We start from the raw sequence: 65,620 nt of genomic DNA on the forward strand, positions 1-65,620 counted from the left end.
AAGGAGGGAAATTAGGGATCCAAAGGGGGGGCCATCTGCAAAAGAGCCATGTGAAACAACGGGCTAAAAAGACCCTAAGGTTCAGCCCATTAAGACTTCCAAAATGCTAAGGTTCCAAAATTCAAAGGTTGTGTCCAAAGGTCAACCTTAGGGAAAATTGGATGCTTAGTGTGTGTGCCCAAAAAGTCTTTCTGCATCCCTACATGGGAGGGGGCGAGCCCCAAAGCTAGGGGATGAGAGAGAAAACCACACACACACACACAAGCTCCCTTTACACAAAGGGAATGAGGGACACATGTCAGCTCCCTAGGCCAGATGCCCACAAGGTGTGCCCAATTCCTATTGGAAGACCCTTGAAGTGGACCAATGAGAATTAAGCTAGAGTAAATCTAGTTTAATTAATTTAAAAACATTTAATAAAAGAAACCAATAAGAATTAAGTGTCCTAGAAGACTATTGGGCAGTCTCCCAAGGGGTCCAATGAGCATTCAGAAGCCCCATGGCTTGCCTGATTCCTATTGGCCAGGAGGCAAAGGGGTCCAATGAGAGTTTAGTTTAATTATTTAATTATCTAAAGCTCTCACAAAAGGAGAAAGGGGGACACATGTCAGAAGGCTATCACTTATGCTGCTTAATTCCTATTGGCTTGACCTGGGGAGGTCCAATGAGGAAAAAGCCAGCCTAACTTAGCAGCTAGGGCTCGCCCAAGAGAGAGGGGGGGGCTGATTTTTGCTGGGCATTCACACACACACTCTCACACTTGACCATGTGTGAAGGAAAAACACTCTATCTCCTCCCAAGCTTTAATGGAGAGCTCATCACCTACTCCAAGCTTGTGAGATAGAAGCCTACATCAACACTCTCTTGGCATGTGGATGCAAATCCAACCAAGAGCCAAGCTTCAATGCATGCTCATCTTCTCTACCAAGCTAATTACTACGCTAAGCTATGCTAATATGAGTGATTATGTGAGGAGATGTACTTCTTTCTCGTAAGATACTTCTTTTTCCTCTCAATCTACTCTCATACCATGCTAGCTCTCACCATCTTCGAAGGTGTGTGAGGTCTTGGGTCTGAGAACGGGGATAATTCAAGTTGTGTTTGATTAAGTGTTTTGCTTGGTGTATGAAGCTTCCATCTTCATTGCACTAGCTAGTCTTGAAGGAACACAAAGAATTGTATTGTACAATGTCTCTCTTGATGGGAGAAACCATAATACAAAGCCTTTTGGAGGGGGGACCGGCTCCATGCAAATCCGGTCCTCAACTGTTGTCAATAGTTTAATTGCTCTCTCTTTTGAAAGTATTGTCGATGCTATCTAACTAGGTGTTATGCTTTTTGTTGCTCTCTCCACCCAAGCACTCTTGTAATTATCATTAGGAATCTATTCTAATGAAATGCCCACTATGTTCATGCTAATTTCCGCTACAAATAAGATTCTAGGCCATTAAATGTTACATGCACACATACCTATAAAAGTTCTTAGTTCATGCAAGTTCCTTGGATTAGGCCATCCTTTTATTACCGCTAACTTTGATTGATCCATTTCGATGCCATCTTGAGAGATAATGTGACCTAAATACTGAATTTCTTGTAAGAAAACTTTTCTTTCGATTAATATAAAGTTTATTCTCTCGTAAAACTTGAAATATTACCTGGAGGTGTTGCTTGTGTTCGTCTAATGAATTAGAGTAGATGATTATATCATCAAAGAACACTCCAATAAAGCTTTGGTGAGGCCTGAATAGCTTCTTCATCAGACGGTTAAATGTGGCTAGTGCATTGGTCAAGCCAAAGGGCATGACAATGTACTCGTAAAGACCAAACGTAGTGCAAAATGTGATCTTTACAATGTCTTGATCAACTATCCTTATTTGATGGTAGCCACTTTTTTAGGTCAATCCTACTAAACTAGGTCGACCCCTATAGCTTATCAAATAGGTCTTCTACCCGTGGAACAGGAAACCTATTCTTGATAGTGATCCTATTTAGTGCTCTATAGTCGACACACATACGATATGTGCCATCTTTCTTTTGCACTAATAAAACTGGTGAACAAAATGGAGATGAGCTAGGCCTAACCATGCCTTTCTCAACCAACTCATGCACTTGCCGCATAATCTCCTCTTGTTGAGCTTGAGAAACTCGATAAGGAGCTTTATTAGGCGGTGAGCTTCCTGAATGAATTTCAATTGCATGGTCGTCATCCCTTCGTTTAGGAGGTAGCTCACAAGGGATGTCGTCAATAAAAACATCTTGAAATCCCTTGAGGAAATTGGATAACTCTAATTCCTTTTGATTGCCTATATCTTCTTTTGCTAAAACATTAGGTTCATTTTGAGAATCTTTAACTAAAATCATGTACATGGAAATAGAGCTCTTTATTGACTTACTGAAAGCTTGCTTATGTACAATGGGTATGGTGCTACCTGACTTCTTAGCATCTATGTACATATATTTTTCCCTGTACCTAAAATAGATTTGTCTTTTAGGGAATTTAACATTGGCAGCCATGCGATGAAACCATGGTGCCCCTAGGATTACATCCTCATGCTTGAGAGAAGAGATGAAGAAATTCTCCTTGTCCATATAGCTTTGGACATGGAGCCTCAATTTTTCAATTAAGGGAGTGACTTAGGATTCTTGTCCCTTGAAAGCACCATCGGCAGGTAGGACATCTCCCATCTCGTAGGCTTGGATGCCTAGCTTGGTGGCCAACTCTGTGGATATGAAATTGTGAGTAGAACCACGGTCAAAGAGAATAAAAGCATCATGTTCTCTTACCTTTCCCTAAGCATGACATAGAGGAGATCCTTTGTGATGAGCATCCTCTTTTTGAATTTTGACTATGGAAGCTCTAGGAGGCTCATTACGTGTATTCTTGTGGGGACAAGCACGATAAGCATGCCCTTGCTCCCCGCACTTGAAACAAGGGTTATGTTTTTGATAACGCTCTAGCTCTTCGAGAGAGATTTTATTTTTGCCTTTATAAACTTCCTTCTCCTTGGCTTTGTTGTTGTTGGAGTTGCCTTTGGGAGTCTTTTGGACGTTGTCCTTAGGCTCACTACATTCCTTGTTTTCCATGGGCCTAAGATTTCTCTTAGCCCCTTGTTCGAAGTTGATTCTTGAAGCCACCATGGTATGGTGTATGACCACAGATATGGTTCGTGGCCTTTGGGAGTTAACATACTCCGCCATATCCTCAAATAAACCTGCACAAAATTATTGTTTTTGCGCTCCAAAATCCATCTTCTTGTAGACAATGTCTTTGAAATGTAAATCCCAAAACTTGTCTACATATTTGTGAATAGATTCATAGAGAGAGAGCTTCAAACTTTGCCATTCGATGAGTACTTTTTCTTTGGTATCGCTAGCCAAAAACTGCTTCATGATGGAAGCTCTTAAAGCTTTCCATGTTCGTGGAGCTTCACCGTTTGCTTGTAGGATAGACCACCATTGCCTGGCGGACTTTTGAAAATGCATAGCTACATGATGTAGCTTAGAGGACTCTGTGAAGCCCTCATCTCCAAAAGCCACATCTAATTGTTGGATAAAGGCCAAGACTTTGTCCATAGCACCAAAGGTGCCATCGTAAGTAAGGAAAGAGATGTTCTTTCCTCCCTCTTTGAACTTTTTGAGCTTGGACGAGGTGGCATAGGATTTCCTATGGCCTCTTCTTTTGGGCGGTTCAAGAGCTGCACAATCACTTTCTTCAGAACAGGAAGAGGATGAGGAGGACGGAGAAGAGGGTTGGTGACCTCTTTCTCGCCTTTTCCTTCCCTTGTCCCTCCTCTTCTGCACCATTACTTTCTTTAAAAGAGGAAGAGGATGAAGAAGATGGAGAAGAGGGTGACCTCTTTCTCGTCTTTTTCTTCTCTTGTCCCTCCTCTTGTGCACCATTACTTTCTTCAGAAGAGGAAGAGGATGAAGAAGATGGAGAAGAGGGTGACCTCTTTCTCATCTTTTTCTTCTCTTGTTTCGTTTCTTCCCTCTTTGAATTATGGTGAAGAGGAGTATGCGATGGTCTTTTTCATTTAGGGGGTGTTGGAGAGCGCTTTGCCCGTCGTCTTCGTGGAGCCATCTCCGCCGACGTGGCAGGAGACTCGCTTCTTTCTCGTTATTTCGGTGGGGGCTCTACCGTTGAAACTTTAGCTCTCCTTTGAGAGGGAGATGCCTCATCGAGTAGTAAGTTTTTGAGCCCTTTGTACGGATCCTCCTCTTCTTCCCTAATCCGAGAGAGTCCTCTTTTGGAAGTCTTACCAGGAGCTTTCCTAGGTACTCTCTCTTCTTGGTGGGGAGTTTGGAGAATACGATGGGTACGCAATTGCTGTGGCACTTCACCTTGCAGGGATGGATTGCCCTGAGCTTGTTGAAGCCTAGAATCAAGATAGTTTACAAGCATAGGGGCATCATTAGTTGTTCTTTCTTTAGCAAAATCAAAGCTATCAACATTCATTTCAATCTCTTTTCCCTTGTCAGCCATACTAGCAAATTTTGATGTAAACTTTTACTTGTACTTTGGCACTTCAAGCCCTAGTTGCTACTCCTCTTTACCTTCAAAGATAAGCACTCAAGCATCTATACACGTGGCTCAAATATTATTAATTGCAAGGAATAGAAGAGAGGGTTTCACAGAGCTGAAATAGCACCGGTTCATGTCAAGCTTTTAATAGCTCAATAATGGTTAAGCCATAGGCAAGCCCTGTAGGACTCCATTATTAAGACCATAGCTCTCGATGATATCCCCGTTAACTGCATAAAGCAGGCGTGCTTCAAGGATGAAAAATCCCTATTCTACTTACTCTTTTGCAATTAATAGCACCAACCATTTGTAGCAAGCTTGAGGGCCTCTCTTCTTGAGCAAGAAAAGAGAAACCAATAGCTGTGATACCAATGTAACATTTAATGCACTAGTGACTTGTGTGTAGCGAAAAATGATAACATAGTGAGCATTCCACTAAGAGCAAGTTCCAAATGAGCATAGAGAGAGTACTTGATTGGAGAAAGCAACATAGAAATTTACACCTAGCTAGTTTGGCATAGACAATACTAGAAAAGAGAGAGAAATAGAACAATTGACAACAGTTGAGGACCGGATTTACATGGAGCCGGTCCCCCCTCCAAAAAGGCTTTGTATTATAGCTTCTCCCATCAAAGGAGAGTTTTGTACCATACAATCTTTGTGTTCCTTGACAAAAATCATTGATGCAATGAAGATGGAAGCTTCATGCACCAAATTATGCTTGAAAAACACACCTAGTGGGCCTAGCCTCGGTCCCTAGACCTCATACACCTTCAAAGATGGTGGGAGCTAGCAGGGAATGAGGAAAGATTGAGAGGAAGTAGATGTATCTTACGGGAAAGAAGTATTCTCCTCACATAATCACTCGAATAGCATATCTTAGCTTAGTAATTAGCATGGTAGAGGAGATGAGCATGCCATTGAAGGTTGGCTCTTGGTTGGATTTGCTTTCCATAGCCAAGAGTTGTTGATGTAGGCCTCTACTTCTCAATGCTTGGAGAAGGAGATGGAGGTTTTGCTCAAAACATGAGTTGTATGTATGTGTAGCAAAATTGGTTAGAGTAAAATGCCAACTTCTCTCTCTTCTTGGTCGACCCCTCTTCCCAAAAGCTCTTGCTGGCTTCCATTGGCTCCTGCAGAGCTTGTCCAATAACAATTAAGAAGCATAGTTGATAGCCTTGTGACAAGTGTCCCCCTTTCTCCTTTTGTGAGAGCTTTAGGTAATTAAAATAATTTAATTAAACTCTCATTGGACTTTTAGTATGCTGGCCAATAGGAATCAAGCAAGCAATCGGGCTGTTGGATGCTCATTGGACCCCTTTGTAGATTGTCCAATAGTCTTCTAGAGAGCTTAATCTCTATTGGTTCTTTTGTCAAGCATTTTTAAATTGATAAGACTAATTTTACTCTAGCCTAATTCTCATTGTCCATGTCTATGGCCATCCAAATAGGATTTGAGGGGAGATTGGGGGCAGCTGGGCTAGGAGCCTGCCATGTGTCCATTCTTCCCTTTGTATAAAGGGAGAGCTTGGGAGTGTGTGTGTGTGTGTGTGTGTGTGTGTGTGTGTGTGTGTGTGTGTGTGTGTGTGTGTGTGTTTCTCTCTCTTCCCCTACCATTAGGGCTCTCCCCCTCCTTCCTAGGGATGTGGGAAGACTTTTTAGTCTTGCCATAACCATCCAATTTTCCCCACTTTTGGCCATTGGACTTTTTAATTAATTTTTGGAACTTTAGCCTATGTAAGTCTTAATGGAGTTGAACCTTAGGTCTTTTAAGCTCCATTGATGCACATTGCTATTGATAGCCGTTTTTCGGCTTTCCATAATTTCCATAGTAAGCTACCCCACCCTACCAAATTCACCCAAACACTATGGCTATCCCTACCATTTCACTGTACATAGGCGTGTGTGAGTTACGGGACTTTTTCCATATCTCCTTAAAAACCCTCAGCTAGCTAGTCACTGGGCTAGTTGAGCCAAAAAAATAAACAAAATCAAAAAAATAAAATATATTATGGCCCATTTGTGTGTAAATATTGCATTATATATATGGCCTAAATATAGGGATTTTTATAATTATTATGGTATTTTATTTAAATATTTATACTTAGGTGTGTGTTTTATTAAACCTATGTACACCTTCTTTCATCCTCCTACACCATAAGTATTTTGCCAATGTGTACATACTCTAACCTTATATTTTTTCTTTTATACAAATCACCCCCACATTTTCACCCTCACCCTCGTGAAAACAAAAATTGATTTCTACTCTCTTAGTTACGTTTATTATATTATTTACTTGCATACCTTTTCTTCTTTCACCCAAAATAATACAAAGAGGGACCATATTATATGATTCCAATATCTTTCCATATCCATAATTCTTCCATATTTTTATTATTATTTTTACTCATTATTCTAACACCATGTGCTCATTGAGCTAAAGTCCATGAATAGTCCATACACTAGTCCCACCATGTATATATTTCTTTATTCACCAATAATACTCCTCCATGCATGGGTCAAGGGCAACTTGGATGCTTTGTATTATGATATGACAAAGGAGGGGCTCACTCTTGGATGCATTGTACAAATTCAACAAAGGAGGGGGCCACTGAAGACTTTTTGTGAAGAAAAAACAGGTCTTTTGGTGGGATTTTTAATATCCATCTCCACTCCGAATTTGGAGCGGTGGTCAAAAGAGAAAATGTAGCGCATGCTTTGAATAATCACCTCAAGTTTTTTCATGATTTTTGGAGCTACCAGCGGTGAGATATGATTTTTTGAGTGGACCCCAGTCTGCCCACTTTTCTCACAAGTAGCCCATAGTCTTCTCTCACCTCTTTCCACACTTCTACACACACACACACACATTCCTCTCAATCCCTCACTCAAACCTACACCTTCAATGGTTTCCCTCACCTTATTCACCATTAACCTCCCCTCTTACTTCCATAGCTCTCATATGAGCTCTCCATGTATATACACCATCTCTATGCCTCTCTCTATTATCTCCAAAGTACAATTCCATCTTACTCCTTATATATATACATACATTCAGCATGTGTACCATGCTTAACCTCTGCAAATCAAGAGATCTCATCAACGGAATTACCATTTTCATCACGATAATCAACCTTGGCGGCAGTGGCGTAAAGAAGGGAAGACGAAGAAGAAGATAAATAGTCATTTTGAGAACCTACACAAGTAAGTCCAAATCATCTTCAAGCTTCACCATCACAAGGATTTTCTCAACCATCTTACTTCAACCATCCACTCCATTCTACCCATTGTAAATATATCATTAACTTTCTAGTGATTACTAACACTAACCACTAACATACTAACACAAAATAGCCATTGACCTAACCATAAAAGACACCTCACCTCAAGACATGTGTATAGTAACTCTCTCTCTCTCTCTCTCTCTCTCTCTCTCTCTCTCTCTCTCTCTCCCTCCTTAATTACTTTCACCTTATCTACCATCAATAATGCTCTCTTTTGAGTCCACACCCATGACTCAAGCAGACAAAGAAGGCCCGCAATGTTTTGATATTCAAAAAAATCATAATCCTGATTTGTTAGCTTGTAAATTAGGATTTCCAATAATCTTAATGAGGGGTCTCCAACCTATAAATAGGCCCCTCTCCTTCTTGTAAAACAACCTCCAACATCTCACATAGCACCCCAACACTCTATGCGTGAGGAGAGACTTAGGTGTAGCAACCACTTGTGAGCTTCACTCTTGGTGTGAGAGAAGCCTTCAAGCTACACATTGCAAGTGAGAGAGCGTGAGTTCCACAAATCTCAAAACCACTATTGTACATGCTCCTTCATCATCAATAAATTGAGGTTTGGTGCATCAAAGGCGTGATTCGACGTTCAAATCTTCGTCCTTCCATTTGTGCAATACGGTTTGGTGAATTCAAGGTGACTTGTGTATTTTGAGTTTTTATCGGTTGATCTTGATTTTAGAAAGTGTTTTAGTGTGTTTTTCATTGCCAGTTTTGTGTCCATTGTAAGAGGGTATTGTGGTGAGAGGTCTCCCACACCCTAAGACACTGTCTGTGTGTTTTGGCAATGATTAGCAATCACTAAGCATTGAGTGAGTTTTGTACAAGTTCTACGATAGCATCATAACGAACCATCTCCATTTGCAAGTCACAAATAAGGTATTACGCAAGATCCTTTCCTCTCTCTCTTCCCTTTGCTCTAGCTCTCTCTGGTCCATTTCATGTGTGTCTTGGTGTGAGGTTGCTTGTGTGTGTTGTGTGGTGCATCTTCTTGGTTGTGCCAAAATCTCTCTTGCGTCCTAGTTCGCATACCATAACTAGGTGGTGCCCCTATCTTGTTTGGGTTTGGCTGTGGGTTTGTTGTTGTGTTGTGCTTGTGGTTGCCCCAGCCCCAATTGAGCAGCACGGGCGCCTTGAGGGGTGTTTAGAGGTCGCCTCTCTTGTTGCCCGCCCCAGATCGCCTCACTATTTTGCATATTGTCCCCCTTCGGATCCCTATATTCTCTCCTTTGGATCCCTGCTGAGATCGGTCCGGCAGCCTTACCAATATTCTAGCTTTTACTCCCCTGGCACCTCCCCATATTAAATGATCAGTTTAACATGAGAAAATCATTTGCCAGAGAATTAGATATTAGTTTTTATGACACATCCATTCTGGAATGATGCCGTAGGGTAAAAAGGGATCCTCTATCTGCTAACAAATTTAGACTAATGCCTAAGGCTTTATCTTCTCTACCTCATAGTCAAGGATGACTATGGTTCATGACTATGGTTCAAGACAGAGGTAATGTCATAAAATTTAATATCTACCTATCCCAAATGATTTTCTCATATTGAACCAATCATTTAATGTAAGGCTAAATCTCACTAAGGGTCCAAAAGGGAGATGGTCTACCAAAGAGCAATGAGCAGGTAATGGAGCTTAAAAGACCTTAGGGTTAGCTTCATTAAAGACCTCCAAAGGTTAGTGTTAGAATTCCTTAAACCTAGGACCTTTAGGTACTTTAGACCTTAGGCAAGCTAGGCCTGTGATTGAGGTGCATAAGGTGCTTGTCGTGCTTGAACTGACTAAGGTGTTTGAGGTGTTCAAGTCAAAGATGTGTCCTACAAAGGAGGAGGCGAGCCCTAAATAAAGGAGCATATGAGAGAACACACACATACACACACTCAAGGCAAGCCAAAGACTGAAGAGGCATTAAGGACACATGTCAAGACCCTACCCATACTACCCTCATGGTGTGCCACCTGAATCCTATTGGATGGCCTTTAGGGAGGTCCAATGAGATTTTAGATGCATGTAATTAATTAATCAAGCTCTCTCTCTCAAAGGGGGAAAGAAGGACACTTGTCCAAATGCTACCCCTATTGCTTGAAATGACCATAACTTGTGATATATTGGCCAAGCTTGGCAAGGGCCAATAGGAATCAAGCTAGAGTAAAGAGAGAGAGGGGTCAACCAAGGCAAGGAAGAGACCTCCTTTTTTCCCCCCACACACACACTCACACATTCTCTCATTGTGTTCAGAAAGAACTCCATCTCCTTCTCCAAGACCGGGGCGGTCACTTATCAAAAGCTTCCTATATCACGTGCGTTCAAGAGGTTATTAATAATACCTCAATATACATACTATATTTACACTACGTGCCTATTTAAAAAACCCCCACCCCCCTCTATATGTATACATTTTGATACATTTTGGTCTTTTAATAATCCTCTCCGGTTAACTCACGTGATAGCATACATATTTTAAAAAGTGACCGCCCCGGGTCTCCAAGATTGAGAAGTAGAGAGCCTATACCAACACCTCTTGGCTATGGAATGCAAATCCAACCAAGAATTAAGCTTCAATGACATGCTCATCTTCTCTAGCATCTAAACTACTATACTAAGCTAAGCTCCAAGAGTAATCTATGGTGAGGAAAGTACTTTATTGTATGCTACTTCTTCTTCCTCTTCCCTTCCTTCACTCCCTGCTTCCTCTCTCCACCTTTGAAGGTGTTTGAGGTATTGAGGAGGGGGATAAGTTAATGCTTTTGCAAGTTAGCTACGTGCATAATATTGGTGCATGAAGCTTACCATCTTCATGGCATCAACAAGGTCTCAAGGAACACAAAGTATGTATTGTACGAAGCCTCTCTCCAAGGGAGAATCTATATAACAAAAACCTTTCGGAGGGGGGCCCGGCTCCAAGTAAATCCGCTTCTCAACTGTTGTCAATTTTTCTAATTCTCTCTCTCTTTTACAAGTATTGTTCATGCCAAGCTAACTAGGTATAACGTTCATTTTGCTACCTTTAATCAAGTACTCTCCTTATTCTCTTTAAAAATTCTCTCAAGGAAATGCTCAATACTGTTACTTTAATTCTGCTACAATCAATGTTATAGCCATATTCCATTAAAATGTTAACACTAGAATGGTAACCTAACAGGACATAAAAGTGTCCTTTCAGGCTTTTGGGAAAAAATTCCAAAACCATAGTAGATCCACTCCTTTTGAAAAATCCTTTCATGAGCTTATAGTTCAATAACTACTACATATGGAAAAAATGAGAAACTTGTAATTTTTCTCATCCCTTGGTCACTACAAGCCTCCAAAGTTGATGGACCAGTGCATTTTGCCCAAAACAGCAATTTCTTACGGTTGATTGCATATAAATAAGAGTGGGGATTTTGGTAGGACCTGAGATAAAATGTCCCGTTAACTTCAATGGGTTGGTGACCAAAACATATGGTTGCTCTTACCTCACTATTTTTTTTTTGGGCAAAAAAAATAGGTACAAAAAAGTTGCATTTTTGCCATTCTGTGGACCTATCATCAAAGTTTCTATAGTCACACTCAATACAGATACTATATACATGTTTTCTTAGTTCCCTTTGGGCCTTTAGATTCAAAAGGAGCCATGGAGCATGTCAAAAGGATAATGGATCTCTTACAATTGGAACCTTGGGGGCAATGATAAAGTGCTAAATACAGCAAACATGAAAAAACTGTGTTTAGCATTATGACCTCTAGAAACCCATAGAAACTACTCAATATCTAGCCAAGTTTGTAGTCTCTGATTAGATATGTTTACTAGCTACAAAATACAAACAATTGTCCTAAGAAACTAGCAATATTGAGAAAGTTATACTTGCTACTCTAAAATGTATCGTATTCTTCAGCAATCAAAAAACTCAACCATCATCATATACTATGCTATATAGAATATTAGGTCCCCCAAAACTCAAGGAAGATTAGCTTTATGTTATACATTACACTTACACAATCAAAATCGAATTTGGATATCAAGAAAGCCACCAAAAAAATCATAAAAGTGCTAATTTTGGCCAAAAAACAGGATTATGCAATTCTTGTAAATTGGTCATAACTTTCAATTTTAACACTTAGCTCTCCCTACAAGCATCAAAACATGTTGAGAACTATGAAGGCCTAACCTCTAGCCATCTAAACCTCACAAACATAAAGTTTAGAGTGGTATAGTTGCCAAAATTTGAAAAAAAAGCCAAAAACAGGACCCGTTTTTTCACACAGTTTAGGTTCAAAAATGTTGTGCAAGAGTAAGGTTAATGGTGAGATCGATACTCCAAAAAAAATGCTAAGTTTTTTTCAGCTCATAAGGCAACTTTGTGGATATATAGCACCTAGAAATTCATTTTCATACTCTTCAAATAATTCAAGAAAAATGGTCACTTAACAGGACACAAAAGTGTCCAAGGACATAAAAGTGTCCTGTTACCATTCTAGTGTGAAGAAACTCGAGCAAAGTTTTATCCAAATCCATTCCAACTAAATTTTGGGGCTGCCATAGAAGGTTGCAGTCCCTAGGAGGACGACTACCTATGACCTTCCCAACAAAAGATGTTATGGTCCTTAGAAAGTTATAGTACTAGAATGGAAAGTGTGAAAGCTCCATCCAAACATGGTACATGGCAGTATCATTTCCTTCAAGGAAGAAATAAAGTTCCTTGAAGGAATAATGTGTCAGAGAGGTGAGATTTTAAGCATACATTGCCCAGTCCCTAGGGCTTGAACAACCATACCTTCATCTTTAGAAGAATAACGTAAAAGTTTTTAGATAAAACTTGGAACTGCATAACCTCTATGCCCTTGATTGGCCAATTATCTCTAAACTAAGAGTGCAAAACTTAGGAGGGTGAGCCCCACAAACCATCAGAACTAGTCACACTTTTCATATTCATTTTTGTGCTTGTTAGTCATAGCAATCGGTATTATGCATTCCGGCATATCTGATGAACTCTTTGTTGTTGTTGTTGTTCAGGAGCTCCATTGCACGAGTTTGCTGCATGTTTTTAGGAGCTGAGTTTTGATCTGACAAAAAACGTCTTCAGTAAATCCTGGAGGGGAACCTACGATGAAACAAGATCCTGAAGCAAGTGAGCAAAACAGAGAGTGGGGCAGACGCAAATAGTGCACGCAAATTATTACTCAACAAGGAAAGAGAGAGAGAGAGAGAGAGAGAGATTTCTCGGGCTTGCCAACCATTATTATTCCACTTCCCACGCGTCCGCATTCATGATTGACGTGTGTCTTTGAGTGGTACTGTGGATTAGTTTTAGAATATTGGGGGAATTGAGCATTAGTGTGAAAGTAAGTGGCGCGGTGAGTATCTAATTTACCAATGAATTGAGAGTTAGCGGGCAATAGAGAGGGGTGAATGTGGTGAAAGCCGTCCTTCAAACACAATATATACTACTTCCTTGCTTTCTTTCATTTACATGTTGGCCGTCATCCGAATATAAGATTACTTCCTTCCTTTTATTTACACGAGCGCACGCGACCCACCTCCGGGGGGTCTCCCTCACTCTTACCAAATGGTCAATCCAATACACTTTCTCAAGCTTACTCATGTGAGTATTTGTGTAGTACCTAAGTGTGTGTGTGTGTGTGTGTGTGTGTGTGTGTGTGTGTGTGTGTGTGTGTGTGTGTGTGTTTGTGTAGCTCAAAACAACTCTCTTCTCTTGATCTCACCCTATTGGAGAGCATATGTGATTGCATTTGAAGAGACACCCTCGCTTTGCATCCATTGAAAAACGCTCTGCCTTGCCCAAGTTGGGCATATCTTGCAATCAGTGCATTTCAAGAGACGACATCCCGAAAAGGAAGCTCCTCAAGAACTTTTTGTGCTTTATGAAGTGCACCACATTTGGCATACATGTCGACCAAGGCAGTGCCAAGCATGATGTTTCCTTTCAACAAACATTGACTAACAATAACATCGTGAAATATTTTGCCATATCAGCATCTTCTGTAATGCCACGGTGCAAATGTACATGAGTGCATTTACAGAGATGTCCCCTCTTTGCATTTGCTGAAAACAGCTTTCTCTCTTCCTAACCTTGGTGGACATATCCTGCAATCAATGCACTCCTTAAGCCAACATTTCATATGGAGAGACACCCTCGCTTTGCATTAGCTAAAAATAGCCCAGAGCGTATGTGATTCGCATGCACTAAAAAACGCTCATAGCTCCTTGGCCTTGTCCAAGCTGGGCATATCCTACAATCAGTGCATTCCAAGAGACGACATGCCGGCCAGAAAGCTCCTCAAGCACTTTTTGTGCTTTATGAAGTGCACCACATTTGTCATACATGTCGCCCAAGGCAGTGCCAAGCACAATGTTTTCTTTCAACAACCCCTGAATAACAATATCATCGTGATTTTTTTTCACCCATATCAGCATCTTTTGTGATGCCACATGCCTTCAAAGTGAAAGTGTACATTATTGCATATGAAGAAATTCCCTCCCTTTGCATTTGCTAAAAACAACTCTCTCTCTTCTTGACCATGTCCTTGTTGGACACATCCTGTAGTCAATTCACTGCATGAGACAACATTTCATGTGGAGAGACACCGTCACTTCCCATCTGATGAAAACAACCCAAAATGTATGTAATTGCATTTGGAGAGATAACCTTGCTTCCCATCCATTGAAAACAGCCCGGAGCTTCTTGGTCCTGCCCAATTTGGGCATATCTCGCGATCAATGCATTTCAAGAGATGACATCCTAGACAAGAAGCTCCTCAAATAAATTTTGTGCTTTGTGAAGTGCCACCACATTTGGCATACATGTCGACCAAGGTAGTTTCGAGCACGAAGTTTTCTTTCAACAACCACTCACTACTAATATCTTCGTGGTCTCTCTCTCTCTCTCTCTCTCTCTCTCTCTCTCTCTCTCTCTCTCTCTCTCTCTCTCTCTCTCTCTCTCTCTCTCTCTCTCTCTCTCTCTCTCTCTCTCTCTCTCTCTCTCTCTCTCTCTCTCTCTCTCTCTCTCTCTTCCTAGTCTTACCTTGTTGGACATACTCTTGCAATCAATGCACTCCTTGAGACAACATTGCATCTAGAGAGACTTCCCCGCTTCGCATCAATTGAAACTATCCCAAATCGTATGTAATTGGATTGCATCTAGAGAGACACCCTCACTTCGCATCAGGTGAAAAACACCTAGAGCCCTTTGGACCTGCCCAAGTTGGGCATATCAGGCAATCAATGCATTCCAAGAGACGACATCTACTGAAAACAACTCTCTCTCTCTCTCTCTTCCTAGTCTTACCCTGTTGGACATATTCCTGCAATCAATGCACTCCTTGAGACAACATCGCATCTGGAGAGACTTCCCCGCTTTGCATCAGTTGAAATTAGCCCAGATCGTATGTGATTGGATTGCATCTAGAGAGACACCCTTGCTTCGCATCAGGTGAAAAACACCCAGAGCCCCTTGGCCCTGCCCAAGTTGGCCATATCATGCAATCAATGCATTCCAAGAGACGACATCCCGCACAGGAAGCTCCTCAAGCACTTTTTGTGCTTTATGAAGTGCACCACATTTGGCATACATGTCGACCAAGGTAGTGCCAAGCATGATGTTTTCTTTCAACAACCCTTGACTAACAATATCATCATGAATTTTTTCGCCCATATCAGCATCTTGAGTAATGCCACATGCCTTCAAGGTGCAAGCATACATTATTGCATTTGGAGAAATGCCCTTTCTCTACATCTGTTGAAAATAGTTCTCTTTCTAACTTTGACCCGTTGGACATATCCTGCAATCAATGCACTCAATGAGACAACATTCATTTCCGGGACAGACACTCTATAGTCTTCTTCTCTTTGGCCAAAAATTGAAGCATGCAACTCTTGTTCGAGTGTTTCGTTGTAGATCCATGACAATGATTTTGAAAGTAGCCATCAACTTGGCCCAAGCTACGGCTACATGGACCGCTCTACCTTGCAACACCAACCCCTTCTAGCCATCTTTGAAGCCACAACATTTTCTGCCCCTTGCTCATGCTCATGATTGCAAGAATAACAGGTTTGTGCAAAAATATGTAGTGGTCATGAAGGCGATTGCTACCCTAATGTGTGCACAATTATATAAGCAAAAAATCCACTTAGGTAGTGATGGCTATTTTCAGCTATGGAATGCCATCATAAGTTCATGGATGTATTGTGATTTCAGTGAATCCCATTAAAAAACTGGCCATCCCTATGGCTACATATTTCAATCTCCATTCCCTTCCCTCCATCAACCTTCTCTTTGCTTTATTTGCAAGGCTATGGCACTGGCATTCTCCTCCACCAGGAAGGAGTTGCTGGAGAATCTATTGCTCTCTCTCTCTCTCTCTCTCTCTCTCTCTCTCTCTCTCTCTCTCTCTCTCTCTCTCTCTCTCTCTCTCTCTCTCTCTCTCTCTCTCAAGAAAGCTTTTGACATGGTACCACGAGGAAATCTTTGGAGATGTATGCAAAGCCTTCAAGTGCCGAGAGAATTTATGCATGCAGTCTTTCGCATCTACCAAAAAGTGATATGTCGATTACGTATGGGAGATGGAATTTCAGAATTTTTTGCAAGCACTATTGGTGTCAAACAAGGATGCCCACTTTCCCCAACCCTCTTTGGGCTACTCATTGATGAATTGGAATGCATGGTTCTTGACTTTATGCAGCAAGAAGGCATAGAAGAGGTTAAGATTGGAAATGCGGTGATCATGCTTTTGCTTTATGCCGATGATGTAGTGCTCTTGGCACATACCTTAGAAGATGCACAAAAGCTTATGAGTGTCTTGGAACGCTTTTGCCTACATAGCGGGCTGATCGTGAATGGATCCAAAACCAAGGTTATGCTTGTAAAGACCCTCGATGATGAAAATCCATGCATTTTATATAACAATGAGAAACTTGAAGTGGTAGATCACTTCAAGTACCTTGGCCTTGAGGTTCCATCCAATCATAAATGGAAGGATTGTGCAATGCGTCGCTTGGAAGCCGGAAAGAGGGCCTATTATGCATTTGAGAACATGTGCAATGCAGGAGAGATCAAGTGTTGGGCTCTCAAAAAGTACCTCTTTGACACATTGGTGACACCGGTGCTTCTTTATGGAGTGGGGGTGTGGGGTGGAAGCATCGCGAAGTCTACTTGGAAAGAGTTTGAGAATGTCCAAAAGCGTTTTCTCACCAACTTTCTCCAAGTCAAGACACAAACACCCTTCATGCTCTTACTTCTTGAGTCCGGATTGCTTCCCATTGAGGTCTTGGGCATGCAAAGGGTTGTGGAGTACATGCGTAAGACACAACGTAGCCCTTTGCATTGACTTCCTAGAATCGCATATGAAGCAAGTCAAATGGTTCAAAAGACATGCAAGAGCAAAATACTAAGTTCGGGGTGGATGCTTGATATCAAGAAATGGTTTGGAAGATGGGATGCATGTCACTTGGTCAAGGATGCGTCGATCGACTCCCAAGTTAATGAGGCCTTCTTACAACGCCAATGTATCACGGCTTGGGAGAAATCCGGAGGTTCTCGCTTCAGCCATTACACCACACACGTTGCCCCAAACTACAAATCTCTCTTCTTCTCGGAACGAGGTAACCGAACCCATTCCTACATCCTTGAGCCCATCCCGTTGAGTGCGATCCGCACCATTGCCTCCATTCGTCTTAGCTCCCATTCTCTACGCTGCGAGACAGGACGTTGGGGCACTGGCGAGGAGTGTCATCGACTTTGCACCTTATGCCCTCGTCAAGTGCAAGAGAGTGAGTACCACACACTACTTGAGTGCTCAGCTTTTGACCACATTAGGTCCTCTTTTCCCCATATATTCAGCCATGATCTCTCCCTACATACCTTCCTCTCCCAACCACGATGTGGACTCTCTATTGCGACGCTCATTTCAGCCATTTTTGAGCATCGAGAGTCACTTATGAACTCCACTCACACCACATGACATGTTCATTTGGTCCCATAGGTCATATTTGACCTCCCAGGACGATAATAGAACTATCTATCTATCTCTCTCTCTCTCTCTCTCTCTCTCTCTCTCTCTCTCTCTCTCTCTCTCTCTCTCTCTCTCTCTCTCTCTCGCTCTCTCTCTCCACCCCCCCCCTTCTCCTTTTCCTTGTGCGCATATCCTTGCTATGCAGCTTCTTAGACACAACCAAGCTCTTGAACTCCACATTTCCTCGCACGATAGTTGCTTCCGATCACTGACCTTCCCTCATTATGTGTGCGTGCATGGTTAGAGTGAAACAAATTGCGTATGATGATGAACAGAGATAGGATCGACACATAGCAACATTTCTAGCATTAGCAATAGCACACTTTGCCATTAATATTGGTTTATTAAAACCAAACCATTTGCTTTAATAAACAAAACCATTTTGCATTACTATTGATTCATTAAAGCAAAACCATATGCCTACAAAGGGCCATGTTGTTTTAGGGCTTCACTACTCCCCTGTTCATACTCACGAGCACGACACAGACAACATACTTATCATCCGATGACACGACTAACCCATAGGTGCACGTAGGCAATCTTGTTAGCTTGTCAGGCTGAGACCAAACTACACATACGCACTTTTATGATGCATCAATCATTAACCCTAGTAGAATGCAACCCACCCTATCCCTTAACTCTCACAACACAGTTTACACGTCCAATGAACTCAGAATCGCATCAAACTTACTAGGCACCATCCTCTCACTAGGACATACTTACCTATAAGTCTAATCTCACCAGATTTGAACCCTAGCTATCTCGAATGCTATCGCGATAGACCAACAGGTCATAATCCAAAATTTATCAGTATCTATGTGTAGCTAATCTCTTTCTCATTCCATGAAGCACTTGATTATTGAAAACAGACACCGTTTGTGCTACTTACAAGCAAAACAAGGTCGAGGAAGAATCGATCGCGATCAACTCGAAACGGCGAATGCGTGGCGTGGGGGCGTAGCTCTCGGAGAGACTATCGCGGTGGTGTGGTCGCGTCGTGAATCCGGTGAGGGAGAAGCGCCTAGCGAAGAGGATAAGACACTCTCTCTCTCTCTCTCTCTCTCTCTCTCTCTCTCTCTCTCTCTCTCTCTCTCTCTCTCTCTCTCTCTCTCTCTCTCTCTCTCTCTCTCTCTCTCTCTCTCTCTCTCTCTCTCAGACTCGTACGACACAGGATTAATTCAAATGTTATTCAAAAAATGGTTCTAAGGTGACTTTTATACTTTAGTCACCTTAGCTCAAAAAATGTACATGGGGTTCTCTTGCTCATGATTACAAAAGTGGGAATAATTCTGAGTCGTGACTAACTGACTAATATTTACATAATCCAGACGAATGGATCAAACTGATAAGACGTCTTTGACATAAAAAGTGGAATTTGATATGCTTTACAAATGGGCTCATTACAACAGTTGGACCAATGGGGCTTTAACACTCCCCCCCTCCTAGTTCATGTCTACCACGACATGATCGTCTTTGTCTTTATTGTCGTTGTCGCCTTTCTTGAGTGATTTGCTATAGAAACGCATCATAGCGCATAGAGTCACTTGCCATTAATGGGCCAAAATTTTTTGACTTATACATGAAGAAGCCCGTGTAAAATGCTTCTTCAAATGTCTGGAGATGGTAGCTTGGCAGAAACATCAGCCGTTTGAAATAAGCATACAATATTGGCTCTGTCGGTGGCCCACTTAGATCGTATGACAATTCTGAGATGCTTCTTTCAATATTCATATACTCTGATGTCCAGCTTTTTGAGAAGGTTGTGAGACAGGACAAAAATGTGCGAGCTATTTTACATAGCATCTTGCAGGATAGGTCAGAAGAGCCTCCGAATTCTGCTATGGCGCCCTGCAGGGTTTTCACCATGTAAGAACCGGATATTCTCTCTCCCTCTTCTGGCCCTGGCATTACTGGATAATTCAGCCATGTCGGATTTCTACTCTATAGTGCTTTATGTTGGTTGTAGGTGTATGTTCGGGGAGTTGGGCAAAACGTTCTGTCATTCCTCAGCTCAGGCGGTGCGTTGACTAAGTGGATCAAGTTATGAGGATGGTCCAATAGCCATTGACGCCTCCACTTTGGCTGGCTGTCCACTATTCTGTTTTGCCGTTCCCTATCTTGTACTTCTCCTTCAAATACTAGCACTTGTTCTTCTTTTTCGAGCTGCCGTTGATGTGTTAGAGTCTCATACTTCAGCAGAGCATAAGGTAACATAGGCGCATTCCATTCTAGTCGTAGCTCTGCTACTGTTCTGCCCGATTTGGAAAGCCCTTGTAGCAACTCCTTTTCGAGTTGCATAGCCTTGTACCACCGGAGAGAAGACTTCATCAAAGTCAATGCCTTGTTCTTGCTTAAAGCCCTTGGCAACAAGCCTTGCTTTGTACTTTGGCTGACTATCATGAGCGGTGATCTTATACCTGTAAACCCATTTACAAGGTAGAGCCTTTTTGCCCTGTGGTAATTTAACTAGCTTCCATGTCTTGTTTTTATGCAGAGCTGTCATATCTGACTGCATGGTCAATTGCCAATTCTCGGAGTCCTTCATTTGCACTGCTTCCTTGTAACATGAAGGCTCATTGCAATCAGTCAACATGACATAGTTCATAGATGGAACAAACCTATCAGGAGGTCACGTGACACGTCAGGATCTACGCACAATAGGTGGCTCAGGCTCAGCCACAACCTGTGGTTCCACTCTATCCTGTCCTTGCTCCTCTTGAGCCCTGACATTTTGTCTTGCACGTGCAGGTCCATCTTCTTGGAAGACAACTCTTCTAATCTCCTCAACCCTCTCTGGTTTAGAACGATATTTGGATTCATTAAAGTGAACATCATTGCTGCGGACAACCTTTTTGGATTCGGGATCCCAAAGTCTGTACCCCATCTCACCATAGCCTAGAAAGATGCACTTTCTACTCTTTGGCTCAAGTTTGTTCCTAAATTCCTTTGGAACGTGAGTATATGCCTCACAGCCAAAGACTCTGAGATGCTTGTATGAGGGCATTTTGCCTGACCATACCATCTCTGGCACTGAATCCTTCTGCAAAACCTTGCGAGGAGATCTATTTACAAGATGAACAGCTGTTGATACAGCTTCAGCCCAAAACCCATTTGGCAGTTGTGCATTAGACAACATACTTCTGACCTTCTCTTGTATGGTCCTATTCATCCTCTCAGCAACACCATTTTGAGGAGGATTGTAAGGAGCAGTAAGTTCACGTTTTATACCTTTTGACTCACAAAAGTCCTGATAGGCCTTTGAAACATACTCTCCACCATTGTCAATGCGTAAGCATTTAAGCTTCTTGCCACTCTGATTCTCCACAAGTGTCACAAACGTTTTGAAAACACTAAACGCTTCATCCTTGTGCTTGAGAAAGTAAACCCATACTTTCCTCGAGTAATCATCTATAAATGCCATAAAGTAAGAAGCTCCCCCTAGAGATAGGCTAGGCATAGGTCCACACAAATCACTATGAACAAGTGCCAACTGTGTATCTCTTCTACTGCTTCTATGCTTATGTGGCTGCTGTGTTTGCTTACCATACAGACAATGTTCACAGAATTCAAAATCATTAAATGAAAAGTCAGGCAAATAACCAGAACGAGACAAGATTTCCATTCCCTTCTTGGACATATGTCCTAACCGGCTATGCCACAAAGAAACGTTCGGCTGCTCGGTTACATTGATTACATTTTTAGAGACATTTGATACATAAATCATGTAAAGTCCTCCAGACTTTACTCCATGTGCTACTGTCATAGAACCCTTGGATATCTTCCACATGTTCTGTCCAAAAGTGGTGACGTAGCCAGCATCATCAAGTAAACCTGTGCTGATCAAGCTCTTTGTAATTGCGGGAACATGTCTCACATTCTTCAGCGTGAAAGAAGAGCCATTCTGAAACTTCAATTGAACATCTCCAACACCTAAGATCTCACATGTCTGCCCATTGCCTAGCCGAACATGATCTTTAGTGGTCACATAAGAAGTAAACCACTCCTTGTTTGGAGACACATGAAGTGATGCCCCTGAGTCTATAATCCAGTCACTCAGTGCATTTCCATCAGATGTTGTAAGAAGAGCTGAGTCCATTGTATTCTTCAAGAAGTAGATGTCTCCTGACACTAGACTGTCATCCTCTGCAACAGTGTTTGTCACATTTATTTCTTGAATCTTCACTGAGGACTTGTTCTTCTCACCATGGTCTTCAGCTTTCTCTTTGCCTTTTTCTGCTTTCCATTCTCTGCAGTCTCTTTTCATGTGACCCTTCTTGCCACAATGGTAGCATTCTATGTCACTCTTGCCTTTAGCACTACGAGACTTGCTACGAGACTGATTCCTCTTTCCACCTTTGTACTTTTCTTTGGTCCTTCCCTTGACAACTAAGGCTGTTCCTTTGCCTTTGTCCATTGTCTTTCTATTGGTTTCTTCAGTAAGCAGACTTCCTTCTACACCTGCTATGTTCAAACCATCTGGAGGTGCAGAATTACTCAAAGCTGTGCGAAAAGTGTCCCAACTTTTCGGCAATGTGATCAACAGGAACATAGCTCTAACAGGTTCATCAAACTTGACACCTTGAGCTGACAACTGACTATAGATTGTGTTGAATTCATTCAGATGATTGGACATAGGTGTCCCTTCTTTCATCTTCAAGTCAACAAGCTTCTTAAGCCAGTATACCTGTGAAGCTGCACTCTGCTTCTCATAAAGATCACTCAGCTTTAACCATGCTTGATAAGCCGACATCTCGTCTGCTACATTGAAGTAAACGCTTTCTGCGAAAGTCAGCATAATGGTAGAAAGTGCCAATTCATCCATTTCGCTCCATTCATCTTCGTCCATATCTTCTGGTTTTATCCCTTTGAGCTTTATAGGTTTTATCTGCTTCTTTTGTACCAACACGTGCCAAATCTTCTTCTTCCACAATGGGAAATTGGTTCCATCCAACTTCTTGATATTGTAAAGAGAAGTGTCCTGTGATCCAGCCATAGCTACGCTTCACAGTAGTTTACTTTCCTGGGAAAAGTTCGGCGGAGTTTCCCCTGTAAACTGACCTCTGAACCAATATCAATCTGTCAAATGAACCAAGAAAGCTTCAGATTCTGCATAAATTTCGACAGAGTCTCCTTTGTAAAATGGCTCTGGTGTACTCAAAAACAGACCAAAAAACAGCTCAAAAACACTGTCTCTCTGACACTGTAAGCTGTGGGTAAACATGTCCTGCACCTGTACTGTCTCTGACTGTTCTGTCATTGTCCTGTAAGCATAGACTGCGACAATGCCTCAACAGCAGTAAAGCAAAGATGCAATCCCAACTGTCTAACTCACAGTCAATACATCCTAGCTGCCTATCTAAGGGTGCTCGAGGGATCGCTCCAAGACCTGTATCACCGAAAGGATCTCAACATTCGAGAATCCCCCAGCTCAATAAAACCTCACTCGACCCTCAACAAAGGCTGCAGTAAATCTGACAGTACATAGACTTCCCACAAAGTCATACATCCACAAATTTCCCACTATATGCTGTAATCGCTGCGGTGGTTGTTTGCTGCGTGACTCACAGCCAGCAAACTCTCAACAAACATACATCATCTCTGACAATACATCCCATGTGGAAGTACCTGCAATGTCAGGATGAAATCTGGAATATCAAGCAGCAAACACAAGCTACCTGATGAACTAGTGGATGTCGCCTACAGTCTGTGTGTAGATGCGCCCGTGTCATATGTGACACGCCTCCAAGAACTGTGAGCCGTCCTTCGATGTGTAGACAGCCACAAATCAACACTCTGGGAGTGTCGATATCCTCAGCACCTGCAGTCGTAGGCCGAAAACCCCAAATTTGCAGAGTCGGATCTGCACCCGCCGAGACCACGTAGTCGAAAATGGTCTGCGCAGACCTTTGTCGAAGACGAACGGTGGCCGAGATGACCTCAGAATGAAATTCTGACAACACCAAGTCCTTTGGGCTCTCCCACGAGATTTGGGGTCGTGTCTTCGCCTGTCAAATTTCACTCCAATCTGAGTTGGTGACTCTAGCCTCCTGCAGTGCTGCCCCGAGCCTCGATCTGAGCTCTGATACCAATTGAAGGAGTACGAGTGGAAGTGCGACGCGAGAGAGAGTGCGAGAAGAAGAGCACGACGATATGGTGAACTCGCTCTACTGTAATGTGTAGAGCATAGTGAGTTCTTATTAGGTTTTTACAAAAGAATATGTGTACATACTTGGCGGCCCGCCCACTTACCTGGGCGACCACATTGGGCTTTATACCCCAACAAGATACATGGAGTTGCTGACCTACTTGGTGACAGTACATGGAATTTTGTAGTGTACAGGTGTGCTTGCACTGTGATTGGTATTATAATAGACCACATCGTGGTCACCTCATCACCCGACGCTACTTTCAACCTGTGTGTCTCTGGAATTGTCTTCATTGGTCCAAGTTTCTGAAAGAGCTCAAAGCTGATGACATTCATTTTTGCTCCAATGTCAAGCAATGCATAGATTTCAACTTGTTTTGTGCCTACATAAGCTTTTATGTAAGGACTACACCATGTATCTTCCAAGTCGTTGATGATGCTATCGTCCTGAGCCCTAAGGTCTGTCATGGTCTTTTCTAATTCGTCGCTTTGTATATCCGCTTCGATTGTTTGGGATGTTGAAAGAGGATATTCGTCAGTCATCATTGGGGTGACCATGTTTATTGTCTTGAGAAACTGCTTTCGTTTAGCAATCTGTTCCTTTGCTTCTTGTTGTGCCTGGTCTTGAATTCGTTGTTGTTCTTATCTATATGTTTTTCCATAATGCAGTTGAAACAACATTTCCGGTGTTAAAGGGAGATGATTTTTTTTTAAACGACACCCACTAATCCAGTTCGGCATTTCTTTTCCATCTAGTGTTGATAGTTTTACTCGTCCGTTGGACGATATTTCTTGGATCAAATAAGGTCCCATGCCCCTTTTCTTTATCTTTTTGGCATGCTGTTTAAGGGTGTATACTAAGACATAGTCGCCCGTTTTAAAGTCCTTGTTCTTGACATGTTTGTCAAAAAACTCTTTCTGTTGTCTTTTTTTTGCATAGATGGCCGCTACAACGTTGAGTCGTAACTCATCTAATTTTTCAAGGTCCTCTAACCGCTCTGAAAGTTCATGCCCCGTCCAGTCCAACTGTTTTGCTACCCTTAGTGTGGGGATCAAAAAGTCAATAGGCAATATTGCACTTAACCCATATACCATATTAAATGGTGTAGCATTGAGTGTTGTTTTATATGCAACTCGATAAGCCCACAATGCCGAATAGAGCATCTGATCCCAATCTGTTCTTGTTTCACTAACCAGTTTCGTGAGAACCGTGCACAATACTTTGTTGGTCGCTTCCTCTTGGCCATTGGCTTGTGGATGATAGGGTGCAGATTTGCGATGAATTACCATAAACTCATTTAAGAGATGTTGGATAACTTCATTTACAAAGTGTGTCCCTCTATCACTTACCAGCTCGATTGGAAGGCCATAACGTGTAAACACATATTCATATAAGAATTGTGCCGTGGTTCTAGCGTCTGCTTTCATTGTGGCTTTTCCTTCCACCCATTTGGTCATGTAGTCCGTGGCCACTATGATATACTGTGCTTGTGAACGATACGCTGGTGGAGTGATAGGACCAACAAAGTCCAATCCCCATTTAGCGAATGCTCGAGCACTCATCATTGGTCTTAAAGGCATTTCATCTCTTTTAACTGGTACCTTAGTGCGTTGACATTCATCACACCTTTTCACGAATTCTGCTGCGTCTTGAATCATGGTCGGCCACCAAATCCCTGCAACCATAATGATTTTTACGGTTCTCTCTGCTGAAAAATGACCACCTACTATGCCTGCATGAGCCTGTTCCAATAATGGAAAGTAGTCATTTTCATGAGGAACTAACCTCAGCTGGTCATCAGTTCCTCTTTTATACAATTGGTCACTAATGATGGTATACATATTCGCTTCGATTTGTAAAGCCTTTTGTCTGGCTTTAGACCAATCTCCTGGCAGCTCCTTATTAGTCAAATAATCCACAATAGCATGACTCCATGAGGGTGCTACTATCACTTGGTATAATGTGGCATAATCCACAGTGGTATTGGATGTGCAAAAGTCGCATTTCTTGATGTAATTGGCTACATCGCCTGCCATTCCTGGCCAATACACTCCAAGTCTTCTTAATTGTGCATACATCATTTGATTTCCTCTATGGAATCCCCCTGTTTGTGTGTGGGCCTCCTCTAGATACGCTTCGTACTCCTCTGGGCCTATACACAATCTTAGAATCCCATCGTTTCCATGATGGTACATTCTTCCCGCAAGCATTGTGTAATTTCGTGCTTGTCTAATGTCTTCCACCGTGTGTTTGTCGTCAAGATTCATTCCATATGTCAGCAACAGAATAATTTTCTCTGACCATTTCGGTACCATCTCTATATTAAACAGGTATGCGTCTGGGAGATCATCATCTACTCCGGTAGCTTTTTCGCCATGTAGTAATCGAGAAAGGTGGTCTGCTCTTTGATGAGTTTTTCCTTTCTTAACCACTACCGTAAAATCAAACTCCAGCAACACAATGAACCATCTTACAATTCGTCCCGTGTTGCAAGGTTTGTTTACTAAGTATAAGAGTGCCTGATGATCCACAAAGAATGTGAATTTGTTCGCGAGTAAGTAATGCCGAAATTTCTTTACGGCATATATCATACCCAATCCTTCTCTTTCAGTGGTAGTATAATTCTTTTCTGCACTGTTGAGTTGTCTCCTAGCATAACTAATTGGAAAATCCGTCTTTCCCTCATCTGGTTGTGCTAGTATACAGCCTATTGCAAATGCCGAAGCATCTACATGTACATGGAAGATCTTTGACCAATCTGGTGCTTTTAGAATTGGTGCAGATACCAATGCATCTTTTAATTTTTGGAATGACTCCTCACATTCATTTGTCCAAATGAAGAGTGTGATTAGACTATACAAGGGTTTTGCTATTACAGCGTACATGTAGATAAAACGTCGATAGTATCCACAATGTCCCATAAATGATTGTACCTCTCGTATAGTGTTTGGTCTTGGCAATTCTATGATCACCTTCACCTTGTCTTCATCAGTGGTAATTCCATTAGCCGACACTATGTGGCCTAAGATTTTACCTAGTCGTACCATGAATACGCATTTTTTTGGGTTGAGGCAAATCCTATACGTCTGCATTTTTCGAATACCTTTCTCAGATGATCTATATGGTCTTCTCTCAATAGCGAATAGACACACAAGTCGTCCATGTAAATATCCAAGAATTTTCGCAAGTATTCTTTAAAAGCGTGTGTCATTAATCTCTGAAATGTGGCTGGAGCATTGGTCAAGCCAAATGGCATTACCCTAAACGCATATATGCCCCATTCTGTTGCAAATTCTGTTTTGTATTGATCTTCTAGTCTGACCCCCAATTGGTTATAACCAGAGAATCCGTCCATAAAGCTATAGGCTTGCTTGCTAGCCACTCGTTCCAGGACGTGTTCAGTGATAGGTAGAGGGTAGTTGTCTCTTATAGTTGCTGCGTTTACCTTCTTGAGATTTACACACACTCGTAATTTCCCGTTTTTCTTAGGTACCACCACTATCGGGGACACCCAGTCCGTGTGTTCTATCTCATAAATAAATTTAGCCTCCATAAGTTTGTCTATCTCCTCTTTTATCCTTTTGGCGAATGTCTCATTGTACGTGTATGGACATTGTTTGCTTGGCTTTGCATTAGACTTCAGAGGGATTGAATGTTCACAAATGTTAGGATCCACTCCCTTCAAATCTCTGTACGACCAGGCAAATACATCTCGAAATTCCTTAAGTGTTTTGATCAGTAAGTCCTCCTCTTCTCGACCTAGATCTGTGGCAATGTAAGCAGGTCGAGGATTTTCTCCTGGCTCTGCTAAGTCTATTTTCTTGGCGTTCTCTGGCCCGTCGTAGGACTTGTTTGATTTAGGCTCCCTCATTGGTTGTTGAACCACCAATCTTCTTTCCTGAATGGTGTACTTACAATAGTGAGGAGGTACATCTATCTTTTTACTCTCATCACTAGCGTTTGTTCCATCGCTACTTTCCATTTCAGTTGTCCATACATTTTTAATTTTTTGTTTCCACTCATTGTATCTCGTTTTCCGTTCAATTTTCGTCATAATTGGACTACCATAGACATTCAGTTTTTCTGTTGGAACTCTTTTTTTTTGTTTGCTGGTTTTCTTAGGTTTCAACAGTCTGGTCTTAAATCCTGAGTCTTTAGTAACCTTAAGAAATCTTCCTGACACTTTATCCTTAGCACAATCAACAGCATGAATGTTCATAAGGAAATGTGTCTTACCCTCAAACTCCGGCATGGGTTTCAACTTGGTTGGTGTAGTGATGTGGTGTCGTTTACTCTTGTATCTTTTTTGACGTCTCTTATTTTGGTTTGGGAAATTGTAGAAGACGTCATTGTCTTTATCTTGATTGTCGTCTCCCTCTGTATTTTCCCAACTTCTCGTCATCCGCGTTATCCTTGTTTTCACTTTGATCAGAAGAATCATAAAATTCTTCTCCTTCCTGCTTGATTTCTTTAGTGGGGATGTCCACATAGCCCACTATCTTAATCTCAAGTTTCGTTTCTGTTTTATGGATCCTCGTATTCTCAGTATCTACCTCGTCCTTGTCCTCCTCCACAATTTTGCTCAACATGTAGTATGGTATGATATCGTAGCCATTCTCATCACAAAATTTGGTGGGAGTGACTTCATTGACGCATACATCCAATGTAGCTAAAATTTGAGACCATTCTAGGGGTTCGAGCTTCTCTTCAGGAAAAGGTTCTCGTATATAGGCATCGTCTTCCAAGACCCTCTCTAGTGTCCTTTCATCGTGGTCAAATTCACTACATTGAGATGCCCCACACATCCATATCTCTTTTTTCTTACAAAGCCACGCTGGGACTTCTGATCCACTAATGGTGGTTGAGTCAAATTCTTCCACTGGGGTTCTCGTGACATCATGGTAGCTATGATTTTTCATGTTTACGCGTGTAGTAGTTTCAGCATGTCTTAGATACAAATAATCATACCCCCAGTCCTGCACCATTTTGAGTTGCCTCATGAACGGCCTACCAAGGATAATTTCATAGTTGTTCTTCTTGCTGAAATATACTATGGCAAAGGTATGTTCGTACTCTATGCCACAGGAAGATACCACGATTGCCTCAAGCAATCCTATAGGCCTTTCTATGCGCCCATCCGCCAGTTGCAATTTCATTCTAGTTGTTCGTATTGCTGGTTTTCCCCATTTTTCCCATAGCAATTTGGTCGCAATGGCAATGCCAGCTCCACTATCAAGTATTGCCTTAGTTTCCATGCCATTATACTCAACTGGTAGGGTCGTGTTGCCGTCTTCACCCTCACAATACTCTCCTACCTTGTTGAGTGGCACTGGTCTAGTGTTGACTTTCTTCGGTTCTGTGTCATTAAGCTCGGTTTCGAAGAACTTAAGAGACGTCCTTATGCCAAATTTTTCAAGACATTTGCCCACTTCCATCCACATGCTTGGCCTAATTTTTAACAATTCTGCCAATGTGATTGTACACTTGACCGGAGTGGTCAACAAGTCTGTCAGGATTTTAGTGTCCAATTGATTTGAACCGCCTATTCTCTAAGAAGGTACTCTTCGAATTTTTGATCTTGCCTCATAGTCCCCCATATATGATGGCAAAGTTCTGAGAGATTGTGGTCTGCTATCTTCGGATGCAGCTGAACCATTATCCCCTTGAAATGATTTAACATCCAAATCCCATGGAGTCTTATTCAAGTTCAGCTCCGAGAAAGGCGCTGACTCGACTGTTTTTGTCTCATATTTTTCTTGAGCTTTTCGCACCGTTTCCCATAGCTCTTCAGGCCAATTTTCTTCCACAATAGGCGAATATGGTGGAAAATCTTTCAGTGATTCATCAGTGCTATTAGGTACGTCTTTTGCATCCTCTACATCCGGCAAGGATTTAATGTTTTCTATCTTGTCGGGTATCCTTTGTTCGGTTTTGTGAGGTGTTTCATGGTTTGGTGGTTTGATTACTCTATCTCCCGCTTCCATAGGTGGAGGCTCCACTAAAGCTTGTGCAGTTTCAATCAGCTGTTTGCACATCTCTAGTCTCTGTTTTTCTATCTCTGGAAATGGATATGTCATCCACCTTTGCTCTAGGGTCTGTCTGTTCTTCAATCTTGCTTCATATGCTTGCAAGATTGCATCTAAGGGTTCATTGATCTTATCTACCAATACCGACCCTCCTGAGCTTGCACTCTTTGGTCCTTCCGTTGATTTTAGAGAGTCGGACTCTCTTTGCCGTTTAAGTTGTTCTCGAGCTATCGTTAGCTCAGCTTCTACATCTTTTTGTTTTCGCTCACGTCTAGCTTTCATTTTCGCTCTTCGTTCTTTCCAAGGATTATCACGACTGACACTAGACTTGTCAGTCTTGATTTCTTCTTGATTTTCATCGTTACTCTTGGGCTGATTGTCATTTTTACTTGCTTGGGCTCTCGTCAAGACCTTAACAGGAATCGGAGTTTCGTTTTCTGACCCTCCACTGGACGGTAGCGCTCCCAGCATATTCAAGGTAGTTTTTGCTCCTTTGCTCGGGTTTTTAGGGCAATCAGGGATCAAGTGAGTAATTCCACACTCCGTGCAATATGCGTTGACCCTAATGATTTCGTCATGAGGGCAATCCCTCAGCCAATGGTCTCCTCCACACTTGTAGCATGGTCCTTTAGGCTGTTGAGGTGCTCCTGGAGCTCCTCTTTGTTGGTGCGCAATTCTTTGCCCGCTCATGCCTCCGTTGGCTATGAACAACAGTGTTCTTTCATCCAGGCTATATCGTCCTTCTCCCGCTGCCTATGCAGCAGTTGGTGGTCCTGTATTTCCTATCATGCTCCATGGTTCTGGTGTAGAGGGTTCGTCCTGTGGATAATAGACAGAGTTTGCCGCATATCCATTGGGCTCGTCGTAGTATGCATGCATAGGTACCAAAGCCTTCTCGTCCGACTTAGTTATTGTGGGTGTGTATCTTATGCCGACTGGTCGTAATCCTGGTAGGGATGGTTGTTGTCCCAACACTGGTTGTGGTCTTTCTGCACCTACAGGTCCTGGTAGGTTGCCAGTCTGATATCTAGGCATCGGTTGGACTTGAGGAGATGTCGCCTGAGCTTGTGGAGCATATGGTCGTTCTCTCACATATCCCTTGTTATAATAACACTCCTCCGTTCCATGGTTTGTCCATTTTTGTTCAATCGCACACCATTTTGGTTGTTTAGCTTGTGGTTTGGAATACAAGTTAATCTTTTTAAGCACTTCCTCTACAAGCTGCTCTTGACTTTCCGCTACTTCCCCCTTCAGTGTTGTCTTAGCAGACTTGCTCCCGCTTTGTTGTGAGGAAGAATCATCGTCAAGATCCTTGAACTCACCCTCTTTGTAGACCGCACAATTGTCCACAAGGTATAGCGCTTCCTTGGTCAAATCATTCAATGTAGTGCTCCTTTTCATATGTAAGTCCTTTTGAAGATTTGCATTCCTTAGTCCTTGTATAAATATAAGCATAAGTCTGGACTGAGTTGGCAGTTCTTCCACAGGACAGAACTTAACATATCTTTTTAATCGGAGGGCGGCCTTTCGCACGGACTCTTCTTTCTGTTTGAATTTATGGATTTGCGAGATGGTATTATGAGCTATCCCCCTTTGTGAGAATTCCTCGATAAGCTCGTCAAACACTTCCTCCATAGACTCAAAGCCTCTTCGCTCCACCGAGTCAAACCATGTAGCCGCATCATCCTCTAAGGTTAAACCGAATCCTGCAAATTGGGTAGGAAAGTCTAGCACCTCTTCAGCTCTAATTACACGTACAAAGGCTGCTACATGATCTCTTGGATCCTTGCTTCCCGTATATTTCTTGTTTACCCATTTTTGCACTTGAGAAGGTCTAATTCTACGATGGTCTCCAAATCTCATCATGGGATCTCCCCGTCCTAGTCGATATACCTCCTCTGGTCTTCTGTAGTGGCTAGGTTCTTCTCCCAATGGTGCTCCTAATCCATAATTTCTAACAGCTCTCGGGAGAGATGGTTCATCTCTTCGAACTCGTTCTCAGGGTGTTCTTCCAAGCTCATTTGACCCCTTAGTCTTTGGCTTACTCTCTCCTTGATACTGTGCATAGAGTGGTGGTTCTTGTAAATCCCTTAACCCTCGTGCGGTTTGATAACCCTCTCGGGTTCGGTCTTGTTCTAATGTAGCACTCTGTCGAAGCCATGCCTGCAGTGATGGCTGAGTAGCTGGTTGGTCCTGGTAGTTGGTCGTCGGTGGTCGGGTAGAATGTGAGGTAGCATCATACTCTTCTGAAAAGGGATTAGTCGACTTGCTAGGGGAGTAGGTGGCTCTTGGTACCTCGTCGGGGCAATAGGTCGATGCTCCCGGAACTGTTGCCTTTTCAACCTCTTCTGGGAGAATACGTATGTATTCTCGCTCGTATCTGTCAACAAAAACAATATCCTTCCCCATAGCAGTTTCATAAGAAAATAAGTAAAGAACCTTGTCTTTGCTTAATTCATTAGGGTAGGGTTCCTTGCATTGAAAGTAAGAGACTATTCCTTCGCTTTCATGCTTGTAAATCTCTACATTCTCATTATAGATTGGGACTCTGGTTGTTTTCTTATCATACATAAAAAGCGCTCCAGGTCGATCAATGTTAGGAGGCAGTTCTTGGGTTTCTGAAACCATTTTCCCTTTGGCCACGTTATCCCCATATCTGTTGTAATCCTCAAGGTTACTTACTATCAGATAGTGGTTTCCCTTTTCGTCTCTGAATCTGTCTCCATCATCGTAGACTCGAATTATCTCTAGTCTCTGAGCCGGTCTTTCTTCAATACAGATACACTTGCGTCCCCGATAGTCAGAATAGACTAGGTCTCCCCTCGAGTTAGTTCCTTCCAAGAAGATTATAGTGAACTTGGTTTCGTTTAAAGGATGTAGGGAGGTGCTCCCCCCTGGCATTGGTCCTTCACCGTTGAAACCTACTGGCCGTTGACTCCCCATCATGAAGAAGGACTTTTCTGACGAAGTGTTATTTACATAATCTAGACGAATGGATCAAACTGATAAGACGTCTTTGACATAAAAAATGGAATTTGATATGCTTTACAAATGGGCTCATTACAACAGTTGGACCAATGGGGCTCCAACACATGCCGACTCATCACAGAGGTTTGAGAGAGAGAGAGAGAGAGAGAGAGAGAGAGAGAGAGAGAGAGAGAGAGATTCCAATGACAATGCTACTCTCATTCGACTCTCTCTTCAGCAAGGTGATGCAAGAAGGGGCAAGACAGCTTGAAGAAGAGCACAAAGAGAAGTACATACAACATCCACATGAAGAGAGAGTCGAATGAGAGTAGCATTGTCATTGGAATCTCTCTCTCTCTTTCTCTCTCTCTCTCTCTAAACTACCCCAACTATTGGAAAACTCATTGCAGCATCTTCGCCTCCTACGGCTGGAGGGTCTTCAACTCCCTTTCTACAGGCCAGCATCCCGTCCACTTTATTATGTGCATGATGGTGCCTTACTGCCTTCTTTTTGGGCCAAGCAAGCCGCATAAAAGGCTCTTGATGAGCTTCAATGAAGATCTACCATTAAGCAACAAATAACTAGAGTCCGACGGAGGTTGCAAATGGTGGTGGCCATTAGGCTGCCAATTCATATTCATAACAAACCTACTTTCTTTCTGCTTCCGTATGGGCCATGATGAAAACCAAGCCTTGGGCTTGTACTTTACGGGAGCACAGAATTCCAACGGCAGTCGCGAGCAACACTTTTAGCCACGTGGATGTCGGAATCATTGGCTCCTTAATAGAGTAATATAGATGTGGATGTGTGTGTGTGCACGCATGCACGCCTCTCTCTCTCTCTCTCTCTCTCTTTGGCGTGACAGTTCACCTCCTCTTTCTCTCTCACACACATCGCAACTACTCCTTTACCTACCAAGCCTAGTGCCTCTTTAGCTCCCGGCTAGCCATCACATCCTCATGTTGATAGACCTCCTGTCTACTCACCACCTCGCTCTCCAATTGTTGCCACGTGGAACGCCTGAAAAGGCTTCTCCTTAATAAAGTAGAATAGATTACAATTGTATACCAAACTTTGGGCTACATGAGATGGAGGTTCAAATGTTTTATCTGTCAGAAACCTTGACTTAATGTACATGACCTAGATTGGTGAGAGCATATCAATAGCCGGGATCGCCCCAATGGGAGCTTGAGGGGATAGCGAGCATAGACCATCGAAGCATGGATGTTGGTGGGTGGGCAAGGCAGCTTTAATAGATGGTGGGATGAGAGCCTTCAACCATTCTCCCTCTACACTCAACATATTCACCTACCAAAATAGTTGCGGTCCTGCTTTAAATATGTTGTGCTACCATGCCAACCCAAGTATGCCACACCGAGCTATTGCATGGGCAGGTGCATGTCGTTGTCCTTACTAATGGTGTCACACACACACACACTGAAGGTGCTGGGCTAAAAATTACCGATTCCATTTCTTGGAAGTTGCATTTGAAGCCACATTTAGGGGGTGCCCAATGTGCATTGCATGCTTCCCTATGATAGAAAAAAAATTGGGGCTGTGGGTTGCTGTGAAGTGACAAATTGGAAAATTGAACATTCTCTGTGTGTGTGTGTGTGTGTGTGTGTGTGTGTGTGTGTGTGTGTGTGTGTATGTGTGTGACATGTCCACCTAATGTCAAGATGCCTCTTTTAAGATTAATATCGCTGTCACCTGCACCTCAAGTGCCACGTTGAGAGTCGAGGAGAAAAGGCAAGGACCTTTCACGTGTGGTTGCAGATGCCATGCAAGCAAGGTTGCAACAATGGCCTGTTGGAGCGTCTGTTGAAGTCGCCCGACTGATGCCTACTCCCCACAACTGCTGGGAGCAGCACTTGGCAGGGCATGTTCTGTGAGATGCTCACGTTGTTGCAGTGATGGCCATAGCAAGACAACCCACGTCACCATATTCTCTCTCTCACACACACACAACTTAGAGAGAGAGAGAGAGAGAGAGAGAGAGAGAGAGAGAGAGAGAGAGAGAGAGAGAGGTAACACGTTGCTATTGTTGCTCGGTATGGCCACCATAGCATGAGGCATGAGAGCTTGCCTAGCTGTGTAGTTTGTGCTGGAATCCTTATTACTCACTTGTAAGTGGCTCACGACGCCTAGGCCAGCCCCTGCTGAGTTCCAGCTCGCAACGATCCGACTCCCCTCCCTACAGCTTGAGTACGCAGTGGTAGCAAAGAGTGCCTGCGCGTCTCTCTCTCTCTCTCTCTCTCATCCCCGCTTGCTCGCTGTAAGGGCTCACGACACGCCGGCTAGTCCCCCGCTGATTTCCAGCTCGCGACGATCCGGATCCCCTCCCCGTCAATTTTGGCTCAGGATGTCACCTTTTCGCCTCAATTTCCCTCGTGACTAATTGACACCACCTCTGTTAGGTGGGATCTACGGTCCCTATTGATTGGGGGCAGCGGGATCGGTTTTGCACCGTTCGATGGCAGTTTAATCCCCAAGTGATCACAATTAAAGTGAACCCCAAGTAAATTTGATGACCGCCAAGTCATCCCTGTGTGAATCCCAATTAACATGTGATCACCTTGTGCCCCCACCCATTACCAAGTAATTACAGTGTGACCTCGACTATCCCAAAGTGATTGCAGTGTGAGCCCGTCTATCCCAAAGTGATCTCCAAGAGAACACCATGTGATCCCCACCCCGTCATTTTTGCTACATGATTCTTTGTTCACACCTCCATTTCAAGTGGTCGTGATAGCTTAATGGGAGAGTCATTGCCTCCGGTCGTGTACGTGGTGGGTTCAAGTCGCAAGGTCTCAACCGACCGGAATCTTTTCATTCTTGAGAATAAATGGATGGTCCACATCGTTCGAAGATGGTGGACTGTAGATCCTACCGGACAAGGTGGTGTCAATTAGTCACGAGGCTGCGTGTCACCGCCTGAATACTCCCTTCCATAATAGAGTAAATAGATTACTAAACATGAATATTATTGGTGTGAAGAGTAGAGTGAGATTCTCTCTCTCTCTCTCTCTCTCTCTCTCTCAGCCTTCGGGGGTATGTGACGAGAGTGCAGTCAAGGACAAGTTATCAATGGCGGAGTCCAGCTCGCAGCAGGGGACTACAAGGCAAGAGCGTCTCCTTCCAAAGCTTGCGTCTCTTGCTATCCGTCACGCAGATCTCCTCGTGTAAGTGACATCTCCCTGACAAAGCAGTTTTCTTTGTCATTGACAGCCCTTTCACGTTCCATGAGCAGAGATGGTTTGTATGTTGTTGAAAGGGAGAGTTTTTTCATTTAGTGAATTCTGTCACAGGACGACTAGCTGCCTCTTTGGGTTGATTGCCCTGCTCCTGCTTCCAGCATTGGCAAAGAACACGTATATCTCAGAAAATGCTCTCATACCTGGTATTCTTTTTCTAACAAATTTACTGAACACGTCTTTTCCTGTCGACGATCGGACAATGGCAGTGCTGCTGTAGTTGCGTTGCATGGTTTCACAATGTCTGTTACCTTGCATTTCTCAATTAGGACATTTGCTTTTCTGCTTTTAGAGAATTCAAACAGTCCTTTCTCTTTTGGGATTTTTCTAGGAGCGTTTCAGAAATCAGTATCTAAACTTAAAAAGTTGAACCAGGCAAGCAGGCATACTATTGTGGTTTTATTTTAAGCTAAAAATGAAAGGTTGTGAAGTAATAGTCTAGGTCACTTGGGAGGGACCTTCTTTGAAGGATTGCTTATAAATCAAGAGTTTCATAATTAAAGGCTTTGATTCATTGTATTGTCCTTTTTTTTGTAAAGAACGTCACAAAGCAATGTGGAACACTTTGAAGTGGTTGGATATTAAAGACTAGGAGCACTGAAAAACCTTTTTTGAAATGCGGCATTGTATTCTATCATGCAACTGAAAAAACTTGATATAATGGGTGTCAAGACCATAAACCCAACATTTAACCTTCGTTAATCAAGTTGACCACTTGACCAAGCTCACCGTAGGGCCTTTTAAGCTCCATGAAACTGGTGTAAAATGCCTCCAACATACTACATGCCCATGGGGCTGATTTACAAAATGCAGATGGCTGCTACAAGAAATGTAGATTGAAGACGTTGACTCCCCATTTAACACCAAATTGGGGTCGCCTAGAGAACAAAGAGGCTGATCTGATTCTAATTTGCAAAAAACACTGAAGGAGCAACAAAAACACAAGTAATACCTGCCCAAAAAAATAGAAACAATATACCGTGATGAAATTTGTTGTAGAAGCCTCTTGAAGCGTGCCATGGGTTCTCCAAGCGGTCCTCAACCTTCTTGCTTTGATACCATAAAGGAATGAAGAGAGGAGCACATGCGAGGGGAGACAAACACAACATGATAGGGACTTTGCTAATAAAACTGCTACATCTTGACACATGGGAAAAATGCTAATATTAAATAAATGTGTCGCGTGTACATCTAACCCTATGTGCATGTGGACAAGTTGGAACTCCTATTTCTAGGGTTTAGGACAGACTACAGCTTAGGAAATGTTGTGACATCCTTGTGAGCCTGTATGCAAAACGTGCATGTCCAAGCACTTTAGAGTAGCTGCATACCCTTTGATTCCACTAGAGCACAGTGCACACCCATTGTCTGCTAGGTGTAGGCACTACGGAGTGTTCCCATAATGTAGCATTAGTACCAAGCCTAGGTACCCTCTGGTTGCACTTGAGCACAACCAGTGTCTGGTAGGTGTAGGCATTAGGGAGTTTTCCCATACTGCAGCATTAGTACTAAGCTAATATTAAATAAATGTGTCGCGTGTACATCTAACCCTACGTGCACGTGGACAAGCTGTAACTCCTATTCCTAGGGTTTAGGACAGCCTAGGAAGTGTTGACACCCTTGTGAGCCTGTATGCAGGACGTGCATGTCCAAGCACTTTAGAGTAGCTGCATACACTCTGATTGCACTAGAGCACAACCAGTGTTTGCAGGTGTAGGCACTAGGGAGTGTTCCCATACTAAAGCATTAGTACCAAGCCTAGGTAGTATCTACATAGGAAGCACCTCCAATAAATAGGTTTTTAACTTATTAATAAGTTAATTGACATTTAGCATTAATTTATGAAGTCGTGGGCTACCTTATGGCATTGTGACTGCTCGACCCATGCTTTCTGCCTATATAGGAGACCCTTGGGGCAACCATGCATCATCATAACCTACCGAGTACAAGCACCCCATGGCACCTAGTGCCGCAGCACCCTCAAGCATTCCCTAGCATTTCCAGATCCCCAAGCACCTGGCAGTTGCACACCATCTTCATCCTTCAACATTTTTCATGAGCCTCTCTCGGTGCTAGCAACTCTTTACCGCAAGAGCAAATCAGCCCTAGCGCTTGCCTTCATTAGTACCATTGCCAACAAACTACAGATCCCAACCCTCAAGCCTAGCGTTTTCAGCATTCAGCTATCTAGCACCATTGATGACAGATTCAGCCATACCCTCATCTAGTACCTTCATAGATCCGGATCCTCACCACTAGTGTTTTCTATTTTCAGCCCTTAGCCTCGGTGAACTAAGCACCCACCGCAAGATGCCATTAGCATCTCAACACCTAGGACCATGGGACCCCATCTGGTTTTAGTATTCTTTTTCTCTCTCACTCATAGAACCTTCTCTCACAGTATTTCTCCTCCTCCTCTCTTTAGTCTATTGCACATTTTGTCTCATGAGGTAAAAGAAACTGAGTACGCACTGATCACTCATCTTGAGTTATCACCTTAAATTTCTTCCGCTGCACATAACATTGGTGTTAGTGCTCTTTGGCAGTGTTCGGTATCATCACTCTTAAGAAAAGAACTTAAAGAACGAAGTAGAATTAAAGAAGTTTTGTGTCCTTGCCCTTGACTAATTCCTGCTGCCTACAAATATTAGCCACTCCCACCCTCAGTCCATCGCGCATCGGGTGCATTCTTGTCTTCATCAATAGTCTTAGGGATCATTTGCTTGTTTGAGATCGCTCATAACCCCCAAGGCCTCTTGGGTGTGCCAATCTCTTTAATCTGTGTTTTTTGAAGAGTGGCAGGTAACCCAAAAGAGAGGCTTTCCAACCTCCCCTTGTTCCTCTTTTTCGCTCATTGAGAGTGGACCTTGCACATTGCGGCATCCCAATCGTTGTGAGGTGGGAAAAAGCAACCTTGGTGTGAGCGCAATGTCACGTGCACATGGCTTTGTGTGTGTCAAGTGCAGCAGAATTGAAATGGTGACAAGATCTAGACTTCACACTTCCACAAATCTTTCTTCTTTCCTTGTGTTAATGAGTGCTACTCAGCACGAGAGATGGTTTCTTTTATTTCCTAGTAGAGAGAGAATGAGAGGTAGAGGTGTAGAGAGAGAGAGAGAGAGAGAGAGAGAGAGAGAGAGAGAGAGAGAGAGAGAGAGAGAGAGAGTTATTGATGTGGTATTTGCATTTGATTGCATAAATGGAATGTACACATATGCAATACCTCAATGCAAACTCTACGAGTCTACTGACTTGATGGGGAATGTTGTTGTGGTAACTGTCACAAACTGCTGACGTGTCAAGCCATTGAAGAACGGAACCAACGTGCAGATCGTGGCCGAGGGGGCTAAACCCTAAGTGATGAAGTAGCAGAAGAAGAAGCTGCAGTAGACCAAGTGACCTATTGCTAAAGAGAAGTTTCCGCTAACTTATGGGACATCGTCCGATGGGGCCTAAGTGACCTAAGGACGTTTAAATAAAGCAGGACCAACGCACACACAGAAACTCTAGGGTGGAGAATTGATGACGTGGCAACATCTATACAGACAACCTGCAAAACGCACTGACATGCTGATGTGGTACTTGTACGGATTTTCATGTGTTACGTTGATGATGCGGCAGTTATACGGATTTGCGCAAATCGTGCTGACGGCTTTTGGACCAGTTGCTTTTAGAGTTTGATACTTTTCATGTACAGCTTTTGAGAGGCCAAGGGCCTTTAAATATGAGCCAAGGGCTCATTCTCTGGCACGCTCCACGTAGAGGTGCAGAGGATGGAGTAGCGACGATGTACTGAGTTGAAGCAATATAAAGAAATTCCAAAAGGGGCGCCAAGGTTTGGGGCCAGTGCTTTCTCGGGGTGGAACTCCGCCATTCCCCGTCTTGTGTGTCGTGCACTCTCTCTCTCTCTCTCTCTCTCTCTCTCTCTCTCTTTCGGTTCAGTTGTTATTTGAAGTTATTCAGTCTGTTCTTTTCTGTTGGCACCACGTGGTGCTTGTCTCGTGACAGTGGCATCAGAGCTTCAGGTGTGTGCTTTTCTGAAAGCATACTGGTCCTACCAAAGAGCAGACAGAGCAAGAATTTTCGTTCTGGGAATTTCATTAAAGAATCTGTGTCCTGACCCCAGACTTATTAGCCGCTCCCACCCTTACTCCGTTGCGTATCGGGCGCGCTCCCGTCCTCATGGCTCTGACTTACAAGGCATAAGCCATGAAGATCGCTTGCAAGAGTAGGATCAAAGATTTTTCAAGCCACTGTTTTTCTCAGAGGCAGTGCCATGTAGTGGTGGATGTCTATAGCTACCAAGCGGCACACTCCAAGGACTTGGCAAGCTTTCAAGAAAATTTTTGTCCGAAGTTACATGCTTTCTAAGATCTTACTTCGGAGTATAGCTTCTGGCAGAGTGCGGTATCTTGAAATGCTTGCCATAGAAACCCTCGCAGATTACAATTTGAAATTTCTCGATATATCTCACCTTGGAGGCCTAGTGTGATTGCTACATCTTGGGGCTATCATCACCGCCACAGAGAACACTGTCCGTCGAGGCCCGTTTCGACTATTCAAGAGCTTATGGACCATGTTGCGGTCGGCTACAAATTTATGGAAGAAATCTTACCCTAATTTTGGTGCAGCTTTCAGGACGAAAGCCTTTGTCGACTTTCGAGCTCGACTAATGCTTTTTTCAGTTTGATTTAGCAGTTTTTTGAGTTCTGTTTGAGAACTTGTTTGATTATCCTGTCTGGAATTTGTTTGAAATGGATGGCATCTGTTTTAAACTTGCCTTGGTGCCGATTTGAATTGTTTGACTCTGGTTTTAATATTGGTTTCAATAATTGGAGGTTTACTCTCAAGTGGAGTACTGAAGAGAATTGATGTTTGAGAACGCTTGTAGATACTCATGGCCCGAACCCTTGTGGTTATTTACGGGGCGAGTATTGTTGTTGCTACTCATGGCGCGGACCTGGATGGTTATTTACCGGGGGAGTATTAAGAAGTTTGAGCAGTGGTTACTCTCAACACCTCCAAACGACGCAGGCTGCGGTCTGAGGGGCATTTGGTTGTAATAGGCCTCTATATCTCATGGCCCGAACCTTTTAGGTTACTTGCGAGAGGAGTGATGAGGGAGTTGTCGAACAGCTCATGGCCCGAACCAAGATGGTTATTTGTAGGTGGAGTGTTCATCAGTGGCTTAATGTTTCTATGTCTTGTATTATGCATATGTGAGCATTTGTGCTGCATTGTAACATGCCAACCACTCAAAATATTCCTAATTGGGTGAGATGGCCTAGGTATGTAATTTTAGTACATCAAGACACCTGTTGGAGATCAGCACGCTTTGGGTGTGATGGCTAATTTTGCTATGCTAGAATATTAAGAGCTCCAATCTGGAATGAGAATATACTCCTTATTAGATGATATTTTTTTGGGAAGCCAACGGCCCAGGATATCAAGAGCTCCAATTTGGAATGAGAAAACTGTTTGTCCCTTGGAATGCCCCTCAGAAATTTTTGAGCTAATTTGAGTTGTTTTGCGAGTATGGTGTAATTGCGGACGATTACTTTCTTTCAAGAAGGGGGGATGTCACAAACTGCTGATGTGTCAAGCCATTGAAGAACAGAGCCAACTTGCAAATCTCGGCCGAGGGGCGTAAACCCTAAGTGAAAAGTAGCAGGAGAAGTTTTACCAACTTGCAAAGTCTTGTCGAGTGGCCTATTTCTAAAGAGGAGTTCCTGCTAACTTATGGGATCTCGTCTGATGGGACCCAAGTGACCTAAAAACATTTAAATAAAGCAAAGACAGAAAACTCTAGCATGGAGAACTGATGACATGGCAACATCTGTTTGGATAGCTTGCAAACTGCGTTGACATGTTGACGTGGCACTTGTACGGATTTCCGCGTTTTACGCTAGTGACGTGGCAACTGTACGGATTTCCGCAAAATGCACTGGCAACTTTTGGACGAATTGCTTCTAGAGTTTGATGCTTTTCATGTAACTGCTTTTGAGAGGCCAAGGGCCTTTAAATATGAGCCAAGGGCTCATTCTTTGGTACGCTCCGTGTAGAGGTGCAGAGGGTGGAGTACTGACGATGTAGTGAGTTGAAGCAATATAAAGAAATCCCGAAAGGGGTGCCAAGGTTTGGAGCTAGTGCTCTCTTGGGGTGGAACTCCGCCACTCGTCGTCTCGTGTGTCGTACTCTCTCTCTCTCTCTCAGTTCAGTTGTTATTTGAAGCGCTTAAAGTTGTTGAATGTGTTCTTTTCCGTTGGCACGTGGTGCCCATCTCGTGACAATAACTCTTCAAGACAAAGCACCTTCGGGGCTAATTTGATGCACCTTTGGATCTGTCTCGATGAGGGGTTGCTGATGGCCACCAAGGGGTAGATTTGGGGCTCATTTGCGCTCCCGATTTGAGAGGAATGAAGGGCTGAAAGCTGGCTGCAAAAACACAGATCTGGTTGCAAAAACGTAGCTGACCTGACGCACAAAGCAAGGTTGAAAACGCAGATGATGATGGAGCCAATGATGAACAGGGATGGGAGCACTTGATGTTGCGAGGGAAGGGCCGAGAAGGGTCTTAATGGGCTGCTGAAGTACCAGCTGCAGTGGAAAGGCTTGCCTTAGCAGATTCGGGCCTTATCCGGCGAGAGGAAGGGCTGAAAACTGAAAACACTGATCTGCGTGGTTGGATGCAAGAACACGAGGGCTTGCTGTTGCAAAATGTTGTTGGGCTGAATTCTGGCGCTCCCAAATCTTATGAGAAAATGCTAGGTGTGCTGCTCCTTTTATAGGACTTTTTGAGGTACCAAATTGGGAAAATTGTGCAAGTCCGAAAAGTGTGCAAATGTACACACATGTAAGTTTTCAGGCGATAACTCACTGCTCTGTGAACCATTTGACGAACCGATTGGACCAACACATTCCTCTAACCTAGACCTACATGCTCGCCATGTTAGATGCCCATTGAAGTGTAATAACATCTGTCAAAACATTTGTACAAACCATTTATGCAAAAGGGTTCCAAAACTGGAAAACCCAATCTAATGGACTCGTCTGAACATGCAGGTTGTGGGAAGAGGCTCACAAAATTGCCGGTACTAATCCTCCTTATCTAGGAATAGGTAAAAAATTGTCACGTGCGCACTTCACTTGCGCTACGTGGACATGCTTCTGCCATATTCTTGCATGAGTCATTAGCTTAGGACTGAGCTTGACACCTATGTGAGCCTCTAGCAGGACGTGCATGTCAAGGCCAGTCATAGTTGCATACCCTCTCTTGCACAGGACAACATTTCATCATGCAGGCATTCACCGCGTGAAACACCTCTTATAAGTCATTTTATTAAAAGTGACTTTTGGAATTCTTTTTGTAAGTTTGTTGGGAAGCTTGCCCTACCCAACATATATTTCCTATAAATGAAACCCATTGGGCACTCAGTAGAAGCAGAAGAAGCAGGGACACAGAAAGGGCAGGCACCGCAGCAGACCGGCAGGCACCCTCGGGCTCTCCAGCGTTTTCTCAGCACTTCAGCCCAGCGTTTTCAGCATCAGCAGTTCAGCGTTTTCAGCCCACAGCCATCAGCGTTTCAATTTTCAGCCCTTAGCTTTTCCGGACCACAACTCCCCGTTGCAGTTCCTCGCCGCATTGACCAACCAACAGTAAACCAGCCTAGCGTTTTCAGTTTTTAGCCGAGACAGCCAGCGTTTTGCATTCTCAGCCAGATCAGCCTAGCGTTTTTGCATTTCAGCACAAGTGCAACTTGGCGATTGTAGATCCAAGCCGCAGTGCCGCCACAGTAGCAGACCCATAGCAGAACATCTAGTGTTTTCAGTTTACAGCATTGACGTCGTCGTCGTTGACACCATCGTCGACATCGTCATTGCAGATCCCTATCTTGACGACGACACCTTAGTCATCGTCATCAGCAGTCCCAGACTTGACGACGACACCATCATCGTCATCGTCATCGTCATAGTCACCATCGTCATCGTCGTCGACATCATCATCTTCGACATAGACCAACAGTACCTGTCGTCGACATCATCGTCATCGACATAGACCATCAGCACCTCGTCGTCGACTTGATCGTCTTCAACATAGAACCTCAGTACCTCAGTACCCCGTCAGTACCTAAGTAGCATCAGTACCCATTAGCATCATCATTATTGTAGTAGCATTGTGCAAGAATAAAGAAAGTACTTGCTCTGGCAACAGAGCAAGGGGGCCCTTGAGGGTTGGGACCCGACATCCCTCTGTCGTCTCTTTTCTCTCTCGTGTCTCTCTCTCTTTTTCTTTCAGTTTAGTTCAGTTCTTTCAAGAGAAGTAAAGTGTCCCTTGTGTTTGTGTGCGGAGTACTAGATAAAGCAAAATCCTTATTCTCTTCTGCTGCACTTGACAAAAATTGTCTCTGGAAGTCAATGAAGCATGTCTACGTGACAATGTGCCACGTGGACATGCTTCATCGACTTCCAGAGCCAATTCTGTACATATCACTAGATAGGAGTGTCTAGAATGCTCCGAGGATTAGTACCGACAATTTTTTTGAGCCAATTTGCAGGACCTGCATGTCCGGATGAGTCTTTTAGATTATGTTTTCCAATTTTGGAACCCTCTTGCATTAATGGTTTGTACAAGCATTTTGATAGATGTTATTTCACTACGGTGGGCATTTGGCATGACGTGCGTGTAGTTTTAGGTGAGAGGAATCGAATGAGCCATTCCCTGCATCAACTAGATTCCCAGGTTGGCAAATGCGCGACAGTTTCACCCAAAAACTTTGCCCGAACAAGCTTATTAAGAAATCATTCAAATGATTTATTTTTATAACTGTGTCTTCCAAAGTCTTAAGGGGTTCTTAAGCAGTATACCTACTCTATAAAGGAGCATCAATCCAAGTGTGTCCAACAGTGTGAGCCAGTGCTAGAGCAGCGCGAGCGTTTTTGCAGAAATCAGCCCTGGCGTTTTTGCTGCCCCATTGCCAACAGATCAGCCTAGCGTTTTACTCATCCTCGCAAGCCTTGTGCCGTATCAGCCCTGTAGGCCAGCGGTTTCAGTTTTCAGCTCCTTTCCTCATCGGAAATGCGATGGATCTGCTAACGCTAACCTCCTTGTTGCAGCCCGGTACTTCGGTAGCCCATTGAGTCTCTTCTCGGCCATTTCCTCGCCGCATGGAGTGGCATGACATCAGGGTTGTCCACATTCGACGTACGGGACGACTCGTACGTTCCGTACATGAGTCGTCTGTTTTTTTTTTTTAAATTTATATTTATAATTATATTGGCGGGGGCGATTTTTGGTGTGGGAATGTTTTGCATCTCGACTGCATTTAAACAAGAGCCCAATGGCTGCATTGGCTCAAACCACCATGACCTATGTGCGACGAGGCTTGGGTAGCGGATCTACTATGGCCGCCACCACTTTGAAGATCATGATTCTTCTTTCTTCGGACATTGCCGTTTCCAATGTCCATGGACAGATATTTCATGTTCTAACTTCTAAGACTTAAGTTACAAGTATTTAGTACTAAGCAGTGTTAGAAAAAAGCCGGGGTCTAGTGTATTTTAACCGGTTGAAATTATAAAATCCCGGTTAGATTTTGAGCTTACCTCTAAGAAAACCGGCAAATTTACACAAGTTTTAGTGTAATTACCGGCAAAAGCTTCAAATTTTGACCTGAAAACCGGGAGAATTTCAAGTTTTCCCTTATTTTGATCGGTTAGGAAAAATGTTTGTTTCTAGCCCTGGTACTAAGTACTAAGGTCGATGTCATGACTCATATGATCTATCATGTGTAAGACGCATGATTTTTTTTTGCATCGTACGTTACGTCACCGTACGTCTAATTTTTTTTAGTTCGATTAGTACCGCACGTCTTCGTACATGTACCCGTCGTACGTGACCGTACGTGTCAACTATGCATGACATGCATGTAGTTTTAGGTTAGAGGAATCCAACGAGCCATTCACTGCGTCGATCGGATTCCCGGGTGGGTAGATGTGCGATATTTTCACCCCGAAACCTAGCCCTGGTCAAGTTTATCAACATGTCAATTTTATTGATATATTTTATAAACTTTTATATCGGTTTGCTCTACCTAAGCCTTAATGGATTCTTGAGCCTAAGTTTTCACTTTAAAGGGAGGGGACCTACTAGCGATTTGCATCAATTGCAGCAAGCACCCAAATTCAGCCAGCATTTTTGCATCAGCAATCAGCACTGGGGCTTTTGCTCAATGGAAGCAGATCAGCCCAACTCTTGCATTATGCAATAGATGAGTCTATCGTTTTCAGATTTAATGCCGTTTCCTTGCCGGTCGCAGCCTGGTCTTGCTAACGCTACCCTCCTATTGCAGCCCGGACTTTCCAGCCTCCCATTGAGCCTCTCCTTGGCCATCCCCTCGCCGCATCGAGTGCTCTTATTGCTGGCCATCAGTTGCTCCATCAGCAGCTGCGTTTTCAGCCTTGCTTTATGCAACATATTGGTTGTGTTTTGCGCGCCAGATCCTGTTTTTGCAGCCAGCTTTCATCCCTTCATTCCTGTCACATCGGGAGTGCAAATTAGCCCCAGATCTACCGCTCGGTGACCATCAGCAACCCTTGTCGAGACGGATCCAAAGGTGCATCAAATCAGCCCGAGTGGTGCTTCATCTTAAAGAGTTACTGTGGCTACATTTCCCATTTGAGTCAGTAGATTCTGCACTTGAGGTATTGCATGTGTGTACATTTCATTTACGCATTCAAAAGAAAATCCCACAGGCAACGGTGTGGGGGGTGTCACAAACTGTTGACGTGTCAAGCCTCTGAAGAATGGAGCCAACTTGCAGATCCCGGCTGAGAGGCCTAAACCTTAAGAGAAGCAAAGAAGCAGTAGAGGAACAAGAAGTTCCCACCAACTTACGGGACCCTGTCCGATGGGGCCCAAATGACCCAAAGACCATAAAAATAAAAGCATCACCCACACACAACAACCCTAGCGTAAAAGAAGGATGACATGGCAGGACTTTAAAGCAGTCTCTGATTTCGCACTGACAATGTTGACATGGCAGCTGTACGGGTTTTTGTAAAACGCGTTGACAGTGCTAGCATGGTAGCTTTATGGATTTCCATAATTTGCGCTAGCTGATTTCAGCCCAACTTTTAACCAGATGCTTTTAGGCTTGTAAGCTTTTCATGTAAACTGCTTTTGAAGGGCCGAGGGCCTTTAAAATTGTGCAGAGGGCTCATACTTTGGCACTCTTTTGGGTGAAGGTGCAGAGCGTGAGTACCGGCATTGTATTGAGTTCAAGCAATATAAAAAAATACCGAACGGGGCGCCAGGTTTTGGGGCCAGTGCTCTCTTGGGGTTTAACTCCACCACTCCTCGTCTCGTGTGTCATGCATCTCTTTCAGTTCAACGTTATTTGAAGTGCTTAAAGTTGCTCAGTTTGTTCTTTGCCGTTGGCACGTGGTGCCCGTCCTCGTTATAGGGGGGTTCCTTGAGGGGTTGGTTGGGACCCCATCAAGTCTCTCTCTCTCTCTCTCTCTCTCTCTCTCCCCCCCCCCCCCCCCCCGGTGTACATCTCTACTTCTCTTATTCCCTCTCTTCAGGGAAATAAAAGGAACCATCTCTCACTCTAAGTAGCAGCATTAACGCAAGGAAGAAGTAAAGATTTGTGGAAGTGTTGAACCTAGATCTTCACCATTTTAATTCCGCTGCACCTAACATCGGGAGCGCAAGTGAGCCCTAGATCTACCCCTTGATGGCTATCAACAACCCCTCATCGAGACGGATCCAAAGGTGCATCAAATTAGCCCCGGAGGTGCTTCATTTTGTAGAGTCACCACATCGACATTCCCCATTCGAGTCAGTAGAGTCGCATTGAGGTATTGCATGTGTACATTCCATTTACGCAATCAAAAGCAAATACCACATCGGCAACGATGTGGGGGGCCCTTGAGAGGGTTGCCCCTGATTTGCCGATACTTGGAGACCCAGAAACTGTCTTGCCTCTTGATGAACCCTCTTCTCCTACCCCTGGCCCTCTGGTTATGGAGGATAATGCACCCATTCTAGATAATGCAGATGGGACTTTATTACAGGTGAACTATGCTTTGATGTCAACAGTGATCAAGGATAGAAATCCTCTGACAGTTGAGGAGGCGCTTTCACAACCGAAGTGGAAGTTGGCCATGCAGAAAGAACTTGATTCCATCAAGAAGAACAACACATGGGAGTTGGTTCCGTAGTCTGCTAAGCGGAAGGTGATTGGTGTCAAATGGGTCTACAGACCAAGTACAAATCTGATGGTTCTTTCGACAAGCACAAGGCAAGGCTAGCTGCTAAGGCATAGTAAGATGGAATGGCAGGTTGGGGTAGGCAACGGGGACGAGACGACAAAAATTAGCGAACGGGGACGGGGTCCGGAACGGCAAAAAAAAAAAAGAGAGTTTTTTTTGGCATTTTTGACCTGCGCACATACCACACACATAGAGCATTACTTTGACCACAAATTTACACTAAATAGACCAAAGAACATGAGTCATATATACGCAAATGTGCTAATAAAACATTGATGGCACGAGAATCGAGATGGTAACAAAATGAGAAGTACATGCCACAAGGGCTCAAAATGAGTCAAATTTCAGTGTCATCTATGATCTCAGTGACGAGGATAACAAAAAGACTAAGTAAAAGGGCGTAAAGTTTAAACGAAAGTGTAAAGGGCTAGGTAGAGGATTAGACTCTAGAGTCTAGAGTGATGGGTATAACCTGTGAGCTTGCTCTATAAAGCAGGGAACTAAGTCTTTATTTAGCTTTGGACGTGACTGGCGAACTTTTTTGTGATTTGGCTTGTATGCATTAAAAGCTTTGTAAGGATGCACCTATGTACTCTCTTATGCCATTTATTAATCTGGGTTGTTTTCTGATTGATACAAAAACATGGAATTTTCTTTGTAGGCTCTGCTAGCCCAAAATTCACAGTTCGCGATGCTATGGATGCAGCTCAATTTGCAAGGGATCTGCAAGCCTTGAGACACAACACAACTAATCCAGGGATGTAAGCGTTGGTTCTCTTTTCTCTTCAAGCCCTTATGCACATCTAGCTGCCTGTGATGTGCATCTGCTTTCTGAACATATGGGTGCTTTTTACAATTCTTAATACCTTTCTAGCCACTTCAAGATCCTCATTGGGCCTGGTCTTGTCTGTTCCAGGGCTATAAGGAGCTTTTTGGTGAAGTATCTTGTTGGTATGGGTGTAGATTTTTATGTACACCCCTTCTCTCCTCCTGGTCCTACTTTCTCATCCATAAACTTTTTGTTGTCGCATCCATCATCCACAAAATTCTTGCAGTCAAGTGCGAAAGATAACGTCACTGTTTCAGTAGAATTTGGTGTGAACATTGCTGGGATAATACGTGCTCCTCGAGGTGATGGAAACGAGGCCATTGTGCTGGTGACTCCTTATGATGCAGGGTCACTGACGGATGCTGATGTAGTCTCTTTGGGGCTTGGTCTTTCTTTGTTTCAGCTCTTGAACAAAGCACCATGGTTGGCAAAGGACATTATCTGGCTTGCTGCAGATTCACAGTTTAGCCTCCATACAGCTGTTTCAGCTTGGTTGAAGGACTACCATGAGCCCTTTTATCAAAGTTCTACCGCAGGAGAGATTCTCTTTTCATTAGTAGATAAGCCTTCTGCCTCACTCTTAGAGGAAAGCACGTTAGGTGATTTTAAGCGGGCAGGTGTCATCGGTGCAGGTGTGGTCTTTAATATGCAAGGAGTTCAAGTTAGGCTTTTGAATGATTTCTTGACAGTCTATGCGGAAGGGCCAAATGGGCAGATGCCCAATTTGGATCTCATAAATGTTGTGAACAATCTGGCTGTTTACAGAGAAGGGTTGCAAATGAGAGTGGACATGGCAGCTGACATGCTAGAATGGGCATGGCTTCATATTACTGGTCAGGTTCTGGAGAAAGTGGGACAAGTTGCTGCCACGTTAAATGCAGGATGGAAATTTGGCTTGCCTGCTGTTGAATATGTCCAAGGCGCTGCTACTTTAACTCGCTCAGTAATACTTCAGGTGAGCCAACTACCCCGGACATTGTGTTTATTAGCGAACAACTGAATTTTATAGTTTTCGGCTCTTGGTTGTGCTACTGAGAAGCAGACTCTACCAAGTGTGTTAAGGTGAAAAAATGCTTTCGTTTTGGCTTCGTTTGCTTAGTATAGTGCAGTGTTTCTCCAACTAATTGAGATCATGACTGGACTGCCTTATTACAAGATTAAGAGTAGGTAACCTAGTCATAACGGGTGCCTTCTTAAATAGGCAAAGTTCTAGAACTCAAATCATTCGTCCCTGTGGATTCTCCTTCCCCTTTTGTTCCATTGGTCATGCACATTGGATTTCTTTTAGTTCTAGCTTTTGGAGGGTAGAGCCTATTGAAGAGTTCTAAGAGGAGACACTTTACACAGAATCACGGGTGCAGAATGTGGAAGACAGAGCACTCGGACCGCACATCAACTTCAAACTTTGTACTCATATCTTATGGCATACCGGATACCCATCGGGGGGCTCTGATATTGGCAATTCTGGGCCATTGACTCTCTTTTGGAGGAGCATTCGCTCATCCATCTCTTCTCTCTACCGTAACTGCTATTTCTAGATGTGCTTAAACCATTGCAAAATACACAGTAAAATTATCAACGAATATTGCCATGAATTTTTGGACATAATCCTTGAAGATTCACATCATGAGATGCTGAAATGTGGTTGAACATTGCAAAGGCCAAAAGGCATCACTATCTACATGAACGCTTCCCCATTCTGTGACGGAAGTACTCTCCTTGCTTTTCATTTCCCATTTGTTGCTTTTTGCTTTTCCCCGAAAAGCACTAATTTGTTGCTTTCCCTAAAAAACTTGCTTTTGTGCTTTTTTAAACTAGTTTGTTTTTGCTTTAAAGCACGTGTGTGGGGGGGTTAAAAAATGCCCAAGGCTTGTTGGTTTTAAGTATTTTGAGAGAAGAAACTATATTAGAGTCTCAAGAGTATGCACTTTGACACATTGACACATTGACACGGTGATATCCTTGGTGCACAGAGACTGAGAACCCACACACACAAAGATCACTGAAGATTATTACTGTCTGTTATACTCATCTCAATCACAAAAATATCCCAATGGGGGCCGTTACCAGTGCAGATTAGGGTCACCAACGCTTTTGTAGGAGTATTTAGTTCCACCATCTTCTCGATCTCCCTTCATTGTATTATTCAGTTGAGTTTGTTTCATTGTAATGAAGTTGATTCAAGCCTTACAGATGTGGTAGTTTACCGTCTTTCCGGCTCAGATGCTTCCTTACCCTAAGCAAGGGGAAGCACAATCCTCCTAGTGAATCACTGTGGCTTCCAAGCTTAGAGGACAAGATGGAGAAGTAGCCCAAGATGGTAGTTTACCGTCTGTCCATCCAATCACTGGTTGGAAGTGGTTCCAATTGTATTGAAGCCCAGATGCTTTCTTACCCTATGCAAATGGAAGCACAGTCCTCCTAGTGAACCACCGTGGCTTCCAAGCATAGAGGACAATATGGAGAAGTAGCCCAAGACAGTAGTTTACCATCTTTCCATCCGATCAATGGTCGGAAGTGGTTTCAATTGTATTGAAGCTCAGATGCTTCCTTTCCGTGTGCAAATGGAAGCAGAGTCCTCCTAGTGAACCACCGTGGCTTCCAAGCATAGAGAACAAGATGGAGAAGTAGCCCAATTTATTTTTTGCCCCACAGAAAATTCAAGATTCAATAGGAGGACAAGTAAAAATCTGGAAAGGGTGGCATCTATCGTGTTTGCATTTGCTGCTGCATTTAATTGGCATGAGTTGGATCTCTTCTTATCACAGATGTTTTATTGTCCATTTTGCTTTTGATCAAGGAATGATCATCCCGTCTCACTGTCAAGTCACTCTATTCATTGGCTTGATCTCTATATACTTTGCATAACGTGGATCTTGGGAATAGGCCAAAGATTCTCTACGGGGAAATTGATTTCGTTTTTCCCTAGCGTTTTATACATCAACTAGATTTTGCTGTGCCTACGATTGCCCCGCTTAGCCGTAATCATCACCCGCCACATCGTCTCGTGTACCTTGTCCTTAGCGTCTTCTTCCACTTCCTCTTCCATGTACTTGTACTATCTCTTCTTCTCGTTGATTAGGAGGTGTTGCTTCCATGGTTGATTGCTGCAGTTTTGGACGGGATTATTTCAAGAAGAACAACCGTTTGAGCTCTATCGGCAATCAATAAACAAATATCAGAAGGGGCGCCAATCTTGGGCAAGTGCATCTGGGAACGGAACTCCACCGTTCCGTGTTGACTCTCCCTCCCCCCCCCCCCCCCCCCCCCCCCCTCTCTCTCTCTCTCTCATGGCGACTCTTCCATGAGCACTCCCTCCGACTGGTTATCACTTCTACAGAGGTATGGGATCAGTATCCAGATCAGCCAGAGCCATGCCCGCACACGTGCTTTCTTTACCGCCGAGATGGTAAAGAAAGCCATTGACAGGATGAAGACTAGGAGAGCATATGATCACAATGGCTTGGTAGTAGAGCATTTTATATATGCCAGAGATTTGCTTGCAGAGCTTCTAGCAGTGATGTTCAACCGTGCCATGTGCGAGGGCCTACCTGATACTTGGAGTTTGTCCACGATTGTACCTATCTTCAAGGCAGTGGACCCTATGGAGCCTGGGAACTATCGCACTCTCATGATTGGACACTCACTGGCACGGTTGTACGCATCCATCCTTGAGCAGCAGTTGAGTAGATGGCAGAGAGAGGGTGTACGGGGAGTAGGACAAGCGGGTTTCATGAGAGGTTTCTCTACTGTTGATCATATTATGACCCTCAGAGCCATTATTGAGGAGGGGAGATCACGTGGGAGACGGCTCTATTGTTGCTTTGTGGACTTCCGCAAAGCCTTCGATACTGTGCCTAGAGCTAGATTGATGCATAGACTACAAGAGATGGAGATACCCAAGTTGATTTTGGGGATCATTGCCCTATACGAGTCAGTAGTGAGGCATGTATGCACTCTAGAGGGGATTTTTGATTTGGTTCACTCCACTATTGGGGTGAAATAAGGTTGCCCGCTATCTCCTACACTATTTGGCATGTAGGTGGATGAGGTTGCTGACTACATTGAGAGGGATGGTGATAGAGGAGCACAGTTGGCAAGGACATGGATCCCACTATTGTTATATGCTGATGATATTGTGTTGATTTTCGACTTCTCGGAGGGGATGCAGCGTCATTTAGATGCTTTGTACACATTTGCCCACGATAGTGGATTGTCTGTTAACCTGGGAAAACCAAGGTTATGGTGTTTAACACCACACCACAGTGGGTCAGGAGGTCAACACCCACCTTTTACATATGGCCAGGAGATGGTGGAGTATACAGATGCATATACCTATCTTGGGATAGTCTTCAATGGACCGGCGTTTTCATTGAGGAGAGCAGCAGAGACTAGATTGACGAGAGCTTATGCAACCTTGGGAGGATTGGAGAAGATGTGTTCGCAAGTTCAGTCTCAGGAACCTCGAACAAAGCCGTGGCTTTTTGACATTCTAGTGGCTTCAACTATGCTCTATGGGGTTCACATTTGGGGGCCTTCAGTGGACCACCAGGACAGATCTGGTAGCATTGATGGATGGAGATATATGGAGAGGCCTCTAGTCTCTATGATGTCTCGGATGATTCGGGCTCTATGATCTCTCGGATGATTCGGGCTTAGGCCTCAATGCCACATGAGATTATTCGAGTTGAGCTAGCTGCTGCCCCCCCCCCCCCCTCGTAGTTGAAGCCCTTACTAGATCAATTTCCTTCATGCATAATTTATGGGACCTCCCCAAAGATAGGTATGCTTGACCAGCCCTTGGGTCATTCCAACAGCTAGCGCTGCAAGGGGACACAACATGTTGGTATGGGCAGATGACTTCATGGTTTCAGTCACATGGCTTCAGCATGGATAGACTGCCTCCATTCTAGTACTCCTTGGATGCACCGTCCCTTTGTCTCACTCGGACAAAGATCATTGGACTTATACGTCAGGATTTGTGCTCATTTTTGTGCTAATTTTTTCGATTTAATGCTTCTTTTAGTGCTAGGCTTCATTATGGCTGAGTCTGCCCTTGATCTCCAGAGTCATGACAGAAACTCAGTACGTTGAACTTCGTGTTTATGTATGCTCATGTGTGTGTATGTGTGGTGTGTGTTGTGTTTGGGAGCATATGTTAGTACCTAGTTCTACACCCACTATTGGGCACTGACGACGTTAGTGGGGATGTCGTGGTATTTAGTCAATACTATGCATGATGTAGCTGATGGTTATATTGTCTTGTGGGTGACTACCATGGGTCTATACCTTGCACTTTCCTTTAAGGGTGAATCTGGGCTTATTTTGGATTCATCTAGGTATATTATACGTCAGGATTTGATTCGACTACATATCAGAAGCACATGGGCACAACCGATACAAGAGTTGGGCACGAAGATGGCTTTCTATAGAGAGCATCTCCTCCAACTAACAGAGGATGGATATGTGATCAGACTGGCCTATACAGACACTCATTTATCCTATGGGATACGATGTGCTATTGGTCAGATGCGCACATCATTGCATCAGCTAGAGATAGAGTGACAAATTTACGAGAGTACCAGCAGAAGCCAGGATATGCCAGTTGTGTCATATAGGGCCAGAGACAAAGCTACATCACATTTGTCATTGTCCGGCTTACTATGAGATACGAGGCTGCTTTCAGTGTCTATTCAGAGAGGGCTTTGGACCGTTGGCTAGAGTCATGAGATATCAGGATCAGAGATGCCTTGGGTTGTTTTTGCTAGAGCTGCGCATACACAGGGAGAGTCCCTTGAGGAGACCAGGCAGAGGGAGACATTCATAGAAGAGATCACTAACTTCTTTAGGACAAGGACTCAGCAGCCAGATGAGCATGCTTCACAGTAGACTTCAGAGCCCACTTCTACCAGAGGTATACTAGTGGACAGAGCCACTGAGCTCGAGAGAGCTAGACGCCCACATGTACGGGGTGACCACAACATCGACGGAGGCTCCATCAGAGAATCAAGACTATTCTAGCACGACATGGGAGACACCCAGTACGACTATTTACAAAGGGGGACATTGACGAAGCTCTTCAGCGACCGATGCAATACTTTCTCGGACAATGCCCCGAGCATCCTCGAGCATGGATGATGATGATGATGACAATTTTAGTCTTTCACTTTACTTCCTTTTATTTTTGTACCCAGACATTGGATTAGATCCACAAGGATTGTATCAGTTTGGTCTCATAGGTCATTTTGGCCTTTTGAAGACGTTTAATACAACATTTCATTTCATTTTCATCTCTCTCTCTCTCTCTCTCTCTCTCTCTCTCTCTCTCTCTCTCTCTCTCTCTCTCTCTCTCTCTCTCTCTCTCTCTCTCTCTATTCAAGTTCAATGCAATTATATGCAGTTTCTATTTGTGTGTTGCTATTGATTTTTGGCTTGGCATGTCCAAGCCTGTAAGAATGGTATTAGAGCTCAAAAGATTATTCTTCTATGAAGGATCCGATCCTTTGTCACGTGTGTAAAAAGATTGATCAAGTACTAAGGACTCGAAGTATTCAAAGTATGTGAAGAATCATACACTTGGCGACGTTCACTTACGATGGTGAGATACTATCCATGCACCTCTCAAGTCGGCAATGAAACAGAAAGCGAAGTTGAGTGCAGAAAAGAAGAAACGGTACTTGCAAGAAGAGTTTAACGAAGCTCTTGATAAGAAGATCAGTCGGTTGATAAAAAGCACAAAGCACTCCCGAAAGAAAAGCAAATCAGCTGATTACCCGAATTATTTGGGCCGGACCTCGACTTTTGAGATGGCTGGCAAATCCAAGAAGCGTGCTTGTTTGGAGGATGACCCCAATTTTTCTTTGTCTTCAAACGATTGATAGTCCCTCTAGCTCTAGTGAGGATGAGAAAAAGCGGAAGGAGCAGAGAAAGACAAAGAAAAACAGATCCAGGAAAAAGTCTAGAAAGCACAGAAAGCAATCTAGCAGTTCAGTTGAGGAGACTTCTTCCTCTTCTGACAGTTCAGAGAGTGAGAAAAAGAGAAATAAGACCAAGGAGTTCTGTCAAGTGCAACAGATTTTAAATGGTTGACAAGATCTAGACTGTACACTTCCAACAATCTTTACTTCTTTCGGCCGGGATCTGCAAGCTGGCTCCGTTCTTTCAGTGGCTTGACACGTCAGCAGTTTGTGACATACGTGCTCGTAATTCAGCACGGTTGGTTGGGACCCCATCAGATGTCGTTCTCTCTCTCTCTCTACACATCTCTACCTCTCTCATTCTCTCTTTAAAAGAAATCATCATTCGTGCTAAGTAGCACACGTTCAAGCACCCCGTTCGATGGGGCCCAAGTGACACAAGGTGTTAAATAAAAGGAAGCATACACACAAATTGCGTGGAGCATGATGACGTGGCAGCAATATGAAAAGGATGCGAAATTGGGGCCAGTGCTCTCTTGGGGTGGAACTCCATCACTCCCCGTCTCGTGTGTCGTGCATCTCTTTCACTTTAGTGTTATTTGAAGTGCTTAAAGTTGTTCGGTTTGTTCTTTTCCGTTGGCACGTGGTGCCCGTCCCTGTTACAACGTAAAAGTGTCTCGTACATAAAAGTGTCGTGTTACTAGGCTAGGCTCAATTTGGCCCTCCACACTGTTGCCGATGTTGTATTGGCTTTCGATTGCGTACCTCTACCAACTCTCGGACTCTGGTCGAGGGGCCTACCCTAAAATAACAAAACGTAAAGGCTGGCAGGCTGACCTTGAAAACACGGACCTGTTGATGATGTGGCACTCTGGCCGGATTTTGCACTGATGTACGAAAATTCCGGATTTTGTGCTGGCTAATTGCTGGCAGTTTTGCTTATGCTTTTGGAAGCAGACGCTTTTGGATGCAAGAGCTTTTGGAGCAGGTGCTTTTGGGGTGTTGCTTTCGGCAACTCTTGTATTGTTCATAAGGGTCTCTAGGAGGCACTCTTAGAGAGCATACGGACACGGTCTTGGAGAGTTGGACCCTCGGGAGTTTCAACAAAGAAATACCGGAAGGGGCACCAACGTTGGGGCCAATGCATCTGGGAATGGAACTCTGCCGTTCCGTGTTGATTCTCTCTCTCTCTCTCTCTCTCTCTCTCTCTCTCTCTCTCTCTCTATATATATATATATATATATATAGAAGATGCGTAGTGATTTCCTGTTTGGAGATTCTTCCTTTTCTCTCTGGGAGTGCTTATTTTCTCTCATATCCTGATCTTTGTTGTTTACTCTCTCTAGAACAGATTTCTCTATATAGAACGAAGTGTGTTTTAATATTATATCACACAAAGACGAAGTGCCATTGTCCATAAGAGCATCATACTCGGTTTGCATAGGAATCAACTGATTTTTGACTTTTGTGCCTTACATAGGAAATCCTCATCACACATACTCAAAGTAGCCAAAGAAGAACAATTTGATGCATAATAAGCATTTTCGCTCTCCAGCAGCTGGGGAATGGTTTTTCTCTTTCTTGGGAAAATTCTCTCTCTAGAATCTATCTTTTTTTTCTCTCTAAAAATTATGGCAGAATTTCCACAGACTTAGAGTTGTTTTTCTCCCTGTAGAATTGAAATACTGGTTTTGCTAACTTGCTTTTCGTTCCCCACAAGGCATTGCTTTGCTTTTCCCCAGAAAGCACCTTAGAAAAAAAAAATCCCCAAAAAGCACATGCTTTTTGTGCTTTTGTTTTTGCTTTAAAGAATGTGCGTGTGTGTGGGCCAAAGAAAAAATGGTTGGAAGTTGATCCATGGTGCACAGACCTGCAGACACAAAGAGCACTTGTAGATTCTTACCACTCATTGTACTCAAACTAAGTTTATCAATAGACAAATACCTAAGGTGTGTGTGTGTAGGGGTGTTGGGGGGGGGGGGGGGGGGGACGGAGGCAGTTCAGGGCCACTGACTCTTGCGCAGGAGCACCGTGCTTCACCATTTTCTCTGTCTCCCTTCACTCTTTTATTTTCAGTTTCTTCAATTGTTTTTGAAGTATTAAAGTTGATTCAAATCTCATAGATTTGGTAATTTTCTTTCTTTCCATCCGATCATTGGTTGAAAGTGGCTACAGTTAGTGATGAAAGTGTTTCAGATTTTTGTGGTTCACAGCTATATTCTTCGACCACTTGTCTGAAGTTGTTACAACTGGCCATGATCATAAATGTATGTGGATATGGCTATGGCTGACAGACAAGGAGGGAGGATGGGTCTCGAAGATTGAGGCGCTATGGATCCATTGAAGGCACTCGTGCGCAGTTCCTCCTCTAAGCTCTCGAGCGATAATCGGTGAAAAAAGCAGCATTGACATTCTGATGCCCCTGAAGGCCAAGGAAGTAGGGCAGCTGCTGCATCTGTGCCATGATCAGCTCCTTCTCCACAAGCAATAGCTCAATGCAGGCATCAACGACAACATTTAGCACGGACCGAAGTATCAATTGCTAATTTCCTCTACTTGCGAGAGCTCGCAATGCAGCATGCAACCAAGGATTTCAAGTCTCAGAAGGGTTTCCTTTTTTTTTTTAAACGAAGACTGAACTACTGTCTGCCTGCCTGCTGTACTTGTTATGCTTGCTTTGGCATTGTTGATATGAAACCTGACTGCCTGTCTTCTTCCTTCCTTCTGTACCCTACCTTTCTTCCTTCTTCCTGCCCATAGAGCTGCTGAAAAAGTGGGGGGTGAAGCAGCATGATTTGGCAATGCCATAGCCATACTTAAAGCAGGACCAAGAGTGCTGAATCTGAATGTGTTCATGAGAAGGTAGAGTTCTGTGAACAGGATTATCCCTTACTTTCCGTGAAATGATTTCGTCTGGCCTTGCTCAGTGCAACTCCTGTCTGCGACACTGCCGACCACCAATCGACGGCCCTTCTGGAATGCTGCACACCGTCATCAGCCCTAGCATGGCTCCGCCATCTTATGTGGTAGAAGTGCCATACAGCTTTTGCATGCATGAATTTGACACTCTTCCCAGCCTACCCGCCAGGTGTTTCTCTCAACCATCACCTCCCATGGTGGTTATGCCACAGCCCCTGCTATCTTGCCTCCCATCTCCTGAGGCCATGATAAAGCCCTCTGAACTGCCTAGTCTTCCTCTTCGACCAATAACCGCTTGGCCATGGTCCTCCCCTCATATCCTCATCTATCTCTCTACTTGTTGTGGCCTGTGTTCTCCGCTCTCTGTGAGTGCAGCTATTCGACCAGGCAAGCACCTTGGGGCCTGGGCGCATCACCTTCGGCTTGATTTTTAAGACTTTTTTGTGAGACTTGTTGATTATCTGTTGATTATCTTTTTGCCTCTTACTTTTGCAGGCACTAGGGGCTCCAACTGGGGCTCATGGAGCATTCAGAGACTATCAAATTGATGCAGTGACCATAGAAATGTCATTTGCATCACAAGCACAGGGAGGGCAGGTTGGATCCTTGCTCAAGTTTGGGAGGTAAGACCCTGTTGTCAAGTTATATCCTTGTGGAATGACCAGATAAATGAAGATATTGAGATATGTGCTTTTCTGGTAGGCTACTTGAAGGAACAGTTCGATCGGTAAACAATCTGTTGGAAAAGTTTCATCAGTCTTTTTTCCTGTACTTTCTTACCGGCCCAAGCAAATTTGTTTCTGTGGGTGTCTACACCATCCCCCTGATGTTGCTGCTGATAACACTACCCCTCAAGGCTGCGGCTCTGTGTACGAGTAGCAGCAGCCAAAGTTCTTCCACAACATTGAGTCAACCGCAAGCTGTTACAGCTCTTCAGGATGGAAAACTTGCCAATTGGCTCTTTGCGGTATTTTCAGTTTGCGTATTTGAATTGTGGGCTTCTGTAGTAGCCATTTTTCCTCCCATTGCTGACCATATGGTAGAGTCTTCGGAGTTGAAGGTAGCTGTTTGGGTCGCCTTCTCCACCATCAGCTGCTTTCTATCCTGGAGAATTCTAGTGTGGATATCGAGGGTTCTGGGGATTCCAAATCCTTTAGGTAACAATTGGACAGCCATCAAAGCATCTACTCTTGGGATCGCCACCATAGGTGTGGGTATCATGTCATCAATCAATTTTGCTGCAGCTTTGGTTGGGGCAGTGGTACTTGCTCCCATGTGCCTAACTGTTTGTCCGTTGCGAACAGGAAAGGGCATCCATCAATTTTTCATAGGCTTGGCTTTGAGCATGTTCTGTGCTCTATTATTTTCCTGTTTTTCTAGAGAGCAACTGAGTGATAGTCTAGGGGTATTTTGGGATTGGGTGGAATGCCAGTGGAAATGGGGTAGTGCTACCTATCTTTACTTGTCATTGGTGCATCTCCCCTGTTCAGTTCTATGTATACTAGTATTGATGTGCGCTCCTAATAAATGAACATGAAAAAAGAAAGATTTTTCTTCCAAAGGTTGGCACCTCTCCCTTGGCTATCACACATTTTTCTGCAAATGCTCCCTTCATTATGCAGCATGAAAGGCCCTCTCGCCTGTCTATATCTGGAATGCGAAATGTATCGTTTTTTTCCTTATCGAGGTGATCAATTTCCTTCTGGCCGATGGGCCCTTAGGGCCTTCTCAAGTGGGTTGATGCCATTTCTCCTTCCAAATATTATTTGCCTATGTAGGTCATGCAAGAGCCATGTAGCTTAAAGGCAACAGTTGCTTGTGTGCATCTCCATGACCATGTTAAATGTGGCACATTGTAGGGGGATACTCTTCAGTGCACCACTCAAGGAACCATCACACGTTAAGGGCTTGGAAAAATTACTGGGCTCTCTCTCTCTCTCTCTCTCTCTCTCTCTCGCATGCATGCACACATTCACATGTGTGCATATACAGTCACACTCACTCACTCTTGCTCAATTGCCTTTGTTAAGTGTTTCTTTCGTGAGTACTTGCAGCATCAGTTACCACATGTTGCCCACATGCAGCCAAGCTACCTGAGCTTGATGCCTCCCTAGGCTTTTAGTATTGCCTCTTATGTCGAGCTCTTAGGTGTCTTCCATGGTCTAGGTGAATGCCTCACCTTTATTCGAGAAATTCTTCAGTGTCCACTTTATTGGTAGTTGTGTCTTGATTGTGCGACTTATGCCAATGGTTTAGCTCCTAGTACAGTTCATGAGTTTGGGCTGTCTTGATAAAACTTGCTACATGATCTGATGCATGACCAGGGTTTTGGCCAAATTGATCAAATTGATCTCAAACTCAAATGCTGTGAAAGAAGGATTGTGGACTCATGCTGCTCCAATATGAAGGGTATGCTATAATATTGAAATGAGGCAAGACAAGCCAAATGCATTGAGCCCAATGTTGCAGCCAGTTGACTCACTACATGCTTATAAGATGTTTGTAAAATGTAAAAATATATCATATGAAGGGAGTGCATCAAATGGTGAAGAGGTTTCTTGCTCTTACTATATCACAAAACAATAAGGGATGCACTACCATATTGTCACCATTGGCTAATGTCCTCGAGGAAAATGAAATATTGTCAAGGGGAGTTGGCCTAGCAATTAAGGCTAGGGCTTTAAGTGCACTCGATATGGTTCAACCCTTGCAACATGTGGGTGTGTGAGTGTGGACATAGTCCCGCAAAACTAGCTAATGCTAAGCGCTAAACAAAAAGAAAAAAGAAAAATGAAGTTTTCATGTGGATTCACATTGCCTAGCAAAGATTGTGAAAATTTAAAGGAAGTCCTTGTTAATGATCATGTGCTCAAAAGCTTAAACATTGTCCAAAGCTATTCACCCTCTTCTTAGATGTCAATGATCAATCAATAAAGGACACTTCAATGCAACAAGATAGACTTTACTCTTGTGAATCTAGGAAGCTATGCCTACATGAATAAATCCATCCTATTCAGTATTTGAAGTGTCTAGCTCTTGTCCATGCCTTGAGTATGAGGTGCCATTTTTGTTTTAGGAGGAGAATCGAACTTGACCCTACCCACAAAAGTTTGAAGTGGATTGTCACGCAATGTCATAGTGCCATAGACAATGGATGGAAATACAATGTGAGTATGACCTGGGAACCAAATTTAAGCAACTAAGAACTTAGAAGTGAATTGGAAATCAATACATCTCTAACTTCTGTTTCCTTATGAGTTTATCTCATTCCGAGGAACATGAAAGAAGAACTAAGGGTTTCTACATAAACGTGGGAAACTTAAATTTTAAGAGTTTTAACCACAGAAAAGGACCAAGAATACATTTTTTCAAGTAGGTCATGATATACCTATTGTTGAACAACAAGGGTAAAGTAAAAACCACTTCTACTATATATGACAATGTTTCTTTCTTGCCATGATTAAAGCGCAACATGTGTAACAACTCAAAGGATCGAAGTGGAAAGGGATCTACCCTAGCAATCTTCACCACCCTGTCCATACACACATGGTGAGTAAATTTGATCATCGGTCTCCCAACATCACCGAAGCATGTATCTATCTACGTTCTCATTAGGATCAAAAAGGCTAAAAAACATGCCTTCTATTAAGAAATCAGTTAAGAAATTCCCAAATGAGCAAACATCACACATACAAACCAATGTTGCATTGTTTTATCCTCTATTTAAGATAGCGAACAATGTAATTCATCCATTTCAATCAACTTTGTAAAAAAAAACAATTTTTGAGTGAGAGAGAGAACTACCCAAAACATTCAATTATTTTTATGCCTATTGTAATCTTGAAAAGTTCTGCTGTAATTATGAATCATTCAAAAATTTGAAATTGAATTTTCTTTTGACAATAAAGGTTAAAAGAGTTTGAAAGGACACAAAACGCTTCTCTTGACTCCTCAGCAAGCAAGATACAAAGACCCATCTCTCTTTGTGTTGTCTCTTTGACAATTCCTTTTCATTCCCATCATTAAAGCTTCACTTAAACTAAAAGGCTAGCAAGGTATCTTTTCTTTCTCCATAACTCTACATACAATCATTATCACCTATGGAATCCATGAGAAAATACCATTCACATACAAAAATAAATCAACAATATGCTTCTTGGTGGAGTAAAAATTGCAAGTGCCTTTCATATTCAATGGTAGTCTATTATCTTTGGATTTGTATAGAGCTTTGAATGGATGGAAGCATATACCCCAATGTAGCAAGTCCCCCCCCCCCCCCGCCCCCCCCCGGCACATGCACACACACACACACACACACACACACACACACACACACACACACACACACACACACTCACTCCCCTCTCTCTTCCCTTTTCAAACAATCAAAAACTTGTTTTTTTTTTGTGTGTTGGTGAGAGATGGAGAGAATGCTTTGCTAGGACAGTGTTACACTATCAAATCCTCTCAAGGTGTGCAAGCATGTGACACATTTGGATTGAGTTGCAACTACGTTCAACCATGGGGTGAGTACCTTCTAAAAATGTACCATATCATGTGAGTATTGAAGGGATTAATTTCACCTTCAACTGTATGCTTTATGTTTACATTTGAGGGTGGTGGGGTTTTGAAAAAGACCGCATCGTAAATCTACCATTTATATTAGGAAATTATTAATTAGAATATACCTAATAACGTTTTTACCATGATTTATAAGAGATGTTTTTAAAATGGTTGGACAAGAGCGTGCCACATCAACCACAAGATAATACTTATGGTAAAGCAACGATCACGTAAAAACTTTTGTTTTTTAACGAAAATAGCACCCAAGATAAGGATCATTACATGTGCAGCTGATGCTTGAGCCTTCTGCATGTGTCCCACATAAGCTCTACTTATGGGCATTGTTGTTGTACGACAAGGTTGTGTGACGATTGAAGAGTGGACTATATCAAGGTGGATGTGACAGATCTACTTGACGCTCCTCCTTTTTTGAAGGTTTTCCTCTCTTTCCAGATGGAGGAGCCGCAACTTTTGTAGGGACAAGTATAGGCTCAAGTTCATGAAGTTCTAGCTCTTCTCTATCATCATCATCATAGATCTTGTAGAAGCGACGACGACCACTGGTGTAGTTACAGTGATATTGACGGCCATAATTGTAATTTTTTGGGGCAGAATGTAGGTCTCTTTACTACAGTTGTTGGAGATGGCTTGTTAACAATCATTTACAACAGCTGTAGTAAGAAACACACACCCTAGCCAACAAAATAGAGTCATCTTTGACTTTTGATCTAATTAGCTTAATACTTATGGCCGTGTTGCAAAAGAAAACCATAAACATCTTGTTAGCATCTTCATCTCCTCCTTTGAACCAATCAAAAGATAAAAGCCATACTTTCTTCCTATGAGAAAGTTTAATGACAATTTGATTTAAAAACAAAGACCATAACTTGTTTGCAAACAAATATCAAAGCAAAGTATGCCAAAACTTCCCATAACAAATCATAGCATACCACAAAGAGTAGAACACTAGATATCCAAGTATTAATTGCAATGTAAAACAAAATATACCCACAATGTTGACAACGACAAAAGTATACCATGTCACCCCCATCAAAAAAAAATGACTCTTTGTCTACAGGTTACGAGTTATGCATGTTTCTGATCGACATATATATCGATCGTGAGTCTACTTATAGCAAAACATATATTATAAGATGCACAATAAGTAAAAGACTATTTGTGAAGGGGAGTAAATCTTTTGGCAACTGGTTTATTAAAAAAAAAAAAAACGAGTCAAAATATATGCATCATGGAGTAAAAACCTATAATTTGGTCGTTGTGGCCTCTGTCTATTATCTATATCTGTTTGGGGTCATTTGCATCTCCTACTCAATCTCAACCCACTTCTTTGCATCTTACATGAAAGGTTTATCTTCCCTCTTTGTCTGTGCATCATGGGCTTGCAAGCAACAATGTACCATGCAATTCCAAGGGCACATCTAAATCCAATAATGCTCATAGCTGCAAGTCCCTTGGCTGGCTTGAACTCCCTATTAATTTACTTGGTGATATAATTTTTTGCACTTGTCTTTTGATTTTCCCACCATGTCATGACACAGGGACCAAACTGAAGCATAGTTTTTGACTATGCTTCCTTGCCTTTCGAATTGTTTCTTGGATTGGGACTCTTCTATGTATATGTACACCTTTGTGTGAGTCTCGTGGGAGTATGCTCATGCATCCCCAAAGTGTACTAGGTGTGCAAACATGCGTTGGCGTGGCAGATGATGTTGATAGGTGCATGCACTCTGGCATGTCAGTGGTGGTAGAGGTGGTGTTAGAGTTGTCTCTGTAACATTCCCCTCACCCCCCTTCATTGCTGCTACTATGAGAGGATGCTTGCCTATGTCTCAACCTCTTCGACATAAAGTCTTATGAAAGTGATAGATCTAATGTGG

The 65,620-nt window shown here is 43.2% G+C and overlaps 1 protein-coding gene across 1 annotated transcript; it reads left to right on the forward strand.

Annotated features, from left to right (window-relative positions):
* Window positions 1-35,967: 35,967 nt before the first annotated feature.
* LOC147465127 (GPI transamidase component family protein / Gaa1-like family protein) lies at window positions 35,968-60,732 on the forward strand. Its single transcript, XM_086518301.1, has 6 exons — window positions 35,968-36,149; window positions 36,276-36,367; window positions 49,156-49,255; window positions 49,411-50,278; window positions 59,655-59,782; window positions 59,862-60,732. Exons 1-6 carry the CDS (start codon window positions 36,055-36,057, stop codon window positions 60,688-60,690), a joined length of 2,112 nt encoding a protein of 703 aa, XP_086374427.1. The 5' UTR covers window positions 35,968-36,054; the 3' UTR covers window positions 60,691-60,732.
* Window positions 60,733-65,620: the final 4,888 nt, after the last annotated feature.

The sequence above is a fragment of the Adiantum capillus-veneris genome, chromosome 1, assembly GCF_014529385.1.
Source record: "Adiantum capillus-veneris isolate H3 chromosome 1, ASM1452938v2, whole genome shotgun sequence".
Taxonomy (NCBI): domain Eukaryota; kingdom Viridiplantae; phylum Streptophyta; class Polypodiopsida; order Polypodiales; family Pteridaceae; genus Adiantum; species Adiantum capillus-veneris.

Coding starts and splice junctions, on each gene's coding strand:
- LOC147465127 (XM_086518301.1), top strand. CDS start 36,055: ATGGCGGAGTCCAGCTCGCAGCAGGGGACTACAAGGCAAGAGCGTCTC. Junction 36,368..49,155: donor AGAAAATGCTCTCATACCTG/GTATTCTTTTTC, acceptor TTTTCTTTGTAG/GCTCTGCTAGCCCAAAATTC. Junction 49,256..49,410: donor AACACAACTAATCCAGGGAT/GTAAGCGTTGGT, acceptor TGTCTGTTCCAG/GGCTATAAGGAGCTTTTTGG.